Source organism: Amblyomma mixtum, chromosome 9 (genome assembly GCF_055824585.1).
Source record: "Amblyomma mixtum isolate Tamu chromosome 9, ASM5582458v1, whole genome shotgun sequence".
Taxonomy (NCBI): domain Eukaryota; kingdom Metazoa; phylum Arthropoda; class Arachnida; order Ixodida; family Ixodidae; genus Amblyomma; species Amblyomma mixtum.
In genome coordinates, this window is record NC_143020.1 from 84662821 (window position 1) to 84734909 (window position 72089).

A 72089-nucleotide genomic window follows, 5' to 3' on the forward strand; every position below is an offset into this window, starting at 1 on the left:
TTCCGCACGGAACTCTTGTCCATCAGCAATCAAAACTGTGACTGTGCCTAAATTACCGCATTCTAGAAGCTTCAAAAATAATTTTGAGGCTAAGATCTTCGAACGCAACTAGGCAGCAATATAATTTGATTATGTTTTTATTTTTTGCATTTCTTTTCATTTCAATCAATTTTTAGCAAAACAGAACAGCGCGCGAAATCCTTGGCATTTAGGGCTTCCTTTTGAAAGCATTTTTCTGTTGACACATAAATTTCTCTAAATGGCGTCATCCTCTTCGACACTTTCTTCTCCCGTTTATCAAGAATACAGATTTCTGAAGCAGTGGGCGGGCCTTTCCACTAAACAAAAAAATGTTTACTAAAGACGGTATTCTGAGCTGAAAACAGAAAATTGATCTTCCTAAAGACGTTGACGTCAATGAAGTGTTAAAAAATTCCGCTTTCGAATTCGATAGAGAATTTCGCGATAAACACATGATGAAAGGTCACGCAAATTAAACAGAACTGATCGCGTCCCAATGACGGCAGCATATCTTTAAAACTCCCTTTTGACGTAGCAAGCAAGGCTCAGCACGAAAAGGTTGCGTCAATCTTATCATATTTAAAAATGATCTTAAACTGCACAGAAAGAAGAAAGGTAAAATACATCGCAGCGGATGGCTGGGAAAGAAACTGCGATCACAACGCCACGTAATTCAAGCTCACGTTCCTAGCATTCGCACCATGCATGTAAAACTTTTGCGTGAAAATTTGCCACCTCCTGTTTTTCATGGTTAAAAATGACTGCATCCTCTGTTACTTGACTCACAACTATTTAAATAATGGCCGAGCTAGGAATACCCTCCGATACAAATTCGGGTTGAAAATTGCTTCATTTCTTGATGAGAACTACTGGTGACCGGATAAATTGAAATGTGCAACTTAATCCAACACAGCATAATACAAAAAGACCCTAATATAAATGACAAGTAGCCGTGCATACAATGATTATGAATAAAGAACATCAGTTATTGTGTTAATATTGTTTCGACACTCGCAGTTTTTTTATGCTTTACGATCTCTGCGGGGCTGCTGTCTAGTGGCGATGTTGAGAATAGACGCAAATGCATCAAGTGCATCGAGGGGGAACTGCGTTACTGCGGAAGTAGTAAGGCTATTGCAGAAATAGAAAATGTATGCTCTTCAATGAAGACAATAAATTTTAGATTTTGGTGCTTTCTCTTTACTAGTTTCGTCATTAGTTACTGATGGTGTCCTCAGCCAGGGTCTTACTGCTTTGTTAACGCATTCTTATATTTCCGCTTATGTTAAATGTTCACTTTCAACATAAGGAATGCTGTCATGCTTAAGTTATTCGTTGCGAAAAAGTCGCTCACTTCATTGGGCTGAGCACTGGAGGAGATTCTAAAATGCCATGTAAGCCTATTACCCCAGCCTAAGCAGAAGAAACGGCCACCTTATTGGGAACGGCTACAGACAGTTTTGCCATTTTTAATGGATGCCCTAATACACTCAAAATACCAAGACGACTTTTTCATAACTTTGTGGTTGTCCCCGTGTTACGTATTGCTGCTTTAAGAAAATTATAGCTTGATATATATCCACAACAATAGTAACATATGTTCAGGATGCAACAGAAGATGAAATTTTGTCATTTGTTCGAGGGTGACAGCCGCAAAATAATCAGGCGTTGCCGTTTCTTACATGACGCGAAAATGATTATATCAAGCCTTACGACTGCAACCCCTTAGCAATCACTTGTTTTCAATCGCCCAGGTTAGCTCTGGGTACGACACCTACTTTAGCAAATAAAAAGCATTATTTCTCAAAATGATTTATTCTGTAGGCTCAAGAAGTAAAGTGCATGAACGCATACCGAGGATCTGCAGCGCCCGCGAGTTGATTGGAAGTCACTCAGCGTGTTGGCAGGAAAAATGCAAAAGGCGCCCATATGCTGGGCACTGTAACTGTGTTTTAAAGATTCCTAGCCGGCCGAAATTCAACGGGGCCCTGCACCACAGCAGCACCAAATGAAATATCGTACCGCCGTTCAGCGAAAAGCATTGAAACTATCTCTCAGTTACCTTCTTCCTACTGCTGTAAGCGCCGTAGTAGTATGTATTCTATCCGAGCATAGAGTTCTTTTGTGCAAACACTTCATGAGCCGCATCGCTCTCAGCGCAGGGTTGTCGGACGCAAAGAGGCCTGCCTCCTGGAAGTTGCTTTCTTCAGGGAAAGCGCAGCTCATTCACGCACGCTGAGACCTTTAGGTGGGTGAATGGGTGACATAAAAATTCGGCTACACACTGCGGGATATAAGCACAGACTGAAAGACGGACAGCACAGGGGGGGGGGGGGGTACTCATTGACGTCCACCCGAGCGCAGCCATACTGCCACAAAGGAAAGCTATACAGCTTTCCACAGTAATTACTCCCTTATTACAAATCTACTCCACCTTGGGGATTCCCCTAAATATTTGGTCAACACTGTTCCCACTTCGAGTTATAGGTCATTTCGCTCTCGCCCTACCATAAGCTTGCCGTCCCGGTTAGCTCAATTGGTAGAGCGACTGCTCCGGTGAAGCGGTGGTCCCGGGTTCGAACCCCGGACCAGGATGAATATTTCTTTAACTACGAAGTTTCTGTGAAAGTTGTATAGCTTTCCTTTGTGGCCGTATGGCGGCGCTCGGGTGGACGTCAATGAGTAATTACTCCCTTATAACAAATCTACTCCACCTTGGGGGATTCCCCTAAATATTTGGTCATCACTCCTTTCTGTAGCTGCTGTTTTTTATTATCTGTACAAGCTAAGCAATGAAGAGTGTGAGATTCCGTTGAATGCAAGCCCGAGTTCCAGGTAATCAGCTTCTATGGGTCCGCTGCACTCTTAATTGGTTTAATTATGAAGGAAAAACAACTGATTAGTTTCAAGAACCAGCTGTTCAGTTTCATAACAAAAGTCTTCAGTAACGAGAAACACATTTAGCAACTTTTTTTGGAGACGCTGCAGCGGCTCTGTACTGACTGTAATAAGAGTGTAATCACACATTGACATCCACCCAAGCGCAGCCGTACGGCTGCAAAGGAACGCTTTCGTAATAAGCTTTCCTTTGTAGCCGTATGGCTGCGCCCGGGTGGATGCAAACAAGTAGTCACTCCCTTATTACAAATCTTCTCCACCTTCGAGGATTCCCTGTAAACATTTTACCTGCACTAACTGGAGATTCATTTTGGAATGGACCGCTTTTATCTATCACTTTATTACACGCATTTAATTCCCAGTCAAACCCTGAATGAAAGCATTGTTCATGTAACACCTCGACGACAAAGTGATGTTTCTCCCCTCTAACTAACTGCCCTTACAATGGATCTCCTTCTGTACAGCTTCACGCTTCAAAATTTATTAAAATCTGCGTCTCATACGACAACTGGCAACGAGTGCTGAAATTTGGATTTTCCTAGAGTAAGCATGCATAAGTGTTGAATAAAAAGGGATAGGGTTTCGCATAATTAAAGCGACTAGACGTGCGACAGCATGTAATTAGCCAGGTTGGCTCGTGGTTTTGCTTTGCTAGGTCATCGGCACATATGGCGACGATATTAGCTCGATAGTACTATTAGCTTATGAAGACGACGAAAATGTGTTGCAGTTTAGCGCGAGGCGTGATCGGCTGCGGTGATAGCACAGTGCTCTCGTGTAATAGCCAGCGAAACTGATCCATTCGCACCGCCGCGGGTTCCATAACCTGGCATCGGCAATAATTATTTCATAATTTATTTATTTGAGTTCAAGTTTCAGCGATGAAACAGCATTTACATCCTTAGTCGTGAAGCAGGGAATGCCTCGGCTTCTGTAAAAGTTTAGCGCCATATTTCAAGTTGGACCCTTGTAGGTCGTCCCCGCGGTTTGCTGTCTAATAATGTTGAAGCTTTCACATCGAGCGCATGTCGTTACTCGTTTGGATAAAACAGCATAACAATATTCCATATAAATCACTATGAGAAGTTCCCGTTTCCTGGCGCATGCAATAGGCCAGAATGAGAATTATTTTTATGGCCACGTGAAGAAGCTTAAAATTATCACTGCTAATTTGTTTCAACATCAAGCAAAAACTGGCAATAAGTTTGAATGTGGCTTTTCATTCAGCACTTCTCAGGCAAAGCAACCTCTCCAGTGTCCGTTACTCGTCGAAATAGCGAACGTTTGTTGGCCGTAGTGCCGACGCTAACAGCATTTTCGAAGTTCTAAAAACTGATACAGATATTACTTCCAGTGGGCTACATGCTTCGCAGCAATTAAGGAACCTAACAGTAATAGCAGAAAAGTTCATTGCTCACACCTATTTAACTAGCCTGCTAGTTAGCGCACCTTGTTCTATTCTGATGTACTGCACCGCTGTGAATTCTGATGTGCTACACCGCCAGTAAAGCCCACCTCTTTGCAAACATAACTTGTTTGGGACTAAGGATAGCTAAAAGCAATAGGGCGAAGTCGTTTCCAGGTGCCCATTCTTTTTAGAAATCAAGGTAATTCTACTTGTGCCAGGTAAGGGCGACTGCAACGTTAGATAATTATTCTGATTCACGAATACATGTTTATGCAGTCGGAGACCAACTCTGCATTGGTATGAGCAAGGAAATTTCAGATCACCATCACAAGTGAGGTCAAACTATTCAATTTCGAAGTTCGACACGTATGCTTTAAGACACTAGCGACATTTTCAAGTCGGCGATCGGCAGCATGATTTCTTGCTTGCAGAACGGAAAAGTGGGTTTCAGGGAGTGGTTCATATTCAGTATAAAAGATCTTGCCCTTCACGCTCTTGTGAGCCATGCTTTTCATCCGTGCGGATTCTTGCCAGAAGCAGCAACATTAAAGCCCGAGAACTGATTGAAGCGTTTTGTATCTGTAAAAAAGGCAGTGCGTGTGTGAGCGAAACTTCCATATCTCTCTATCAGGCGGAAAGAAAGATTTTTGAGCTGTCGTTATCGTATTGATGCGTAATTTTGTTCTTTGCGCAGGCGCTGGCGTTGTGTATATATGTATCTGTGATGTGAAAAATAAACTAGTTGTGATTGGCGCTCTGCCACGTTCTCTTGTCTTGTGTGTGTGTGTGTGGTTTTTTGGCGCCTTTACTTTTACAATGAATTACCAACTAGCCCAGCAAGAAGTTCATATTCAGATTTTCGGTTCCCACTGAAGGCCACGAAATCACCTCGTATTTCGTGTTCCTTCGCGGATTCAGTGCGACGTGCGGAATATCTGATTGGAATACACTGTAAAAGGCATCGCCATCATCATGGACCATGTCAAGCGAAAGAAAATGTAATTAGCAATACACTATGATAACCGTGCTGTGGAGAACTGCTGGTCACCTGTAGAAAAAATAGCCTGCAAAGCCTAATCTAACGCAAGTAAAACCGCAGAAATTTCGCAGAAGTTTCCATTCGCGTCAAAAACCACTTGTTTGTCTGTTTTAAGCAAACAAGGGAAGGGGAATGAGGGGCTCGTTATAAATATGAGAGAAGCCAACAGCCACAGAAACCAAGGAGCACAGGGGATTTTTTTTTAATTAATTTATTTTGCTATTTCTTTACACTGTTTCCAGGGACCATCCGTCTAGAAAGACAAGAATCTACGAAAGGCCGATGTTATGAAACATTCCAGGATTGTTTGGATATTGACGACATCCCGGACGTCAACGCTATTTTCAGCTGGTATATTGAAACTTGTTCAATAACAAATAACATACTGCGTCAGCACTACGCAACCCCCGACCTTTCAAGAAAGTATTCTTGAAACTGATAGATCGCTGGTTGAGTTCTTGGGCGTGTTTACACAGCGGATATTTCTAATGAAGACCGGTGCCATTGGAAGACAGGCAAGACTGACGAAGAATAGAAATACAAAACTAATGCCGCTCTGCAACCTGCATCGAAATCACACAGAATGATTGCAATGCCCCACGGCGCACAATCTCTTCGTGTTTGAACATGAGGTGCCAGTATCGCTCCTGGTTAAAAGAAAATACAGTGTGCGGTTTTTCCGACCTGTTGAGTAAAAATTAAAAACCTCGTATAGCAGCACAACGAAAATTTCGGATTAATCATGACTGCTTTATAATCATCGTGCAAAATGAAGTGGTTCAGGTAGGCTGATAAGCATAGAAATACAAAACTAATGCCGCTCTCCAACCTGCATCGAAATCACACAGATCACACTTGTTTGTCTGTTTTACCAGTCGCTATTTCTTGACACTGCTTCCTTGGACCATCCGTCTAGAAAGACAAGAATCTACGAAAGGCCGATGTTATGAAACATTCTAGGATTGTTTGGATATAGACGACATCCCGGACGTCAACGCAATTTTCAGCTGGTATATTGAAACTTGTTCAATAACAAATAACATACTGCGTCAGCACTACGCAGCCCCCGACCTTTCAAGAAAGTATTCTTGAAACAGATAGATCGCTGGTTGAGTTCTTGGGCGTGTTTACATAGCGCATAATTCTAATGAAGATCGGTGCCATTGGAATACAGGCAAGACTGACGAAGCACAGAAATACAAAACTAATGCCGCTCTGCAACCTCCATCGAAATCACACAGAATGATTGCTTAGGACGCTCAGAGAGGCAGCACGGAGCAAGTGGCTGACTGCAGCAAAAGAAAAATTAATGATGGCATAATAATCGCATCATTTGATAAACCGTTCTGATAGGTAACAGCGACAGCACCTATTTTTCCCGTTGTGGTTGTGTTCTTTAAAAAAAAAATCATAACGACCATGCAAGCTGTCCCTCAGCCTGCCTAGATCATACACATAACGACGAAAATTTGGGCCATGGTTTTCCTCGCTTCCAATTATGACAGTCTCAATGATTATTCTTTCTAAGTTTTGTACAAAGCCTGCAGCCATCACAAATTGCTGCGCGCTGTCGCAGTTAAATTGCACCAATATTTAAAAAAAAGACGATCTCTTCTGGGCGTACAAAAAATCCTGGGAGGAGCTGAGTTTCTGGTGCACTTTTAGGTACTGCGCCGTTTTCTTTCGTCAAAAAACCTTCGTATTTCACAAAAACACATGCTTTCGCATTTTTCGACGTAAGTAGACTTAGTGCCCCTCAGAACTTTTCAATTAAAGAATAATCAGCTAAATTTTCAATTAGTGACGTTTGCAAAAACATGTAAATTCAGAAGTTCTAGCACCTGCTGAAAAACAGCAATCTTAAATGATTACACCAAGGCACCATTTACGAAGATCTTTCCGCCGGCCTTAACTCCTCCTTAACACAAAACTACCACTGCGATACTTAACTAGTACGTCACACCCGTGCTACATTAGCGCTGCAATAGGTGCTCTCAGAGAAGAAATTCCGCTGAAGTCCGCAGCGCTGACTCCAGAAGCGCCTTTGCGCTTTTGGAGTCAGCGCAACCTCCGGAGAAGTTGTTTTATACGAAGCCTCCAGACATCACAAATACCTGCGCGCTGTCTCAGTTAAGTTTCACCAATATCTTAAAAAAAGAGGACCTCTTCTGGGCGCAACCTCCAGATACTGGTGAAATTTAAATGCGACAGCGCGCAGCTATTTGTGGTGGCTGCAGGCTTTGTATAAAACAGAAAGAACCAGATGACTGGTTTGGATTTAAGTTCGGTAAAAGGAAATCTCCGCAAATGTACCTGCAGCACTCACTTAAATTGGTCTTTCTTCCATATTTACACTTCTTTTTCTCAAGCCATTATTAAAAAAAAATAATCTCTCTTCTCTAATCACTATTTGTGCAGAACGACGAAGGTAGCCTGGATCAGGTCTCATTGCACAAAGCAGGAATCAGTTTTTACCTCTCGCCAACAACATTCAATGTTTCTAAAAAATTTGCTTGCACTTAACAGGAACTCATTTTATATGCGGTATCGCAGTCCTATTTCCGCAATGTAACAGGCTAAATGGGTTGCTTTATCATCAATTGTAAAACTCTAAACAAGAAACGATTTCGTAGAGCGAGGGGTATAAGAAACGGCGATCCCAAAATTTGTGAAAATTTGAAAGTCCTCTACTGACGGCGCAAAACGAGAACTATAATCTTGGTTTCATTTTTATTGCAAACTACCTTCCAGGTCAATGTTGCGTGCTACTTTGACACACAACGCTTACAAAATGACGCCATCGAGTGAAATTGTCCTGTGGCACTGCATGCATGCCGTCAGCCTTGCACACAGATGCGGTGAAAGCTAACGTGCTCATGAGACACTATAAATAGAAAAAAAATCTCAAAGAAAAAAAAAATGATAGGACACGATGAACTGCATAAACATAATGCATATTTAGGATGGTGGTTGACCATGCAATGCTTATCCCTGGTTGGCGCATCTCTTAGTCATAAAGTTGCAGAAATTAATTTCGCTTCACTTTGGCTGGCTTTTGCGGGGCAAATAATGCTGCGCTTTGCATTTGCTTTATTTACAGTTCCCCCTACTTTGGCGGATTTTATGTTTTAATTTGTTTTCATTAAACATATCGGGCCTTTCTTCGAGCACCGTTTGATGAGCCGATTATGCGTGAATGCTTTCGGCGCCACGCTCTCCCTCTTCACACTCACCGCTCGCTTGTGCGTGTCGCTACGCCCACCTCTCCACTTCCATCGGTCAGAGGTTCATTCTCCGTTCTCGTCTAAATCCGGTTGTCGGGCTCGAGGCACTACAGGCACCGGAGGGTTCACTTGGCAGCCACTCAGGGTCATGCGTCAGCGTTTTCACCTAGTCCTACTGAAAATAATTGCGTAGCAAAATTGTTGCTCTTCTACAAGAGAGCCATCTTTTCCTTACCACCGCAATTATACACCAACTTTATGACAATCTCTTCTCATGCTCAATTGTGCAGCCTTTGCTATTTATCCAAAAGCATTGCATTTTCTTCCGAAGGCGCGTAAGACCCGCTCTCTTGGCTAGAGCAAAACCCACGAGCGTCATCTCTCTTGGAACTCCCGAAGTCACCTGTGCCCAGAGACCCTTCGCTTCGAAAATGCAAGTGAATAGAGGTGCGATATGACGAAAAAGCAGTGTGTCTTCTGTTAACTACCTATAAAGTATACTTGGCGCCACACTGGTGAATTCCGAGTATACCTTGTGCCTCACTGCTTGACACGCTGAAGGCCTGGCTTATCGATGCGTTCGGCCACTTGAGCCGTCTTCTCACTTAGTGTGAGGCCACTTTAAACAACTGCTACTGATGCAGTCTCGTCTTCATGTCTCTTACCTCTTCCAATGCAGAAGCATGACCACTGATGGTGCAATAGCACAAGGGTAACGCAGCATTTTAATACGAACCAATGATGAAGTGGTTGTTTCACGCAACAACTGCAGAGCGGTCTCGAAGTGCAGCTATTTATTTCAAGCAAGGTGATTAGATTCCTCATTAAAATGTACAAATTACAACACAATATGGTAGTCATTACGGCCATGGCCCAGTGATCACAAGTGTCGATAAACAGAGGTGCTGCATTTGCGCGAGCATTGCTTCAAGTCTGATGGGACTCTACAGTGCAAGTTTTTTGCTGCCGTTTTTTTACTGCTGAACGACCCGAGCATTGCGATAGCAATAAACAGTCTCGGTGGCTAAAGAAAAAACAGAATCACCAACATTTTTTGTGCCGCAGAACGCAAATCTGTCAAAAAACCTTTGAAATAAGACGCCCAAAGTTAGCACAAAGTATCGAAACGTAAACGCATTAAGGCCACAAAGTGATAAAGCTGCGGGGCGGTGGCTTCAAGCATGTCGTCCTAATGGACACTTGGTGTTAGGACTCTACGTTCACTTTTGCATGGTGAGCGTTAAAGCATGAGGTAGAAGCTTCATTGAGAGGGGTTAAGGTTGCGAAACTTCATATTTTTATTTGCTCATTTTTTTCGCGACCTTAACCACTCTCAATGAAGCTTCTACCTCATGCTTTAACGCTCACAATGCAAAGTGAACGTAGAGTCCTAACACTAAGCGTCCATTAGCAGGTGTAATAAGACTTTAAGAGCTCAACAGTCTGACATCTGGGCGTGCGCGCCATCGCTGTGATTCTGTGACTCCATCGGGACGACTTTGTAGTCAAGTTATCCGATTCGGGAAAAGACCTCGTATAAGCCCAAGTAAAAGCGCGAAAGCTTCTCACTAAGTCTTCGATGACGAATTGGCGCCTACATCCCCTATTGGTTACCGAGAATGTGCTCCGGCGAGAGCAGCGTACGTTGAAATGTTGAGAGTCGGTCCACTGTTGTTCTGTAATGCTCAGGACACACATCGACTTCTTCCAGCAACGTTAACAATCATGGCGCCTAGCATGGTTGCCTAAAGAAAATGAGCCTAAAGAAAAAGTCAACTGGGTGGTGCTGTGTGCGAAGACGACTGATTGTGGGACCACGTCCAAATTCTTGTGCTGAATGCTCACATACCCACTTCTTAGCAGCTACTCGGATCTGTGGAAGAGAAGTACTTGAGGCTTCAAAGGCGGTCTAGGGTATCGTCGATCCGGGGTAAATGCCTTTCTTCGGAAGTCAGTTCAGTCAGCTGTATTCGACACAGAACCGATTACTTCCGTCTTTCTCTTTGAAGAGGATGACCGTTGCTGCCCAAGGCAGAAAAACAGTCGCTTTGAGGACGCACAAAAACAGTCGCTGCAACTTCGAAGGTTGCCAAGCTGGTTTTTGTCTGTGCTCTGAAAGCGCTGACCTAATTTCGAGGGTCAGCTTGTGGTCTTGGTTTGAAGAGTGTTCTCGCACTTGGCTGTCACTTTCTTGAGGTGCGCGGCGAAGGGTATATATCACGGAATTGGCAGCTCAATCGTCACCTAGGTCGGTCATTTCACGATCTCCGATGGGCACTTCAAGGTCGAAGGCTTCTTCTCTCCAGAACACGTCGGTGGCGGTGTCGGATCACGGCTTTATCAGGTGTTTCTACATGGATGCGTCATGGCGTTGAGTCGTTCGTTAGCAGTAGAGGGTCCTCGTAGTTTGGCTGAGAAACAACCTCGCCTCCATTTCTACGAGTTGGAATGAATTGATTGCAGGAGGATAGCGCAAGAGCAGTGGGGCATGGACAAGACAGCGCTTGTCTTGTCTATGTCTCGCCACTGTTGCCCTGATTCTCTCTGAAGGTTGCACTTAAGGTTGCCTAGGCTATCTTCAGTAAAATACCACGTGGAAGGAAAACATATGAACGGCACGTGCTTTGAGAAGAAAATCCACAGGCAATCATACGAGGCGAGCCGCAAATCTCCGTCGTCAGTATTATTTACACAGTCGTCCACATGCCCGTCTAGTGTGGTCGAAAGGGGCTCCGGGTTGAACACTTTAGTATTTTGCAAGTGGCCTAAGGTAGAAATCATGACCATATCTGAGTGCACGTTCTCTCAGGTATTGTTTACCTTTTCATTACTGCTTATGGAGCTTTATGGGACGCAGCAGTAATGAACAACACGGCGCACGTTTCAAATGTTCTAACAAGTTGGTAGACGACTGTGAATTTCAGTTTTATATTGATAGCCTTCGTATTGCGTCATTGAATTGGATTTTCGTTCTGTTGCTGCGTGTGCTTTGGTGGGTGAATGCCTTCTGGAAGAGAGAGGAAAAAGATGGGCGTAGCCCGTCTTGGATGAAAACAGGTGCAGTGTAGAGGTGGACAGTTGGGCGCTGGTGCAGACTCATAGGTGGCACATGCATTTTTACCATTTGCTCACCCACTAAGCACCCGCCTGAAGATGCCGCGAAAAAGCGGTCACCTGACCTCAGAGGGTGCTTGGAAGGTGCTATAATTTTATTTTTATTTAGTTGTTGAATATTTCGTGTTAAAACGTTTTACTTAAATACTGCATGCTGCCTACATAAATTGCGATGTTTTACACTTCTCTGGATTTTATGCACTAAATATCCTATTCAAAGGCAAAGCTGACGTAAGCAACAAAAAAATGAAGACTCCCGAATACCGAGCAAAGACGTCAATAAATTCTTCTAAAACGTTTTTTTTTAGTTTAGCTGATACTGTTTGTCCTGTGCTATGATAAACGCATTCTCCCATCACTTGACAGCTGCTCTTTCCAGCAGAAGATTGCCGATTTTCAAAATCATGTTACTATTTTTATTTTAACCTAAAGGGCACCGCCTTCTGCCTGCGCCTGAATCCCATTTATCACAATAGATTTTATGTATAAAAGGCTCTCCACTCATCGGAGGGATCACTGTCGAGACCAGCCTCCAAACAGACGGAATCATGATTTTTACTCTTGCACTCTGCCTTGGCGTCATTGCTGCGGCCACTGCGGCGCAGCCTGTGGGAAGCAGTCAAGATTCCCGGGACCTAGACATGATGAAAGTAAGTTAAACAAATTTTATTTGTTGCCAGCAATATTGACTCCTCTATGTGCGTCCATCCATTTATTCAATGGAATATTCCTTCAAATTCACTAGGATAAAAGTGAGTGAAATTGATTAGCTCCGAAAATATTTTTTCAAGCTACCCTGCCGAGCGTCCATTTTGTCGCGAAGTGCGAATTACATGCCCAAGGGCTACTCTCTGTCCTGCAAATTGCATATCACTTCAAAACAAATTTCTGTTCCAGAATAAATGCGGCTCATATTTTATAGCGGATATCTGCACGCCTATCCGTAAGTTAGATGTACTATTGTAGTTAACCTAGTGCATGGTCTGTAAATTATATTTATTCGAGGAGCGAGAACGACCCACATCCAATCAGTACAAATGGCGTGTTTCAAGCTGTGGAAAATCTAGAAAGTTATCTCTATATTTGGGATGTTTAGGTTTGTGCAGTGCCAGGCTGATTTCGAGCACCGGTTGGCATGGAAGCAGCTCTGGCCCAGGATAGCTAAATTATCGCTTTGCTGAGCTCGCACCCAGACAGCGAAGCTCGCCAGGATAATCAGCCGCAGCATAACCCTAGCCCGTTCCCAGCAGCAGCAGAAGAGGTGCATTGCTTGTTGCATGGAAGTAGACGTATACCACTCCTGTAAAAAGAGGCGGGCATCAGCTCCTAAAGCTGAACAACATATGAAGAAATGTTTTCAGAAAATAGACATAAAGAAAACGCAAAATGGTGGCGTCTTTCCGCAGTGGTGAACAAAAAGAACTGATCGCGATGAGGCGATTCTGCTACGTAAAAATTGGTGAATGCGACACCTCAGCACCCCCCCCCCTTCCCGCTTTTCCATGATCCTGGGGTTTGCCACCGGAATTTGCATGGTTTGTGACATTTCCTCGACTGATTCTCCCTCTCCATGAAATGTTATGTATTACTCGGATGTTTTGGTCATATGCGGGTAAGGTTAACTGCGCAAAACACGAGGTACAGACGTTCCTCTGCACCCAAGATGCCACTTGAACAAACGCGCATACGTCACCTGAGCCTTCAAAAGCATAGCGGTTTCGGGAGATGTATGTATGTCGCATTGAAGGGTGTTTCACAAAAACTATTTCGGCGAACGTCATTAAGTAGGAAGAATAACCTTAAGCATATGTTTTGAGCTAGTTAAAACAACTGTATACAAACTTTCACGCGTGTTGTTTTTTACGAACTGTTCCGCATCTACTGATATCTTTGAGATGAGCATCAAGAGGACGTAAGATTTGTGAGTGAGTTCCGAACATGCGCACATGTTAGCTAGGCCTTACATAAGTGAACCTCAGTTAGTAGGTTCGCAATTGAAATGTTAATTTGGTAAGAATATAAACAAACCAGAACGAAAAAGGAAGCATGAAGATATATTTTCCAGGAGATGGGTTACCAGAAGGCTCGAGTCACTTCTCTCCAACCCGGGGCCAAGGTTTCTTAAATTAGAGAGGGAATCACTTCGCACTCACAAGGCTATTCCCTCTCCGTCGGTAACCGTGGGTCGTTTCTCCAAGCTTCTTGCTCCGTTGACTGCGCGCGGACAGATCCCTGTCGCGCCGCACTGGATTTCCAAGTGTGCGCAGGTTTTTGTGAGAAATATAGTATAAAGCTTCTGTGTTGCACTTGTGCATAACAGAAGAAAGTTATTTGAACATAAGCAGCAGTGTATTTAGAAAAGCAACTGATGCTCTGCGTTATTTTGGAGACGACATTAGAGTACCGCTTGTTGCGTTTACTCTTTCCAATTTTAATCTCATTTTAGAGCTTGCAATATATGTGATAGGGATTCCGGTAGTCGCTACACAGCCTCTTAACAGTGCCTATTATATATGTATCACACTGGATAGCCTTTCTCGGCGTCGTGGCCAGCAAATTATGTTACGCCCGGTGCTAAAAGTTTAGAGCCGAATTCATATTCAGCGGTACTTTCTCTGTCTCAGCAATTCTTGTTCACCACAAGAGCAGCGTTGAATTTGCTTTTACCAGACCACGATGCGGATGTATGTTTTTCCTACCGTTGGTAATGAGCGTTCGGCTACAGAGCGAGATACTTAACCCGGTCCAGATGCAATATATTGTTATTTTGTACCTGTTTACATTCTCGGCATTATCCAAGGGCTAGTCGAAGAGGCGGTGACTTATGCGGCTCTGATTAGAGAGATAACGTATTTATTTCAAGTTAACAGCCTAGAAAATTGGTTTTAATGTTTTAGTTCAGAGCCACAGCACCAGCCAATACGGGGACAAGACGAGCAGAGGCGAAAAAGTGCCTATGCAATCCTTTGTAGTTATTCATCGCTTTAGTGTCCTGTTCGGTCATGATTTGACTTACTTCGGCAGGCTGCTACGTTCATAACAGTAAATATTAATACAGCGCAGCGAAGAGAACACACGCGAGAAGCGCGTAGAAGTTATGCACGAATACAGTGCTGTTGTTTGTCGGACGTATCCGTAGTCGCATATTCCTACTCTATTACTCGTCGCCAACGCCACGCTGTGCACAAACTCGTCCGCAGTGCAGTCATATTTCGATGCTTAGCTTGGCTGGTGTTCGCCTGTCGTGTTATGAATGAGATGGAAAAAATTATTCCTTCTTCGGAGAGACCCGAAATGTCATACGTAGTTTGTGCTCCTTAAGTGCGATGCTGATATACATGGTCTGCTCTGAAAGTAGGAGTCATTTTTTAAACAAAATTTATTCAAAAGAATAGTACAAACGATTACAATTTTTCAAGGTAGCATCCTTCCGCACCTACACGCTGCTGCCAATGAGTTTTACAGTTTTCGTACACCTCCAGGAACGCCTGGACCGGAATGCTGTTTAGCTCCCTCGTCACGGCCAGCTGAACCACCTGTACCAATCAGTGATGTTTCCCCTTGAGCGTCGATTTTATTCTCGGGAATAGAAAAAAGTCTGGCGGGGCCAAGTCGAGACTGCAGGGGCGCTGAGGCAGCGTTTCCGCCTTGTGCTGGGCAAAAAATCGGGGTCCTCATTCACATGATGAAGAAGATCCTGCCGGTTGGCCTTTTCCTGCTTTGAAAACACTCCCGGCACCAACTTCGCGCACGCTTCCCTCATGGATACGTTTTCTGTCACGATCTCAAAAACTTGGGTTTGAGGAATGCTCAAGTCATCAGCAATCATTCTGATATTCATTCTACGATCACTGTTAAGTAAATGTTTCACTCGCTACACATTTTCGTTGGTCTTGCTGGTCGAAGGGCGTGTGGAGCGGTCGTCTTCCTCCACTCTTTCCTTACCTTCTCGGAACAGCTAGTGCCACTTAAAAAACACCTGATCTACCCATGGAAGCCTCACCGTAGGCATCCTTAATCATGTTGTGAGTCTCTTTGCCCGTTTTACCAAGATGTACTCAAAATTTTATCGCGTATCGCTGATCCAGTAAACGCTCGATGATTCTGCGTGACGATACGTTTCGACAGGGGTTCACAGTACAAGCGACCTCCTCTCATCAACCGCCGAGGGCCGACTGCCGATTTTCCCCAGCATTCCCAATATCCCCCTTCAACGATCCTGCATGCGCAGACCACCTCTCGTCCGCCCGTTCGCTCAGCAAAAAACCAGTCCTACTACTTTCAGAACAGACCCTGTATGTATCCTTCTTCAAATTCAGTGGAGGGTGAGAGGCCAAAGAAATATCTCTTTGCAAAAGCCCAATATAAAAAAGAGTCCAACCTGAAAATTTTTTGCAATAACACGGATTTATTGAGGTACCCTAGTGAAGTAAGTTGGGTAGTAAATATCAGAAATATTCGTAAAAATCTTTAGAATATTTTAAAATTATGGAAAACATAAAATATGAAAATGCACGCGCATGAATGACAACGGAGTTTTCTGAAAAGTGCCAGCCGACCATTTTGTATAGCTGTGGTTACCTGCTGAACGTTGCACAGCATATATTAGATTCCTCCAGAAAAAGACTCCGCGTGCACATTACGGCCAAATTACTCTGCTGCTGGACTAAAACAGAAGTTCTATATATATTCGGCTTGCTTCCAGCTTCTTTTTGTTGCCGTTTTCTCAACGGGCTGCCCTGGACCAAGGCTCTGTATGCCAATATTTCGAATGCTGCCGCAGTGATGATGCTCTCTTTGTAGTCGGTATTCAGTTGTGGCTGCTCCGAAACCTTAGTTTTATTACAAGTTTGTTTACAAAATTGCTAGTTCCACTCTTAACTGTAGCAAGTAGTAAATCAGTGCAATTTTGTCTTTAAAGTAACCAAACAAGTGTTAAAGTACTTCAAAGACAAGAAATCAGTCAATATTCAGAACCGCCTACTCCACCGGTCAAAAGAGGTTCGCGGAAATCTAAAAAGGCAGAGCGGGATAGTAACGATCTGGCATGGGCCGACTCCTCTCAAATTTCGCTCACTCCTCGGTTGTCAATTACCTCTGCCTCGGGCATGTTTTCTTAAGCATTTACAAATACTTTCAGCTGTACCTCCCAATATATACTTCTAAGTGGCTCTTAACGCTAAAGGGGCTCACTTGGCTCTTAAATGCCATTCTGACCACTTGCGGTTTGTGCACACTATGTAGAGGCTTGAGTTGTCTTCTTTCAAGAACGATAAAGTCAGCCGTGCGCATGCTATTTGCGAAGTTCTTATCAAGTCGATGGCGCATGAACTATTGTAAATTATTCGGTTATAACCTGATCTGCGATCTCCAATAGCTGTTACTTCATACTTACAAATTTGTCATTTATAGCTTTGTTTATTCATTCAAATAATCTAAGGACCCTCTGGGGGCATTTTATAGGGCGAGACAAGAAGCAGAACACGAATCTTTCACACACCAAAAAAAAAGCAGTGCAAGTAGTTAATGCAGCACGCAAGTACAACTCGGCACATGATTACAAAGAAATATTCTTTAAATTCCAGAATAAATAAGCGAAAAAAAAAGAAAAAGAAAAGCGGCTGTGGATGCGCCATGTGTCAAAGTAATTATATCGCTGTAAGAAAAAGCATTCCTGGTAAGCTAGTAAAACTAAATGAAATAGCAAAGACCGTGATAACATGGTGACCCTAGAGGGCAATTTATTCCTTTATTTTATTTGTAACGCTAGAAGCGAATCTTAGCTGTTGGTCCTAAATGCTTTTTCTGGAACAAGAATTATTAATTATACAACGAATTAGCAAAAAGAGGCGAAAAACTAGTTTCATGCGGCACCCCATATTGCACAAAACCAAACTATTTGTGAGATCATAGCAGTGATCCACCTTTTGCTTTCAGTTGGTGAACGTGAATGAAACCCTTGTGGTCTACAAGCGCAAGCACACCCAGAACACGACCGTCCGCTGCCTATCTGCCAAAAGAAAGCAACAGTACAACACAACGCTATACGAATACACACTCAGGGGCAGAAATCCCGGTAAAAAGTAGTAAGTAGGAACATGTTCTTTGTCAATAGATTTTCACTCAAATGCATCTCATTTTCTTCCTTTTGGAGACCATCTGAATAGAAGTTGCCGATGAAGTTGACATTTAGAAGCTTTAGTTTTTTGAAGCACTTCATATTAAACTGAAGCAGCACAGAATTCAACGACTAGCCGTTCAGACGTCTGTAATCTATGAAGAAATACTCAGCACAAACTGAGTTTGCTTTGTGACAATAGCTGGCAGCATTCGGAAACGAAAACTTTGATTTTACTGAAAATGAAGCATTTCCAAGCAAGAAAAGGCCGAAAATAAATTCCAGTTGTCCTTTGCCAGCCCATAGAGTTAATATGCGCAGTCGACAGCTTTTTAAGCCATGCTCACAGAGGCATGAAAAAACCGCCAATGACATCGAAACTCTCATCACACAGTCCTTGGTGGCGTACACGCCGCGAGTTTGACTAATGACAGGAAAATGCTCTAACGCAGTTTTTTTTTTCTTACCTATAAGTATGTCTCTTGCTGCCCCACAAAACACCAACATTTACAGAAAGAGCAAAATCATCGATTACCACCAACTTAGAACGATGAAAACTGTGGTCCTTAACGCCTCTCCAAAAGGAATGGAGCGTTTAAAAAGAACGATATCGTGTTTATTCGTTCATCTTGCTTCAAAAAACATACTTCTTTCATGCCGTTTCTCCTACGACATCGCTGCTCGATTCTCGGAAAATTACCGCTCTAAAATTAGCTAGAAGAGCCATTATACAAGTACATAAAACAATTAAAGCTAAGTCCTAAAAAATTTTTTTACAATAGCAGCTGTTGGGAAGGCAATTTCTAAAGTGAATCATCGTGGACATTTAGTTTCTTGCAAACTTTTAGCAAATGTTAAACCACTGGCTTTCTTCACAAACCAATCAATTTAAGCTTTACTTTCAGTACTAAAGGTCTTTTTGTATCGGAATTTTTTGCAGTGGCGAAAATAGTGTAAACGTTACGCTTCAAGAAAGTGGAGGCATTGCATACAAGTCAACCTATATTAGCCAAAGTAAGTTACCATTTTAATCCTTAATTTTTGTCCTTGTTCCTGGAACTACGCAGTGAATGTTGAATGCATAAATTCCTTAAAAATAAATTTTAAAATCCCGAATAAGGGCCACGCAAACTGTCACGCAAACTGTTACTAGCTGCTGAATTGCATGCTTGAAACAAAATATCTTCATATGAATTCTTTAAAAAAAAGTGCCCTTTTGATTCTGTAGTGCCCATTTGATTTCTTCAAGAAGCGAAGTTCCTTGAATTCACCTACAGAGCTTCATGTCACGACTGGGAATGCTCAACTTTTAGCTTGCGCCAACCATGTCTACTTCATAAGTGTAGATAAGCTGTGTGTTGTGTTGCATTTTATGCTGCACAGGTTGCCGAGAGTGTCATGCATTGAGCGTTGATTAAAACATCGGATTATTTCCTTAAGAGGGCAGAACTTTTCCGATCCATATATCGTTTAAAGTAATATCTCCACATGCAAAACTAAAAACAAGAAATATTTAAAGGTCAATTTTTATGAAATTTCATTGAAAAGGGCTGCATTGGCTGTAAAAGCTGTGTGACATTTGTTTTTCTTGGTAGTTTCAGTTTCATGTCTGACAGTAAAAAATCAGTTTCAATGAGTTTGTGCACACTTCCTGAAGGTAGATTTTTGTCTCGTTTGAAGGTATCATTTTCGGTAGATAGCCTGTCTAATGCAGATGCGCAAAAGAAACAAATCGTAAGAACATCGGTCATGCCTGCCCGAAGTCAGTTGTTCCATAATGGGCTTTAAGAAATTCCATTTATTCATTGAATTCAGGCTCGCACTGCACCTGTCATTCTTTTTTCTACTATGCACAATGTATAAACGAGAATAAGCATCTATGGAGAGTGTTCACGTCCTTGGTTTCATCGCTACGCGTCTGTGCAGAGAAAGTCTCAACTGTCTCAACAAAACCTATCTCAATATTTTTCCGGAGCCTTGAGAACCTTATCAGAGATTATTATTTCGTGGCTTTTTTAATTTGTGAGAACCTTCCGGCTAAAGGTTGGAGTGCATTTCATTGAATATATCGCAGCAAGGAGGCTTAGTAATTATTTGAAATTATGCTGCCTTAGTTCCTCACATATAATGCTTGCTATCAGATACACATACAGGATAAAAACCTCGGTTTTCCTATGGGAGTCCCTTGGTGATACAGCCTGGCTTTTGAGGATGCCTATCAACCGACGGTGAGGAGGGGGAGGAGGAAGGGACCGCGCCGGGCGCCGGCGAGGCGGGATGATTCAAGCTGCAAGCCGCGACATGTCTGAGAGAGTCTGGGCTTGCTTTGCGCGAACGCGAGCGCGCGGTGCTGGTTTCCAGAGAGGCCAGCAGAATGTGGGCGCCAGCACAACAGCACGCAGCGCGTATGCCACGAAGGTTTTTTTTTGTTCTTTATTGCCCAAAGGCCGCGAAGAGTCATTATTTCAGGCGTGTTTAAGGGACACCCATTGAACGCGTGGTACGGTGTATGACTGAGAAACCTGTGTTCGGAATGTGTTCTGGTCTTACAGTAATAAGAAAAACAAACGAATATTAATATGCTAATTACGCGCCAGAAATTGGACGGAATGAAAAAAGGTGTTATGGTGCTTCACTGTACTGAAACAAATGGTGTGTATATGTAGAAGTGGCATGGTATGCAGTGCTCTGTAAACTAGATAGGGATTGATGATAGGTAATCGATAATAGGGGTTCTATTCGACGATCGTTATCGTTAATGTGATTGTGTATTGGAAATTGCTAAGAAATAAGAAAAAGAAAAAAGAGGAAAAGGAGCTACCGAGAATCTCACGCAGCGGAAGTTGTACCTCACATTACTTAAACAGAGATAATGGGCGCAAAAGAAGACAGGACGAAAAAGGAGGCACGGACAAGCCAGGCGACTCATAATGCCTGGCCCTGAGCATTAGCAATGCTCAGTATCGTGAATGCGCCTCACGCTTTTCGCATTTGAATCAATAATGTTTTGCAAATCTGTGTCGTAACATTGTTGGTGTGTAAACCCGTTGCTCGGACGATTCCAATGCTTGAGTGGTCATCGTCCTTTCTTCACGGCACATTCCGCAGCATCGATGCGATGCGTGATGTTTGTTCAGGGCCTTGAGCCGCTCCCCCTCAGGACGCTTATCGCTGATTACTCTCGCACGTATATATCGTATGCCTCTGTAAGCAAAAAATACAAACCGTAAAACTAACTTTAGTGACGCTACCGGGAAAGGCAAGCTATTTCAGTAAGTAACTGAAAGAAAATTTTGCGGTATTTCGTCCCTTTACGCTGTCTAATCTACAAATTGCTAGTTAAATATACACTGAATACACTGAACAGTTGTAACGTTTCTGTTGACGCCGAGCATATACCCGAGACGGAGGCAGTACTTAGAATTATCACCAGCGCTGCGACTAGAAACAAGAACAGAGAAGCAAGACAAGGACAAGCGGTTGTCCTTGTCTTCCTTCTCTGTTCTTGTTCCTAGTCGCAGTGCTGGTGAAAATTTTAAAGATGTACCAACTAGCTCAAACCACCATTTTGCTGCAGTACTTAGAGAACAGAGTGATTTGAAATGCGTACTTAGGTCCTAGCAGCACGACGTCACCGTCATAAAATCCGCCTTCACCGCCGTGGCCTTGACCGCTCAAATGTCAGTAAATGTTACTGTTCACCACTCAAGTCTTTCGGAGCGAACTCATAAGGACGATAGGGTTCTACCATACTTGCACCGTGCGTACGCATGGAAGGCGATGCCATCTTCGATCGTCGATTGATCAAGAGAACACGAGGAAAGCAGCAAAAAACTGTATAACACAAATTCAACGAGGACTAGCGAGCGCCAGCGTGTTTTCGCAGCTCCCTTCATCGCTTCACACTCAACCCAACCGCAGAAGAGAAGAAAAAACCTGTTCGAAAGCAACGAAGGAAAGGCCGTGGAGCACTTCTGCATGGCGTCACCGCTCAGTGGCCGGACACAGTGAACAAGTAGAATCGGAGCTTGCTCTCCACTTCATGGAAGCGTCGCGGGGAGTGTGGTCAGGAGGGCGGCTTAAAATGTTCAGTAGTGGGCTGTAGAGTATGTCATTTCGAGGAAGGGGGCTGGGAGGGACAGGACAGACAGAGATGAGCTCTCGGGGAAAGAGCAAAGGCTGACAGAAAAACCAGAGAGGAGCAGGTTTTTTGTTGCGACCAGACCCAGGAAAAGCAGGGAAGGCGGTGGTGAGAGGAAAGAAAAAAGCTTGAAAGAAAATTTGCGCAAAGAAGGGTTACTCGCCTGACGTTTGTACAGGTGTTTTTGTTGTTTTTATTTTCTTCTCTTTAGCGCTGTACCTTTTCGCTAGCCCGAAGCGTCGCCCTCTAGGGAACACCACAAGCTGCCGGCTCCGTTGAGTTAACGTTTTCTTGTTCGTCGATAGAAATGTTCTGGGCAATTGGTGATTAGTATCTCTTCCTGATAGGGTGAAGGGTAGGGCCGCTCACGATGGCGCTTGACAAGCGTTATCAATGGGCGATCACTTGACAATGAAGAAGCGCAAAGAATACCTGCACAAAAACCAAGAATTTCCTGTCTTCATCGATTCGTCGCTACAGGCTGCTACAACGGACATTAAGAAAGCTGCTGCAATGAACGCGACAGTAACAAACCTTTTGCAGCCTCTGGCGCAGTCGCCGGAGGCTCGCTATGTTCATCAACCAGTCGCGAAGTCCATGCGCCACATGTTGCATGGAGACGAAGGGAGGCCTAGAACATATTTTAATCTCATTTTAAAGTTAGTGAAAATGCTCACTCTTGAAGTCTGAGCCATCGCTAGTACATCAATGTGACGTAGGGACAGAGAAGAAAACACAAGCAAGTATTTCTTACGTCATTGCACAGTTTTCTGACGTACGGGACCAAGTTTTTCGGTTTCGCGGCCTAGCAACTTTGGGTACGAGTGCTCACGAGTGTTTTTTTTTGCACGCTCGCGAGTGCGACGGTGCTTTACGCCCGGCGTTGCCGCAGTCGGTGTCGTTGCCGAAAGATCCACTTTTGCACAGGCATATTGCCGGTGCACTAACCTAGGAAGCATGCTCTCGTATCATGGATGTTATGTATTTTCTTGTGCGGACGTGAAGTACGCCGCGCATGCCGGCCGGCCGGCCAGCCTGGATCCCGTCTGCCGGCGTCATAAAAACGAGCTGTAATGTGTTCTTGACGTAAATAATAAACCCTGGGATAAGAAATGGGAAAAATGTGTCATTTTGGAGGATCGCTGATCAGTACTGAGCTGCTGGCAAAGGTAACGGCTGTGATACGAGCAAACTTCTTGCCACAACCGCCTCGCAGCTGCCGCTGGCCCGACGTTGGGGTCCGGCTCGCCTGGCGCCTGCTCGCTTCGCTGCTGAAGGCGTCGGGGAGATTTACCATACTATTATTTTATTGTGAGATGATGCTGTTGACAGTAAACCGATGTGTAGAGTAGGCCTTTTATTGACCAAATGTTTAGGGGAATCCCCCAAGGTGGAGTAGATTTGTAATAAGGCAGTAATTACTCATTGACGTCCACCCGAGCGCAGCCATACGGCTACAAAGGAAAGCTACACAGCTTTTCTCAGAAACTTCGTAGTTTCTGAGCGGTGGTCCCGGGTTCGAACCCCGGACCAGGACGAATTTTTCTTTAACTACGAAGTTTCTGAGAAAAGCTGTGTAGCTTTCCTTTGTAGCCGTATGGCTGCGCTCGGGTGGACGTCAATGAGTAATTACTGCCTTATTACAAATCTACTCCACCTTGGGGGATTCCCCTAAACATTTGGTCAACACTGTTCCCACTTCGAGTTATTGATCAATTCGCTCTCGCGCTACCATAAGCTTGCCGTCCCGGTTAGCTCAATTGGTAGAGCGACTGCTCCGGTGAAGCGGTGGTCCCGGGTTTGAACCCCGGACCAGGACGAATTTTTCTTTAACTACGAAGTTTCTGAGAAAAGCTGTGTAGCTTTCCTTTGTAGCCGTATGGCTGCGCTCGGGTGGACGTCAATGAGTAATTACTGCCTTATTACAAATCTACTCCACCTTGGGGGATTCCCCTAAACATTTGGTCAACACTGTTCCCACTTCGAGTTATTGATCAATTCGCTCTCGCGCTACCATAAGCTTGCCGTCCCGGTTAGCTCAATTGGTAGAGCGACTGCTCCGGTGAAGCGGTGGTCCCGGGTTCGAACCCCGGACCAGGACGAATTTTTCTTTAACTACGAAGTTTCTGAGAAAAGCTGTGTAGCTTTCCTTTGTAGCCGTATGGCTGCGCTCGGGTGGACGTCAATGAGTAATTACTGCCTTATTACAAATCTACTCCACCTTGGGGGATTCCCCTAAACATTTGGTCAACACTGTTCCCACTTCGAGTTATTGATCAATTCGCTCTCGCGCTACCATAAGCTTGCCGTCCCGGTTAGCTCAATTGGTAGAGCGACTGCTCCGGTGAAGCGGTGGTCCCGCGTTCGAACCCCGGACCAGGACGAATTTTTCTTTAACTACGAAGTTTCTGAGAAAAGCTGTGTAGCTTTCCTTTGTAGCCGTATGGCTGCGTTCGGGTGGACGTCAATGAGTAATTACTGCCTTATTACAAATCTACTCCACCTTGGGGGATTCCCCTAAACATTTGGTCAACACTGTTCCCACTTCGAGTTATTGATCAATTCGCTCTCGCGCTACCATAAGCTTGCCGTCCCGGTTAGCTCAATTGGTAGAGCGACTGCTCCGGTGAAGCGGTGGTCCCGGGTTCGAACCCCGGACCAGGACGAATTTTTCTTTAACTACGAAGTTTCTGAGAAAAGCTGTGTAGCTTTCCTTTGTAGCCGTATGGCTGCGCTCGGGTGGACGTCAATGAGTAATTACTGCCTTATTACAAATCTACTCCACCTTGGGGGATTCCCCTAAACATTTGGTCAACACTGTTCCCACTTCGAGTTATTGATCAATTCGCTCTCGCGCTACCATAAGCTTGCCGTCCCGGTTAGCTCAATTGGTAGAGCGACTGCTCCGGTGAAGCGGTGGTCCCGGGTTCGAACCCCGGACCAGGACGAATTTTTCTTTAACTACGAAGTTTCTGAGAAAAGCTGTGTAGCTTTCCTTTGTAGCCGTATGGCTGCGCTCGGGTGGACGTCAATGAGTAATTACTGCCTTATTAGGCCTTTTATTATAGCGCAGGCGACTTCCGAAGCGCCGGCCGCTGCGGCTTCATTGTGAAAGAGGCTGTAGGCCTAGCGACGACCACGACAACCAGGCAGCAGAAGAGCTCGTAGCCCGCAGCGCCCGCGAGCGATGCCGTTGCCGAAAGCTCGAAACATAAGCAGGCATGCTTTGCCGCTGCTCGAGCAGTCTTTCTGATAACAAGGCGATCTTGTCTATTCTTATGAGATTTGCACACCATCCCAAGCAGCGCGCAGAAACTGCTGCACGGCGGCGAAGTGCGACACCTGTTGTGTGCGGAGCTTGGAGTGGGGCGGCAGTTCGCAAGCGACGATCGGTGCGGCGCGTCGGCCAAGTGGCCATATAGCTTGATGAATGTTGCTGCGCGTGCATTATTTGTCTAAATAATGATTGCGCTTCGCGCTCTGAGCTCGCTACTTGATTTTGGACGGCGAATGTTTTCGCTCGGACACCGATCTGCCCAACACACGTCGGCCGACGGGTCTCGTCGGCATCTTTGGTCGACGGCGTTGTCACACTAAGACGACGCTTGGTCGTTGGGGGCGTCGTCGTCGTCGTCGGTGCAGTGTGACTGGCTAGTCGGGGAACGACCAGGTTGGCCGACGCGACCGTCGGCGTCGCTGTGGCTTCGGCATCGGGGTCTCGTCGGCCTAGTGTGAACGTGCCTGAACTGCGCGCTGGTCCCAGGCTGCCCCAGTCGTCGCTAGGCCTAGGTGGTTTCGCTTCGAAGCCGCAGTTGACAGCGCTTTGGAAGCCGACTGCGATATAATAAAAGGCCTACTCTTCACATCGTTTTATTGTGAACTCGTCCCATATAGAAGATAAGTTCTATTTCCACGACACCTTCAGCAACGGAGCTAACAGACGAGCAGCGCGCACGAAGCAGCAGCGTCGAGCTGTCGGGATAGGACAACGTCGGCGTGAGGTCGGCGCTGTTGTCGGCAGAGTGTGACAATCGGGTCGGCCGACGGCTGCTATCTCGGCGACGCGACGGCGATGCGCTCGTCGGGCGACGATCGGCGCTCGGTCGGTGTCTGCGCAGTGTGACAAACGCGCCGACGGCACGAAAATCGCTGCCGCCGACCATCGCCAGACTGAAATCGGCCGATCGTCGGCCTAGTGTGAACGCGCCTTTACCAGTTGACGTTGCCTACACGCTCGGCGTTCGCTGGCACAACCTGAGCTGCGTCGGGCCTGACGCCTGCCTCCTCTTCGGAATCGCTGGCCAGCGGATCAAAAATGAAGTGGTTGTCGGGGTTCCAACCGCGGCGTCTTCTTCCTCGTCTGCGTCATCCTGCGATTCCTCATAATCGGTGTCTTCGCCGAAATAAAACTCTTCTTCAGCGTCCGACTCGGAGCTGTTCGGCATTGCGACTTGCCCTCCGCCCGGCTCTCCGTGTTTACGCGCACCACGTGCGTGTCAAGCAGACGACATGCCTACAATGATGTCACGGCTTTTCGGACCCACGTGACAACGCATTGTCTGGTTTTTCTCGTCATGTAAAAGCCTGGCAAAACCTGGCAACTACGGACCAAAACCGAAACTGCTGGGTACCAATAATACGATTATTAATTATATAATGCGAGTTCATGCTTCTAAGACGGTGTTCCATGCTCACTGAATCGCTACGCATTATTTACAACCCAGAGGTACAACACAAAAATTTGGTGTCTCTACCCCTTTAAGGCATTATTTTTCCCCATGTTCTTAGCACTACGCAGTGAATTTTTAACTCAATAACTTTCTTGAATATAATGCTAAAAACCATTTCGTAAGCTACGCATATACTGTCGCGAAGGGCTGAATATCATCATTGAAACAAAACATCTTAATAATAAGTCTAAAAGAACTACCCTTGGAATGTTCTAAATGATTTTTCAAGTAGCGCACTTGCTTGAGTTGAAACACAGAGGCCCACGTTGCGACTGAAAATGTGCAAATTTTACTTCAGGTGACGGCGTCTCCTTCATGAAGGCAGATATTTTTTGTGTTGTGTTGCGTACATGCTGCATAGGTTACGAAGACTGCCATGCATCTAGCACTGATTGAAACACGGCTTTATTGCTTAAGACGGCTAAACTTTTCGAACCCGTTGTTCATTTGTACAGCAAACAGCCCATAAAAAATCTAGAGCTGGATTTTTTTTGGAATATGGTATATATAATGATTGCACAGCAGCCAAAGTCCTCCATAAAGGCAGCAATAAAATTCCATTAAGGAAAGGTGTCAAGCAGGGAGACACGATCTCGCCAATGCTATTCACCGCCTGTTTACATGAAGTATTCCGGGGCCTGAAATTAGAACAGTTGGGGTTAAGAGTTACTGGAGAATACCTAAGTAATAAGCGATTCGCTGAAAACATTGTCTTGTTAAGTCATTGAGGACATGAACTGCAAATCATGGTCAATGAGTTAGACAGGCAGAGCAGAACGGTGGGGATAAAAACTAACATGCAGAAAACCAAAGTAATATTAAACAGTCTAGCAAGGGAACAGCAGTTCTCAATTGGTGGTGAGGTGCTGGAAGTAGTAAGAGAAGTAGTAAGAGAAAAAACGCGTTTTAATGACATCCTAGTAGAAATCAAGAGGAAGAAATGGGCGTGGGCAGGGCATGTAATGCGAAGGCAAGTTAACCGGTTGTCCTTAAGGGTAACGGAGTGGATTCCAAGAGGCGGCAAACGTAGCAGTGGGCGGCAGAAAGTTAGGTGGGCGGATGAGATTAAGAATTTTGCGGGGATACAGTGGCCGCAACTGGCAAAGGACAGGGTAAATTGGAGAGACATGGGAGAGGCCTTTGCTCTGCAGTGGGTGTAGTCAGGTTGATAATGATGATGACGAGCAACCTGGGATGAAGAGGGTGTAGCGGCTGCAAAAATAGCTTGACATCTAGTTTCCTTGGTAGTTTCAGTTTTATGTTTGAGAATAAATCAACGCTTACAGTGCATCCATGTACACGTTTGTGGAGGTTTTTCTGCTTTTGCTTTTAGGGTATCACTTTGGACGAATGTCTGCGTCCAATGCGAACGTGGCATACAAACAAATGAAAGGTACTTTGGTGAGGTCTGCACGATGTTCATTCTTCCATAATAGGATTTATGAGTCTCATTATTTGTTTCTTTCAGGTTCGTAATCCACCTGCAAATCTTGCTTCTATTTTCCATGTATTAACTACAATAATCATCCATAGGGCGCGTTCACTTCCTTTGTTTCATCGCTGCGCGTCCGTGCATGGCACGTGTTAACTCCCTCACAGCCACATATTTCGAGGCTCTGCAGGGCCTGGTCAGAGAATATTATGTGCCCCCTTCTTTATTTTTAAAGATCCCTCCACCTAACGGTCACATGCGTCACTTAGATCTGCGAGCAGGCTTGAAGAATTAGTTCGGGCTGCTTTAGTTCCTCTCATTTAAGAATTACTTTGCTTAGACGGGCAGGATAACATTCGGCCGCAGTTGTCTAGCATTTCAGCTCTGGTACATATTTTATTCAGTTGCCTTGTCCAGACCTCTGCGGAAGTAGTCATTAGCCATTATGGAGCCATGGTTAAATTTTTTGTTCCCATATTTTGCTCCCCTGAAGATCTATTTAAGCAGTTATTGGGTGATTATTGGTTTTATTGATTGTTAATGTTTGAAGGCGATAGAGGGCATTGTACTGAATTATATGGGATACGGCATCTAGCTATCCTTGCTCTCGGAATTTCTCCTCAAAACAAAACATAGTTAGGTGATTAATAGGGGATTATCGTTGAACATTGTTCTGGATGGCCAATTCGTGATGATTGTGTAATAAGTATTCGTTCTGTGATATATGCAATTTTTAACTTCTGCTTTTACGGCTTTTATGCAGTACGCGACACGCAGCACCAAGCATCCACTTCGTAAATAAAAAAAAGAATAGCTCTCTGTTATTAAAATTGCTGCCAGCTAGTAGCATCGGCTGACTAAAAAATGCATTTGCGTGCACAGAAATGTGCACTGTGCAATTTGGCGTGTCGTTTTTGTCACGTACAACGCTGATGAAACGGGGGTTTATCACCTGAAACATTTCCGCGTCGCGGGGACTGTCGCCCAGTTGTGCAAGGAGGATCTATAAGCACCACCGTCAACCAGCTGGTTTCCTGGGATGCATAAATGGCGTCTTCGGGCTTAGTACACGTTTTTGACATTTGCATGGCTTTGTAACAGAGCCTGGCTTTTGAGGATCTCCAAATATGAACTTCAAGGGGCATTTAAACAAAAAACAGGCCGATTTTAAAATGGTCTACTGCACGAGATGATTTTTATTACCTGAAAGCGGAATGACTTGCCGATCTGCCAGAAAAACATTCTGGCAAAGCTTCCTTTTAAGAAGCATTTTACCACAGACAAAGCCCAGCACGACGGCAGGAGGAAGAAAGCATCTGTCCCTTTCAAACCGGCGTGAACACGGGGGCGCTGCAACTAGTAAACCAGTGCTCTGGCACATTCTCCCTACTCCTTGTGAGACGTATTCAGATGCACCACCCGAATATTTTCAGAGCGCCCAAGCACTCTGAATATTATATGACCGCTCACGTAAACGCGACATTAGTTGTGTTTGCTTGGCGGGAGCAGGGGAAAAAACATCAGGACATATATACTCTAAACAAATTCACCTGAGATGCAGAATTCATTTCAATTTCGTGCCACGTACCCTCAGAGACCAAAATTCAGCAGCTGCCGCTGAATAGTCTTCGTAGAGTTGTTTTCGTTCACCGGCTTGCTCCGACGTCTCAAACGACCGTAGTTTTTGGAACCTTTAAGTTATGATCATTTCCTTCACCACCTTCGTGATGACGTGCCTAACAGTGGATTTTAATCTGTGGTGTATCTGCAGTGGTTATCAGTATTATTACGCACGAAACATTTTTATGCTCCAATTCTCGTTCAGCTCAGTCGTACTTCATCCGCATATTGTGGCAAGCCTAAAGCTGAGTATTTGCGAAACTTCCGGACACTCTCTTCATTTTGCATTACGTTTACTAAATTGGTGACTGCGTAACATTAATCCGTTCTTAATGCGCTTAAGAACATCTCGAAGCGATAAATGCCACCCCCTGGGCGCGAAATAAGCAGGAAGACTCAAGAGCTAGAAACTAACGTTCGTATAGCCAACGACAGTTTTATACAGCAGCACACGAAGGTGAGAACAACGCGGGAAAGCCGCATGGCGCATACAGAACCAACCGGTAGGAAGTGAAGCCAAGAGCTGTTTGATCAAAAACCTGCTGACGGCAACAGCTCCTGAAGCCGCGATAATATCCAGACAGGGTATGTGCTCTGATAATATTGAAAAAAAAAACGGGGCAAATGCAAGGACACCTCAGCAGCCTGACTTCTAAGCCAATGTTCTAGTGCAGCGATCACCCGCTGTTAGCCGTCTAGAATGCTCTATACCTTCTTGGCAACCATTTCTTGCTCACAGCTACGGGAAGTGCGTTTCTTCTATTTCTGGTACGGTGGCACCTAGTCAGTATCCGAACTAATGGCAGCTAAAGGTATTAGCTCCCTTCACAGTATAACAGGGCATTAACAGTACGTAGGACAGCTCTCCAGCCAGCGCCGTTCCTTTACCCTTAGGACAGCTGGATACAACCTGTCCCACTCGCTTCAAGTGCCCGCAACTGGACCGCGCTACACCCGGGTACGATATTTTAACGAGGTGAGGCTCCAGCACAGCTGAAAAGCTGGCACCATCCCGACGGCGTAGTTTCAAGAAACTGATGTAACGCATGACGTCACACATAAATGTCTGGAATGATAAGTGAAAAGAGGGCTTGTTACAAAAATCCAAAGGTTTGTGCATGCTTCATAGTATGTAACTATTTAAACCAAGTGATATCTTCTTTTAAAAATTTAATAATTTGAACAATGGAGTAATACAATTTTATAATGGAATGAATAACGCAGGCTTGTTTTTTACTCCCCACTAGGTATAACATACACTCTCACGCTGAAGGCAAATAACGCAAATGGATCTTGCTTCGTTATTTTCACTGATAAAAGCGACGGCAACAAAGGCAAGTGTGCTCCTAATAACACTCTGTGGTGAGCTCCGTAAAGTGAGTAGTGTGGAAGAGACACAACGCGCAGTTTTACACCATGGTAAGGTAGCTACTTAAATGTAGAGCGTCACAACGATCGTCATATAATTTCTTCTACCAAGATAATGACAGCTATGGGCGAACAAGTTCACTTTGCGCCCATTCGAAGAGGTAAAAGGAACAAGAAATGATAAAACTTCCCAAGTACAGTTCCTTTAAAACGGAGCCATAAGAGTGAAGCTTAGATCACTCTTGACATTGCGATTGTCAGTGCGACTGAAGCTGTGTAGTAGTTGCTTTACTGTAATGTCGATCTCTGTTTCCAGTCACAAGAAAATGCAGAGGATGCATTGGCTGCAATATATAGAGCTAAGATCAGAAGGCGAATAAATTTCCCTTGTTACTAAATAAACTCCGGTTCTTTCTTAGAAACCTCTAAAAAGCAGTCTTTCGCTCGCTAAGGGTACGCGTTTTGACGCGGTGCACCGGGAATTCCTGGCACTAAACTTATATATATCTCATGCTCATTAATATAAAAAAAACGTTGTTGGTGTAGTAATTTCGATGTCGTGGTCGCAGACTGTGCTCAGCTCTGTATTATATAGTGCAATCTAAACGGACAAGGGCCTGCTTTAAAACATGACTTGCTGATATAGCAATCTTTAATGTAATTGTGCAACGGAAATTTTCTTTGTGCACCTTATATAAGCTTTGCGTGTATTGTTAAAAAATTGTTCCTATGGAACCGTGCCGCCGTTTGTGCTCTGGGTGGAGCCGTACGTCTGTAGAGCCCGAGGTGAGGACGACGCCTGGGTGGAGCCGGCCGGCCTTCATAATGAACCGGTTATCCGTCATGTAGAAAATAATTTTTTGAATATCGCAGGCCCGAGAATACCATGCGCACCAGTCTTATGTTATAGCCAGCTTATAATATCGACAGCGTCGCATATGAGCTATATTATTTTTGATGGTCGCGCGAACCAATCGACTTATTACCTGATTATAAATGACCCCATAAAATGTATGCGCTGATGTTCATTAAAACAGCATTCCTCTAGCCTCAAAATTAATAGAACATATTGACTGATTGGAGCAAAAATAAACTTACTTTATTTGTGACTTTGCAGTTGCTTTTAACTTTTTTCTCTTCCACAGGCTGCGAACTTCTTGTCCTTAAATCAAAAGTAGACGAAGGCGTTCCTCGGTATTGTCGAAGATACTACAAAAATAACTGCAATGGAACTAGCATAAAACTTCACAAAAATGACTGCGATTACAACTAATTCTCCTGAAATATTTCCAATTAAACTTGCAGCAAACATCGCATCAGGAGGTAAAAATAAATGCATATAAAAAGCAGCATTGTAGCCAGTTCTTTTTTTTCTTGGACTTGACCTGAACTTCTCACACAAAACAACTTCAGTGAATCGCGCGGGCGTGATGATGCACACCAGAGTTTGGTCCGAAGCGGCTGAAGTCGTCTCGCGGAATGCATAGATATAGGAATAAGAAACAAAAATTTGAGGAAAGATTGATCTTTAACTTTAGGGTGTGACGCCGTAGCGTTAATGGTTTAATGCCAATATATGTGGACTTGGTCATCCTCAACATTAATAGTTTGCTGGGAATCCTCATACCACTTATGGCGCAGTGGTGCCGCCGGTATGAGTGACTGCCGTGCGATGGCAGGTGCTGCCGCCGGTGGGCATTAACTGGCACAGGTTGCTCTTATGGAGCATCCTCTCGGGAGCCATAATTAAGTTAACTGCCGCCTTCCACGTCGTGGGTTTCTTCTGTAGGGATGTTTTGTGGATTTTTCGCTCGCTAGACAACAGACACGCAACACTGGCGCAGATTACAAACACACCCTACTGAAAAATCCGGTATGAATTTTAAACCGGAACCGCATACCGGGTTATTGTACAGGATTTGCGATACCGGATTACCGGAATATCCTGTATAAAACAGTACAGTCCTGTTTTATACAGAATATTCCGGTAATCCGGTATCGCAAATCCTGTACAATAACCCGGTATGCGGTTCCGGTTTAAAATTCATACCGGCATACAGGACAGTCCTGTATTCTACAGGCTAGGCCCGTATTATACAGGAGGGCCCTGTATCACAGGACAAAGGCAGGACTAAAATGCTTCAAATATATCCCACTTGGACTAAATCTGCCCAAAAACTGGGGCCATAAGTGTGCATGCCAAATGCTGCAATATACAGAGCCTCAGAAACTAGTAATCTGCGATTATCAGCGACTCGTATTGCAGTCGATGTGCAATTGTGTTATTTGCTCCCAGCTTTTACCAAGTATTGGTAGCTTGGTGAGTATTATAATGCATCAAAAACTCCAAAAGATGTTTATTTTTTTCGCATGTCTTGAACCAGCTCACTGAGGTAATAATTTAACTCTTTGCGACGATCTACCGGCGCTGGGGTCTCTACAGGGTGCTGGCCAATGAAGTAGTCAAAAGCACCTGCAGAAAAGAAATTATGATTGGTAGTACATAATGCCCCCGCTTATCATTTAATTGGGCACTTACACGTAACATAATGCATTTAGCACTGTGACATTCAACTTACGGCCAATGGCTTGTAGCTTTTCAGGGGTCATTGGCTTTCTGCCCACTGTGGAGGCTTCTGACTTCAGGTTCCGATGGCAAGCTTGCCCTGCAACGCTCCTTTCCAGGAGTTGTGGAGTCGTCCAAAGGCTGCGTCTTTGCAGAAACGCGAATCTTTGGGTGCCACCATAACTGCTGCCCACGTTGCCGAAGGAATAAAAATTTCATTCCCGAGGTGGACCTGTATGCAATAATTACAAATGCACACCCCAGTAGCACAAACGCGGCTCTGAATGGCGGGCCCTCGTGGGCCCAGACAAGCCACAGACAAGCCAGGCGTCTCAAGACGCCAGGCCCTGAGCATTGGCAATGATCAGCATCGTGAATGCACCTCACGCCTTCCATATTTGAATCAATAATGTATTTCAAATCTGCGTCGTAACATTGTTGGTGTGTAAACAGGTTGCTCGGACGATTCCGATACTTGCGTGGTCATCCTCCATTATTTACGGCACATACCGCAGCATCGATGCGATGCGTGATGTTTGTTCAAAGTCTTGAGCCGCTCCCCCTCAGGACGCTTATCGACGATTGCTCTCGCACGTATACACCATATGCCTCTGTAAAGAAAGAATACAAACTATAAAACTTAGTTTAGTCGTGTTATCATGAAGGACAAGCAATTTCGGTATGTAACTGAAAGAAAATTTTGCGCTATTTCGTCCCTCTGCGCTGTGCAATCTACAAAGTTTTAGTTAAAAAAGACACTGGTCAGTTAGAACGTTTCTAATGACGCCGAGCATATAACCGAGACGGAGGCAGTACTTAAAGAACAGAGTGATTTAAAATGCGTACTTACGTCCTAGCAGCACGACGTCGCTGTCATAAAATCCGCCTTCACCGCCGTGGCCTCCACTGGTCAAATGTTCAGCACTCACGTCTTTCGGAGCGAAGTCATTCATCACTGAGACAAGGATGATAGGGTTCCACCATATTTGCACTGGACGTACGCATAAAAGGCGATGTCATCTTTGATCATGGATTGATCAAGGCAACACTAAGAAAGGCTCAAAAAATTGTATAACACAAATTCAACGTCAACGAGTGAGTGCCAGCGTGTTTTCGCAGCTACCTTCATCGCTTGACACAGCCCAGCCGCAGGAGAGAAGTAAAAACCTTTTCCAAACAAACGCAGGAAAGGTGGGGGAGCACTTCTGCATACCGCGCAGCGACCTGGCACAGTGAACAAGCAGAATCGGAACCTCCTCGCCACTTCATGGAAGCCTCTCGGGGAGCGTGGTCGGGAGGGCGGCTTAAAAAAAATGTTCGGTCGTGGGTTGTAGAGTGAGCGCCTCCGCGCCGTTTCGGGGAACGGCACTGGGAGGGGTAGGACAGACACATAGGAGCCAAAGGGGAAGGAACAAAGGCCGAAGAAAAACCAGGGATGAGCAGGCTTTTGGTTGCGACCGACTCGGACCCAGGAAAAGCAGAGAAGGCGGTGATGAGAGAAAAGAAAAAAGCTTTAAAAAGAAATTGCGCGAAGACGGGTTACTCGTGTAAGGTTTCTACAGGTGGTTTTTGTTTTTATTTTGTTCTCTCGACCGCTGTATCTTTTAGCTAGCACGAAACGTTGCCCTTAAGGGAACACCCCAAGCTGCCGGCTCCGTTGAATTAACCTTTTCTTCGTCGATAGAAATGTTCTAGGCGATTTGTGACTAGTATGTCTTCCTGATAGAGAGAAGGCTGGGGCAGCTCGCGATGGCGCTTGGACAAGTTGCGTTATCAATGGGCAATCACTTGACGAAGAAGAAGTGCAAAGAATTCCTGCACGAAAACCAAGAATTTTCTTTCTTCATCGATGCGTCGCTACAGACTGCCGCTAGCGAACATTAAGAAAGCTGCTGCAATGAACGCGACAGTAACAAACCTTTTGGAGCCTCTGGCGCAGTCACTGGAGGCTCGCCATGTTTATCAGCCAGTCGTGAAGTTCTGCACTGTGAAATCCAGAGTAATCTGCGCAGGACTTACGAAGGCTGCTGGCGGATGTATACTAGCTGTTCGCCCGCACACAGCCGCCCTGGCTTTGCCAGGGTGCTGCACGGAAAGCCAATATGGCGGTTGCCCGCAAAATCCCCTTCATGCAGCCCCCGCCTTTTAAGCACAAACTGCATGTTTTGCCACTGCGAAGCTCACGCTTGGCCCTTTTCTTTTCCTAGCCCTTTCAACAAAACCGTGTATGTGTTGATTATCGCACTTATGCGCACGCTGACCCCCCCCCCCTCCCCCCCCCCTTTCCCTAAAAAAGATATCTGCTAGCGTACAGCAGTCAATCTGCAGACCAAGCACCAAAACCGCAGCAGATATCACTCTGAATACAGGCTGGTATGTCCGGTTTGAGCTCCGTACCGGACTAGTCTGTCCGGTTTGAGCTCCGTACCGGACTAGTCTGTCCGGTTTGAGCTCCGTACAGGACTGGTCTGTCCGGTTTGAGCTTCGAAACGGGAATGAACTGTACGGTATGAGCTCCGTACCGGAGCGGTCTGTCCGGTTTGGGATCGATACCGGACCGGTATGAACCGGTATAGCCATCATACCGGACGGGTCTCGCCGGTATGAGAGTGATACCGGACCGGTATGAAACCGATATGTTCCGGTAAAATCCGGTTTGCCGCGATACCGGATTTTTCAATAGGGCATACTCTCCCCTCGCCCCTTACCCTAACCCACTATCATCCCTCCTTCCCCACTCCTGCTTGCGCCCTATGCCCAGAACCCTTCGCTTCTTCCCTCCACATCCTTTCCCTCTGCCCGGCGGACCCTCCCCCGCGGGGCCTAGAGAATCTCAAGACCTGGGAGGACTGGGAGACCCTGCTGCGCTCGGAGGACCCGGCCGTGCAGACCATCGCCACCGGCCGTGCTGCCAGTGTTATGAACCTTAGGAACATAAACACTTGAGTACAGTGGGGTCGTGCGGGGACCCTGGGGCGTGCCCCGAATTCCTGTTAAATTAAAGTTTTTCTCTCTCTCTCTCTCGCTCGCGGTAAACGACGACAGTGCTGACACGGATACCGACGCCGAACCTTATGAAAGCATTCTGTTAATTTTTTCAGCGAAGCTTCAGAGATATTGACCCACATCTTGACTGTGACTCTACTGTCACCCGAAATCACATTCCTTCTCATTTCCAGCAAAGCTGTTGTTACCATCCTGGTGGTTAAGTCTCGGTCCCTTTCCGGATTATTCTCTCCCCGTACAGTGGCTGTGCCGTACTGGTTCCACCTCTCTGAAAGTATCTGTGTGTTAGTTCCTCGATAATTTCCTTTTTGCTGCCCTTGAAGCCATGAGCGGTGCTATTTTAGTACCCCTGTGCTTTCATTTGCTTTTGGGGACAAGAAGGCACCTTAGGAGACTGCATGTTTTTGTCAAATTTACTTATCCTCTCATTGAGTTTCATTGTGGATATAAATAGCCTTTGGTTAGAGCTCGACAGCGTTTTTCTGCTTGAGAGTCCGGCTACTGGTTTCTCTGGCTTCTTGTTAAGCCGCAGCTTCTTCTATCTCTTCGTAAGGGCTCCTTCGGGCCTCTAATAGGTGTAGAAACTGCGGGCCGATTGCTGTTGTTAGGTCAGTTGTTTTACGCATTTCGTACGTCGCATTATTTCGACTAGGAGTCGTTCGGCCCACACTTCGTAGTCTGTGATTCTTCCGCCTCTCTCTGCTTCCTGTTCTCACTGACTTTTTTCCACTAACTTATTCTTATTTCCTGTCTTGCTCTTTTTTTCTTTAATACTGTTTTAATTACCACAATGTAATGATCACTGTCTAGATTTTCTGCACTGTTCTCCCATTCCGCCCTCCTAGCATATTTCGCCAGTGACAAGTATGGGCATGTGTCCCTACTGATGTCACTTCATAGCCTTGTTGGCTTCCTTGAGTCAATAAGTACGGTGATCGCCTCTCTTCTCTTCTGGGTTCTCCTCTCCTCTTTTTGGTTTCGTAGTTCAGCCCCGCATCTAGCTTGCCGCGTTGAAATCTTGCTACTGTTAGTGGAGCCTTCACCCGGATCTTTTCCGCTCATCTTTTAGTGCTTTCTTGAAGATGTCGAATTTGGCATCCTTTTTGCTCAGTGTACAACATATATTTATAATAAAGGAGCCCCTGCTGTATCATCCTTAAATGACGTGTTTGGGCAGAATAAGGGGCTAGCGCAATGTAAGCGCAATGTACTGGCAATGTAAGGAATAATTTGAGTTATAGTACACCCACGGATGCAGCAGAGTAACTGTGTCACCCACACTTCGCGCACTTTTACGTGGGAAACTCCCAGACACCCTTAGAGCGTGTGGGGGTAGCGGTGTCGGACTCGAAGGAGATGCCCTCGACTCAGCGTGGCAAGCTCAGCGGAGACCAGCTACCAAGTGACAAGAGGTTTTTGGGCGTTCGGTGCCCAGCTTTCGCTGGTCGCAAGCCAGAGAATGAGTCGGAGCCAAAGGTTTACAAAACAAAACAAGGTTTATACAGCGATGAGACGATACAGAGGATTTCACAATCACTAGTACAGACACATACAAAGTGATTAACAGAACAATGCAACTCGTGCAAAGTTAAACTCGAGAGAGAATGCAATACAAAGGCAATATTGCACCTAAAGTGTTCTAACACAAGAGAGAGAGGTAAACAAACAAAACACAATTTGTTCACCGGGAACTGCGGCAGTCCGACGACCAGGGTTCCACGACGATGCCGTCCCGAAGACTGGCGACCGTTGCCTCGTTGGTCCGATGCTGGCCGAGTGGTGTTTTCCCGGGAGTCGAACGGGCGGGCTTCGATGAAGCTTAAACGGCGGTCCGGACTGACTTGACAGCGGTCAACGTCCTTCTCCGGTCTGTTTGTTGTACGCGCCAAAGTAGGCGCGCACATACACGCAGTATCTCCCGTATAGTTTCCCTTCCTTTCTCTCGCCGGCCGCGCGTCCTCATTGGTCAGAGTACGGCGGTCGCATCTCGAAGTTTCGAGCGTGTTCTGGCGTGGCGCCTTCGCTGACGTCCGAGTGCAGAGGAGGGGGACGTGTCTTAGCGCACGCAAGGCTTCCCCCCTCTTCCCCCGGTTAACAGTAGAAACGACTCGCACGTTCTAGAGAAATCGGCGTGGATGACTCATTCCCTCGGCGCACGCCGTGTCGGTGAGCGGTGGTGGAGGGGAGAGAGAGCCACGCGCTCAGCGTGGGTCTTCCGTCTCCCTCGTTAGGCTCGCACCGTCGAGACGCCGTGCGCGCGGCGGTGTTTTTTCTTTGTTTGTTTCAAAAATGCGCCGAATTTTGTGACAAACTGTCTTGCTCTAAACGCTCCATATATGCGGTAGGGCCGATAAAAATAGAAAAAAAAACGTGAGGCTGATCAAGGAGACCACAACCGCTGTTCGGACGCGGGCATTAGCTATGTTTCCGGGAGGTAAGGTCGGTGTGGATGGAAGCAACGAGGAAGATACCGCTGGTTGCACTAAAGTTGTTAGACAGTTTAACCGCACGACAACCCAGCCTGACACTAAACTGGCTGCTTGGTTTTTATTAGACCCTCTCTTTCAGGCATGTTTAGCTGCTTGGCTTTGTCACGCTTGTTTCGAGCAGGTTAAAGCACTTTGACATGTCTCTCTCTTGAGTTCAGCTCGGGTATCCACACGCGTCACATTTCCCGTTGGAGTGGATAATATCTACTCGTGCTGGCATGGAGAGTCTTTTACCAACCCGCAGCGCAAACTTTCGCAAGCATCAGGAGTGGGCTTTACATCTTGTCAACGCAACACTGAACTAAGCAGATTCATTTTTGCGGCTATCGCAAGCCTCATGCGCCTGCTTAGGCTTCTGTTATGTTATGCGCTGAGTAGCCGTGTCTAGCGATCCACCTCTCGACGTTGTTCTTACACTGCGATAGCCTCTCCCTATCGCTTCTCTCCGCGAAGAGAAAGCCGCCAGAACGTCGACAAGCCGCGGCACCTCTTTTTCTCATTCATATTTCACTCTCGCTTTCCGGTGCGAGAGAAAACTTAATCATTCGGTCAATGCAGTTGCTCGCGTTCGGCGCGAAGATGGACGATGCAGAGCAGCTGATCTCGGTCATCTAATCACAGCTTGACGCCGGTGATGGGGCAGCTACACGGATGCAGTGGTCGTGTTGCCGGCATGTAGCCTAACTGAAGATCGGCGATTGGCCGGGAGACCAGGCAAAGATGCATTTAACGCTATCTTGTTCACTCGCGTCCAGGAAGAAATTGAGCGCAGATGCCCTGTCCAAAAGAAAAAATAAGCCGCTGCTTACCCCACCACCGCCACCCGCCCCCTCTATCGGTTAGCCGGAGGGTTTCCCGAGAAATTACTGGAGCACGAGCACTTGTGAACCTACCGCATACACGTAGTGTTTAGAGCACGACGGTGCCTCGGCTGCATTCTTGGGCGTATTACAACTTGATTTATTTTCTACATTACAAGTGACCTCTGCATGTTAGCTGTGGAGGCTACGAATGAGCAAGCCCCGTATTCTGAGCGATCAGGTAATTTCTGGACGATCCAACAGGGTCACCTTTATTCTAAGTATATGTTGCAGATTGAACAAAAAGGATGTGATATTCGACAACACTTTCAGGAAAGCACTAAAAGGCAAGTGGAAGAGATCCGGGATAAAGGCTCCACTAACTGTAGCAGATTTCAACGCGGCAAGCCAGATGTGGAGTTGTACTACGAAGCCCTAAAGAGAAGAGGACTAGCTAACCTGTTAACTAAGGAGGACATCGCCTTACACACAGGCCCAAGCAAGCCAGTGAGGCCATGAAATAGCTTCAGCAGGGACACATGCCCAGATCTCTCATTGGTGAAGAACGCTAGAAGGGCGGAATGACAGAAGAGTGGAGAAAATCTAGGCAGCGATCATTGCAATATCGTAATTTAAACATTATTCAGCGAATGGAAAAGAGCAAGAAGGGAAGCAAGAATAACGGATAGGTACAAAATCAGTGAAAACGGGAGGCAGAGAAAGGCGGGAGATTCAGTCTGCGAAGCGTGGGCAAAACAACTCCTAGGCGAAATCATGCGACAGACAAAAAGAGGTGTGGGACTGGTGTGGATACGAATTCGTGGTTTTGAATGCAACGGCGGATACTTTGTTGTACGAAAAAGATTTTGTGCATGTTAGTGTTTTTGTGGTTCCATGGAACCACAAAAACACTAACATGCACAAAATCTTTTTGCTACTACCGACACACCGACACATTTGCTACTACCATCTCGTCTGTGCACAGACGAGATGGTAGTAGCAAATGTGTGAAGCAAATAATGCATGATATAGTTGAAGTTTAATTTGCATTGAAAAGATTGTCCGATAACGTGAGACAGCGCCAACTTCCTTGTAAATTTTCTTGCATATGTCTGCAACATGCAAGTCCCAGTTTACATTAATGCTGAATGTGACTCCTAGTATTTTATGTGAGTCAACTATTTCTATGTTGAGACCTTCATAGGTGATTGGATGGCTTAATTGGTATACTTTATTTTTCGCTCTGAAATTTATCACCTTCGTCTTTGTTGGACTCATTTGCAGTCCGTTCAACTTTGACCATGAGGATAATTTTATAAAGGAAGTTTTGGAACTGGTCCTTGAGCACATTTGCATCCGAACCCGGTATAAGTATAGAACAGTCTTCAGCGTATATGATAAATTCACTTCATTTGTCTATGTGTAAAATATCATTGATAAAGACATTAAACAACAGCGGTCTAAGTAGGGCTTGCTGGCGGAACACCGTTAGTCATTGGTGGAAAGTTGATCGACAATTACCTAAGCTTACCATTAATGTTCTGTCACTTGCTTTAATTAATTCCAGGGGTGTGCCACGGACTCCGTACCGAGATAGTTTTGCTATAAGGATGCTTTGGCTTAAGGATTGGAAACCTTTCGTGAAATCTACGAGAGGGCTAAACGTAACAGAGTTTCTATGAATATTACCCAATACAGTTTCCGTGTTAGGAGAGCACTTTCAGTTGATTTCTCTGCTCTTAAACCATGTAAGCCAGCGCTGAAGACATTTTTTAGCGCAAAATATTTCATGAGACGTTTGAACATAAGCTTTTTCAGCCCTTTCGAAAAGACGGGAATGATTCTTATTGGTCAGTAATCGCTCGCGATGCGCTTATCACCACTTTTAAAAATGGCCAAAACTCTAGAATGTTGGATTTCAGCGGAAAAGACGACAGATTCAAAAATAAGTTAAATATTTGCAGCAATACTGGAAGAAGGAAGTTCAACACATTGATTACCGGCTTTGTTTGTAGATTACGACCAACTAAAGCAACGCTATTATTCAGGATTTTGAACGTTCTGGACACTTCAGTAACATCAATGGGTTACATAAAAAAAAACTACTTACGGGGCTGAAAATTATATTTTCATCCGTGTGTCACGAGGTGTGCTGTTGCGCCTGTGCTGACAATATGTTTATTGAAGTAATCTGGAACAGACTTATTGGTGAGTTCTTTTTATCGTCAGCGAGGATCGTATCTGGGGTTGAGTTGAAGCTGTTGCGGCCCAATACTTTGTTTACTACTTTCCAAGTTAGGTTAGGCTGATCTCTAGATATATCTGCGAAAAGTGATGATAATAGGCGTGCTTTTCTCGCTGTATATAGGTATTCAGATTACTTCGGACTTTTTGAATTCCTGAAAGCCTTTGGCTCACACGTGCACAGGAATAAACGATACAAGTGGTTTTTATGCGTTATGCTTTTTATGTGACACCTGGCGATCCAGGGCTTTTTTTGTTTTCTTTGAGCGTGTGCCTGTTTTGAAAGCGAAATGTCCGTATAAGCGCAAAAATGTTTCACTAAAACAGAATATGCCTCGACCACGCATGTCTTTAGAAGTGAGAGACCAGTCACACGTCCTTATATCATTTTTAAATGATTCCATTGCATCAGCTATAACACACCGAAAAAAGAAAGAATCTAGAACTTTCATTTTACTGCTGTTTGTGTTCTTGAAATAAAAACATGAATACACAGCAGCGGTCGCTTATATCACGTGGAATTATGCCGGCACTGTGGATGGTTGTTTCAAAGTTGATAATTATAATTAGTGCCGATGTACTTCATAACGCGACGTGAGTGGCTGATCGTGCCGACGCACTATATAGTGTGACGCGAGTGGCTGTAGAAATTATGTTGATAAGACCAGTTGAGGACAACCTAATAATGAAACCGATAGCTGGATTTTTGTCTTCTCAAACATGAACTTGAAGTCTAAAAACATGTTAGTTACATTTAGGTTTCAGTGACGCGGATAATGTAGTGAAGAAATTGATAGCTGTGTTGCTCTCTTCTATAATATCAATGTCGAAATCTCCAGACCATGTTAGTTGCATTTTGGTTTCAGAGGCATAATCCAAAAGCCCTTCCAAAACTAGCGAAAGCACGACAAGTTACCATTGGGAGGACGGTAAATAACTCATAGAATTTCATCCTTGCTTCGTAACATCCACATTTCAGAGCCAGCAGTCACTTAGCTATATTCAGGCAAAATATAATTTTTAGACGCATCAGTATAGATTGAGCTCCACTTCGATATGTACGGCTAAGAAAGCAACCGCTGCACCAATACAGTTTAGGAGTATTGCAGCCCTCGTAGTACCATGTTTCAGTCTTTACTGCATTAAATTTAAAGCTATATTGTTTTAAACGGCTATTGATGGCGTCATCCTTGTTTATTGCCGAACGGGTGTTCAAATGTAGGACAGCTGGGCTCGACAAATAGGGAGGGAAAACGGATTCAGTTAGAGCAAATGCTTGATCGTCCATACTGAACGCCCAATTAGCTTTTTGCAAGTTAGTTTATTTTCGGAAGGTTTTCTGGCAATCTGTATTACCACTGAGGTTTCTGTCTGCTTCGCAAAAGTATTGCTACTGAACGAACGCAATGATTTCCATCCATGCGCTGCTTTTCTCTTGCTGGCCAGGCTGAGCAGCCATTTAAGTCCGGGACAAAGATGCTCATTGACTTCTACAGGTGCTGAGTCATTGTCAGAGCCATTGTCATTGAAACCTATTTCTGCGTTGTAGAGCCTAGCTTTCTTTCCGTTCATGATTGCCGTATCATGTTTTGCGCGTGATTTAATTTGCACTATAATGTTTGACTTGTCTTGGTTGCGAGTTGGCACTCGGTGGCAGACTTCAATATCAGCCGGCGTGATTGGGAATTCGATGGCAGTGACTATTCTGGATACGAGGTCTAGAACATTTTAGTCTTGTCTTGCGATACATTGGATTTCGATGTTTAAGTTCCTCTAGTATTGTTCTAGATCTCAAAATTATCTTCTCTTATTCATCTGTCTTATTTCCATGATGATCGAACTTTTCACGAAGTGTTTGGGTTTCGTTTTACAGTGCACTCTGTTTTGCAACTTCAGCCTGTAACTTCATTTTCAGTTCTTCAATTGCAGAATCTGCAAATTCCATACCTCGAACTATGTTTCTTTGTTCATTTCGCCCCTCACGCAGCTTAGGGCAAAAGCCTCGCTCAGATGCCTCACGTACCAACTTGAGCTCTTGGCGGAGCTTGTCTTGAAACTTCAGAATACCCGTTCTTATTTCTTCTTTAAATTTTCCAGGTTCTTACTCCCTGAGGTAACACACGACAAGCACACACACCCCAGTGAAACTTGGCAGCAGCGACGACAGCACTATAGCTAAGGAAAAAGTGCACACAAGACACTGACCTGCGGGAAAAGCAGAGCGGTGTTCATGGGTTGTTCCTCTCGTTGTCGCAACAACCAAGTGATTTCGGCGCGCCAATTGCGGCTGCTTATAGGTCGAAAGCGTAGATGACCGTGCCGCCTGGTGCTGAAAGATCGATATGGGTTGCTTGTGCTGGTGTGTACGGCAAGTCGTAACGTCACCGGTGCCGGAACGTAGGATTGGTTGGCATTGCAGGCTTCAGTGTCACTGCATCGGAGGTAATCTGTGGGAAAAGCAGAACGGAGTTCACGGGTTGTACCGGAAGCCGTCGCAACAACCAAGCACTAGAGAGCCCGCTAGACGTCTCGGAAGCAAAGCCCCTAGGCTGTATGGTTTGGACAAAAGCTTTACATGGACTTTCTGTTCAGTATAATCTTCGTGATCAGCTCGGTTCTTCCAATTGGACCGTTTACTTGGCTGCTAACATTTTTTCTCCGAAACTATTCCTGAAAAACGGAAGACTGACGCAACCTGTGATGAAAACAGTGACTAAAAGTACAATCATAGGGCGATGGCAATCCCTTACATGAAACTTGTTAGAGTACATGCTTGGCCGAGTTGGCATGCCAGCGCTCGTCGTTGTGCGTGTTTCCATTCATTCTGGTTGAGTGAACGCTGTTCATCCCAAAACCCGCTGCATTGACGAGATATCGCACAAATCGGGAAACATTGCTTTGCGACAACATTTGATAGGCATTTTCGCAGCTAAAAGAGGCTGTGGAAATGCAGTGCAGCTGCTGGCCGGTGGGTTGATTGCACCCTACGTGAAGCGAATACCGGGTGCTTGGCTCCTTTGCGGCAAACTTTCGCGCCGTGCAAAGGGCAATTGGTTGCGAAGTTCCACTGTGTTTTAATAAAAATTGGGTTTGGTTTAGCTCTGGTTAAACCTGGAGGATTGCGAAAGCAACATCTGCGCGTAGCCATATATTGTTGCGTGAGCTAGGCTGTCCACAACCTCGCCGTTTTGTGTGCTCCTGCACGACCATACTGCGCATGTGCGAGGAGCAAGTGACGTCACTATGCACAGCTGGCATGTCGGTGGCCCCGGCACGCTAGCTGTGCGCCGCTACTGCGCATCGGAGAGGAGAGAGAGAAAGACGCGATGGAGAGCGCGCGGCAGCGGCACCTTAGACTCACACTCACAGCGACGGCGGCGGCGAGCCAGCTGTGAGCCGTGTGACGTCACTGCTTCTCGCGCATGCGCAGTATGACCTTTCCTCGGCTCCGCGAAACGGCTCGACGACTAGCGCATTAGAGAGTTTTAGCAGAGCGGGTTTAGTCCGCTCCGCTCTCAGTTCCCAGCGGAGCCACAGCGGAGCGTCGCGCAAGAGTAGAGTTTTAGCGCTGCGTCTCCTCACGGTCTTCCCTGTCCGCTCAAGCGAGGCGCCTCGTTGCGCCTCCTAGTGGTGGAAACTGGACTTGCCACAAAATGGTTATAAGTAAGCCTTTCTGATTTGTGCGTGAATAAATAAATAATAGCTGTTTTCGTTTGCTGTATGCTTTTTGGTAACAGCGGTTCTTTGTATTTAGCAGTGAAGTTTTCATATTAAGAAAAGTTGAAAAGTCTGACACTGCGAGAGCCAACTCAAGACCACGCAAGCCATTCCTCGCAGCGTGAGCGTGTACGCATTTCTAGCGTTGTCTGGAGGATGTATTCGTCCTCTATGCGTGCGAGCGTCGATCGTGATCGAGTTGCGTTCGCAAGTTATCCGGCACCGCCTGCAGCCTGTTTGCCATGCCTGCAAGACCCGCTCACAGAAGTAGCGCTGGCGGCTGCCATGTTGAATGTTTACGTTTGGTTCGGCTAGCGCAAGCCCAGAAGGCTTTGCGCGAGGCCCGTTCGGCACGCCGCTCCGGGCTCGGCTTGGCTCGCGCGGGAGCGGGACCGAGGAGCCGTTCTGCTCGTGCGCTCCCGCCTGAGCGCTTCGCGCATGCGCAGTACCGTTTACGCTAGCTGTCTGAGCGGAGCGAGCGCACAAATCCGCTCAGCTAAAGCTCTCTATTGTTGCTTTCGCAACAAACATCTATATCGGCCATTCTGGGCACTTCAACATGGTCGCCTTCCAGACCGCCAAAATTTGCAGTAAGGACTGACAAGCTCGAATATTGCGTTACGCAGCTGGTAATCTGATATTCACTTAAATTTCACTTATCAATAGTTTTTAGATGTGGTCGATATATCAGGCCATATTTTAAACGCTTTTAAAACAAGACGAAACAAGGCACGCGCGCTGCGCAGCCCCAGTTGCCATAGAGGAGAATGAAATAAGGCTGTCGAACACATTCTGAGAAATGAGCTTGCAGTAGTTATGGGATCCAGGCCGATCTTTGTTCTTTAGGCGGAACATCTAAGCGCACAAGTTTAAAACGTTTAGAGTTTTTACACCTATATTCGCAGTTTCCAGGTTCCCCACTATACTGTCCGCCCTCAAGAGGCGTTACCGCCGAGCAGCAAGCGCTCACGACATATTGTGGCTGTCGGACAGGCGTTGCACTCGCCAGTGGTCACATGCCAGTAGCCTGTGCCTTGCGCCCCTTGCAAAGTTTGGCACATGGGGCGGTGCACGCGAGCGCACAAAGTTTCCAGACTTTTCGAGACACCCGACTGTAATGCAGCCGGGATTTTATCTAGTCCTTCACCTTAGGCTTCGCTCGTACTGCGGCAATCGCCCTCAATGGTGACTTAATCCTCAATGTCATGTAGGACCACTGGTTTTCAACATAGCCAAAAAAAAAAAAAACGTCGCAATTAGCATGCGTTCCAGGCACTTTCCTAGCCTCCCAAAGTCGCAGTGATCAAACTCATTTTAAATCATGCATAACATAAATAACGCGATCGATGCACCATTACCTGTTACATCAAAATTGCCTTGGTGATTTCAAATCTAACTTAGTGTGCACTATCAATTGTCCTTGCAACCTGTGCCACTAAAGCTGTCCCTTTCAGACTGGTAATTATGCACTTTATTTCATTGTACTTGATTTCTCCCCAAACTATCATCCGGATTATCGTGAACCCAATGTTGCCTTGCCTTTCATTTCTCTTGTGTTGTTGTCCCTGCTCGAACGCTGAAGAGATTTTTGTGCACAGATAGCCCACAGGCCGAAACTGGATGTCCATAAACTATGGTATTTCAAATTTGACATCATCGCAAAATACCGGAATAACGCCAGTGTTGTTCGCTATGGGTTGGACGTTGTCGTGACAAATTTTCACACTGCTGCAATGCACTGTCTGCTGTTCTTTATCAAGTCATCACCTCTGTCGGTCTACAACACCTTCGCATTTATGCGCTGCCAGTCTATACCATCGCAGAAAGATCTATTGAAGAAGTACGCTCTTCCCCTGAGACCAAGGACACTTGTGCCATCTGCTGTTCACGTCTAGAGCTTTCACGTTTAGTATTCTAGCTTCCTTCAAGACGGCGCACCGACCGCGGCATCTGTGTTGTTATTGCTTAGACAATGTATATATGCCTGTTGGGCGGAGAAGAATCTTTTATATTTTTAGTTGCTAGATGTCAGCGGAGTGTACGGCAACGTAAACAGGCAGCTATTATAGAATACGCGAAGACTAGAAAATTGTTAATGAGAAAATAATTCCTCTGTGAATGTATGGTCAACGTAATGTCACCGGGGTGGAGTAAGCACGAGGGACGCATATAACTTTCAAAAAGTGATCAAGCCATAGCACATCGTTGCCGCCGTTACTGTTAGTAATTTTCATTACAGAACGACACAAACACAAAGCAACACAGGTGATATTTCGTGCAGCAGTTATGTCGGAACGTTTGCACAGAACAGCTACATTCATTTCGAACCGTGAAGGTATGTATTACTAGTTAGTTTGAGAACCACACAGTCTTTTGTGCAAATTTCTTGGGTTGAAGTTTATAGTGTATGTTTGAGAGAAAATAAAGAAGGTTATATCAGTTTCGCCGGTGCCACATATGCCTGGTTCGGAATGCGGTATCCGTAGATATTTTGTTTATGAGAGCCTAATATTTCAAAAACCGCCAAACTAGTGTAGGATGTGACTGATAAAGATTGGGAAAGGATGTTGCAGAGGTTATCTAGGACAGAGTAAAATTACATCTTCCTATTTGTAATGGGCACTAGTATGTGGTCAGAAATACAAATTTAAATATTACAAAATTCAAGTGTGGCAAATCACCCGTACGCAGGAACTAATATGTGTTAGCGCAATCCAGTAACCTCTCGGATATTCGAACTCTAAGGGCTGAGGATATGACTAAATAAAATCCGGGCGAAGGCACAGCCGGTTTCGTTTTTAGCGAAAGCACGCGTTTTTAGTGAAAGCTGCCAAATATGTGCCTAACTCGCAGACACTAATTTTTATTTTCATGCCCTGCGCCAAAACAGCTGTTGTATTAACATCTGTTTACTACTCGAGAATTTCCCTCCATCCAAGTGCTTAACGATTTAATGTCAGCCAAAGGAGCGAACCTGCCTCCTCCGTCGATATTAACGTTAGTTTTCTGGTCTTTTTTTGTCTATAAATGTGCACTAGATTCAATAAAGAATACCTCAGCGACTGAAAACTGTGTTTACTTTTCGTACTTGGCACATGTAGTTATGGCTCATTACTGCAGCTGTATATCTTTTGTAATGTGGGCTCATTGTTCTGGTCATTGCAAATCAGCTTTTAGTTCTGTTATAAGCAGGTTCTTTCACAAATAGCAACTCTAACTATTCTAAAGCTTCATAGGGTTTAAAAGTAGCACTGAAATCAGTTTTTCAAATGTCTAAATTAATCCAGTCGCTCATTTCGAAATAGAAAAAAAAGAAAAACGTCTAACAAAATTCTTGAAGATTTCTTCGTAAGAGGTTTTGGAGCCATTACAAGCGTAGCACTAGCAAAGCTAATACAGGCTTCGATCTAAAAAACTCCTGAGGTGAAAATTATTATATATGTAAAGGTTTTATTTTCGAAGACATTTTTTAGATGTCTATTAGCTCTTTCTTTGTTTTGTGGCATGAGTCAGATCTCCCAGTTAGGGGAATGTTTATATTGATTTATTGAATCATATAATCTCTCTATGAGGGAAAGGTTTATATTGATGTTATGAATTATGCTTTCCTTGCTTTCCGTAGTTTCCTTAAGTCAGATTTCACTCCCGGGAGTGGCTACCGCCGCTCAGAGCATCGTCCCCTCCTCCCACCCAGAAATCTTCCCCTGTGCACAGCAGATCGGCAGAGCACAGATGTCCAGATATGTTGCGATCTGTGCCGACTAAGACGAAGGTACAGGTAGTAGCGGTCTGAGAGGGAACATGGGAGCGCCAAGCCTTTGCACTTGAGAAAAACTGCCGCTGAGAGCTTGAAAGAATTTGCACTATAGGCATATGCTCAGTAAACGTTATCGGCTGCTCTTTCCGCGCATGCTCCAGAGACCACACTTTCTCGCCGGCTCTCGGCGGCAGTGCTTAACGAAGGGTTACGGCCACACGCTCCCATGTTTTCTCTCAGATTGCTTTTAGCTCTACAGCTAGCGTTAAGGCACGCTGACGTGGAAATTAAGGTTCCGTACCGCTACAAAGAAGCAGTGGATATAACGACGCAACTGTAATGAAGCCTCGCCGAATTCCTTACCACGCGTTTAAAATCTGTCGCACAATAAACAGCAGTGCTTTCTTCCTTTCTTTAGCGAACTTTTCGCAGGAAATATGTCTGGGCTCTAAGCTCTTGTGTAAAGAGTAGCAAGGGCTGTCGCATTTATAAAGCGTGCTTTGCACACTCAAGCTGCTGAGAAGGTAAAGATGCAATGCAGCGCTCATATGGACTGATATATGGGGCATGCTTTGTACTGCAATCGCTGGCCGAGTTTTCGTTTCGTGGTTCTGAAGTACCGTTCCCTTCAGCTGTAAAGGGAAAAACAAGTTTAGAATAAAGGACTACTTTTTTTGTTATTCGTGTTCTATAAACTTCAAACTCTCTTCTGGATATAAAAGACCGAGAGCAAAGGTAGTAACAACAGCATAACAGTGTGCTTTGTATATTATAATGAAATGGTAGCGACACTCCGGCAGTCAAGAAGATTGCAAAGAGGTTTTTAAAGGAACTCGTTATTGGGTTGAATCGCGCCTACGAAGATTTGAATAACTCTCCTGTGGCGACTGCCAGAAGTGTACTCGACGGCGATGTACGAACAGGTTCCCCCCTCCCGTTCCCCATAAAAACCTCCCAGCAAAATCGAGATAAGGCGCTAAAGCAACTACAACAATCTTGAACAAAATGGAAGCTTTTGCGCGCGACTGCGACCATCCGAGACAAGTCTGGTCGCACCTCACGTCACGACTTGAAAACTAAATCAACTTCCGGCGGCACTGAGCACGAACAAAGAAACAGATAAAAACTCGTGCAACTGTGTATCTACCCGCAATATTTGCGTGCTGCAAGTGTGGCAACGCTATTCTTTTGTCCATGCTATTCTGGTTGGCATTTTGTTATGTCGTATGCATATGCGCTCTGGACTCACAATAAACATAACATAGCTGCCGTAGCGCTTTCATGCCGTCTCGTGTTTTTTGCGTCTCGGTATTGTGCTATGGCCAGTTTTCTTGTTGCCAAAATATGTATGTTTGGAGCCTGCCTCTGTTGACCAACAGCGCTACAGCTACCTCAGAATCACGCGCTATTCTGCACTGCCTGTAGTGTGGGATTCACTGAAAATTCATTGAATCTGTTATTTTGAGATAGGAACAACGTGGCAGGCCAACTTGTCAACACGTTTTCCACAGTGAAGAAAAAGGGAACGTGTGCTGCGCAGCCTCAACTGCCAAGGAGGAGGGGGAAGTACACGGCTTTCGAACTCTTTCTGATGAATGCGCTCGCAATAGCTATGGAAATCATGGAGAGTTTTCACAGGTACAACTGAAATAGCCAAACTGCCCCCCCCCCCCCCTCCCCGTATTCAGTCCTCCCTTCAGTGGCGTGAGCACCGAGCGGCAAACGCTCACGCTAGTTTGGCGCTTGCCGGAGGGCCGCTGCAATCATCCGTGGTCACGTGGCCACAGCCATTGCCTCGCCCCTCATGCAGCGTTTGGCGTCGTTGGATGGTGCTCGTGGGCGCAAAACATCTGCAGAGTTTTAAGGCGAAAGCCTTTAATGTCTCATCGTTGTAAGCAGCAGTTGTCGACAGAAATGTCACGCTTTTCAGTTGGTCGAAACGGTCGTGACGTCACAGTGCGCAAATTTCAAACGGGGCCAATTGTACTTTGGCTAGTAACCATGCACCAATTGAAGGGATCATATAGTGATGATCCAAGTAAGTGGGACTGAGCTTAGTTAATTGCTTAATTACCAAACTAGCCTAATTAACTTTTCTAGTCAGACAAATATAAATAAATAAAACCAAGTAGGAAATTGGTCGAGCTGGGGAATCGAACCCCGGTCTTCGGAGTGCGAGACGAGCACGCTATCCACTCCGCCATGCCAGCTCGATGGTTTGGAATGAACAAAGGCGCGTCTAGTGAGTACGGTGTCTTCGCTCACTGCCATCCTCCTCCCTTCCCTTCTGGCGAGGTTTAGGTGTCCACCGAGATATGAGAGACAGATACATTTACTTTCCTCAAAAACCAATTTACCGACGAGGGAGGCGTAGAACCGAATGGGCGATGGCGGTCTATGGACTCCCTGGCAGCGTTGCAAGACGCTGTCGCGTTCCACTCTTAGAGGCGAAGCTCAACATCTTAACCACACATCAGTGACCGCACTTTAGGTCAAAAAAGTTCACCCCCCCCCCCCCCTGAATTTTGACGGGTGTCCACCGAGATATGTGAGAAAGTTACTGCGTAATTTCCTTTCCTCAAATACAATTTTTATTTTCTTCATTACGGGCCATCTTTGTCTTCCTTCTTTCACTCCCACTTCCTCCCTTCTCTACGGTGCGGTTCAGGTGTCCACCCAGACGGCAGAGAATTACTGCGCCATTTCCTTTCCTCAAAAAACGTTGCGTTCAAACGGCAAGGCATCGCGCCGAACGGGTGGTGGCGTTCCGTGGACTCCCTGGCAGCGCTACAACACGCTGTCGCGTTCCACTCCTAAAGGCGAAGCTTAAGCGTCATTAATTAGCATTTAATTAGTATTCAGGCATTAATCAGTAATTAACCAATAATTAGTGATTTGTCATCACTTGGTAATTAGTACTCAATTACATGTGACACCATCAGTGCCACAGAAGCAGTCAAAGTGGTGCGGAAAAGGCTTTCGCCTCTACGCACTTTAGAGAGTCAAAGTGGCCCTGAATTTTTCAAACGACTTTTCGGAATACATCAGGGATATAGTCCAGTTCTTCATCGCAGGCTTGCATGGTAGTACGGCAGTCGTCCTTAATGATGACTTCATCCTCTACGTCATGTAGCACCATTCGTTTTCAACGTAATATCAAAACTTGACCGGCAGCATCAGCTCGAGACACTGGCCGCGAACGTCTTGCTTTATTAAATCCCCTAGTATCAAAGTGTCGCAGAAAGCTCACACATTTTAAGTCAGGGATAACGTGAACAACGCGATCGGTGCACCATTATCCGTGACGTCAACGTTACATTTGTTGTTTGTCCACACAAATTTCGCTGTACCTCATTTCTCTGCGATATGCGCTATTATTAAGGTCCACTTCTTTCTGGTGATTGCTCAGCTTATTGCGATATATTTGCTTTTTCATAAATATATTATTCCTGTTATTGCCAGCGTATTGTTGTCTCCCTTTTTTTCCCCCTGTGTCTTTGTCGCTCCTCGAACGATAGAGTTTTGTGCACAAAACACATACCCGCTGCAAACGGTTGTCTATACGGTATACGAATTCCGATGTGGCTTCGTCCTAAAGTACCGGATAACGGCACTCCTCCACCATGTCATATGACCGTCTTTGTAGGCTCGAAACTCCGGTATGCGCTCGACATCGTTCTGTCAAATATTCGCACTTATGGAATTTGCTGTCTGCCAGAATTTTTTGATTCACCATTTCTGAAGCTCGGGCCCCCTCCTATTTTCATGCTGCAGTCAAGGCCCTACCTTGAAATAAAGATATAGAAGAGAACCGAGCTATTCACCCGAGAACACAGACGCTTCTGCCATCTGCTGCTCATGGCTAGAGCTTTGACAGTTAGTATTCTCACTTTCTGAAAGACGGCGCACCGACCGCATCATGCTTTGTTTTTCTTGTTGAGATAATGTATGTCTCTTGGGCGGAGAAGAATATTTTATATTTTTCTTTCGTAGATGTCGGCGGCGTGTACGACAACGTAAATATGCAACTCTTATAAGATGCAGAAAGACTAGAAAATCGGTTATAAGAAACAGGGCAGGAGTAAGCGTGAGTGGCACGCATAATTTGCACAAACAGATCCATGCAGAGCACACAGCTATCGCCGAACTGTTGGTCATTTCCATTACAACGACAGAAAAGTGAAACAAAGTAACTTCCATGATATTTTCTTCAACGAATATTGCAGAAAGGTTGGAGGCAACAGCGGCATCATTTCATGATAAAGTATGTACTACTAGTTGTTAGTTTCGGAAACTGGCAGTCTTGTGAAAATTTCTCATGTTACACCTCACAGTCTAGTTTTAAATGGAAACAAAGTTACAACAGCTTCAGATGTGCCACATATCTTGGGTTTCAATAGGGGCGTCTATGGATTTCTCGCTTAGGAGTGTATAATGTTTAACAAGGGACAGACTGGTGCGATAAGCAATTCGGAAAGCAGGAAGACATCATTAACTAGGAAGGAATCAGAAATGCATTAGTGATCAAGTGCACGGCATAACGTATATAGGATGCCGGAGAGCTATCTAGGATGCAATAATAGTACAATATCTTCCTAATCAGACCGGGCTCAACTATGTTAGCTCAAAAGTACACTTTTAAAAAATAGAACTTTGGACAACAGTGACTGCTCAAACAATCATACACTCTAAGTATTAGTTGATAGTGCAAACCAAAGTAACCTAGTATTTTAATGCAATTAAAGAATGATTATATGCGTTAAGACATTCAGTGAGAAGTCAGAGCGGGCAGACGACATCTGTCTTCAAGAAATAGGAGCGCAATCCTCCGCGCTAAGTGGCTACTACAAAATTGTCATTCCAGATTCACCACGCGTCGCTGTGTATGTATCAAAATCCATAGCCTCAGTTGCTCACTCAACTTCAGTTACAGGTATTAACCATATATTGCTGGAAGTCCTCTCATAAAAGCAGCGAAACATGGCGCCTTTATATTAAACCAATATGGCCCACTTCGTGAGCAACAACAACTGTGTAGAAACGTACTCCAGGAATGTGCTCGGACAGGAGGCAAAAACCTGTTTCTAGTGTTAGGCGACTTGAACGCACCCCCCCATGCGGCCTGGGAGTGTACGGATGACACCAGAAAAGGCTCCTCCCTGGTGGAAGCAGCGGAAAGGTAAGACCTCAGGCTGGCCGCGGAGTTACAACACCTACCAGAATCGGCAACAGCATGAGCGGAGACACCACACCTGATCTATCATTTAAAAAAAACGCTGCTAACTTCACATTGACCAACCTCGGTGAGGGCCTAGGGAGTGATCATCACATCATGAGCACAGGAAACAGCACTCCCAAGCTCAGACGCATCAATAGGGATAAGATCACAAATTGGGGAGCGTTTCGTAAACGACCCCTACCTGAGGGAAGCATTCCGAGCATAGTAGGATGCACACACCACGTACGAGATGCTCATGCTTCGGCTACTCAGACAATAAAACGCGTTGCCGCCACTCCGGAAGTCTGTCGACATCTTCAACAGTTGTGGGAGATGGGAAAAAGCTCATAAGACGTTGGAAACAGCAGAGACTCAATAAACAACTCTGCCTTCTCATTGCCTCCATCACAGAGGCAGCTCAGCAATATTCCACTCTACTTGCCAAACAGAATTGGGTACAGTCCTGTGCCGCCTTGAAAGGAACCCTCAGTACTCCTCAAACCTTGCCCATCCCCCGCAGTCTCATTGAACCCGACAAAGCCAAATCGGCCAAAAATCGTACACTCCAAACAATAGCTCAACAATTCAATGCGTCCGACAAGGAACTCACGGACTATTTGTGGGCAGGTTACATTGGCACACTCCAATACCACCTTGTCTAACCACCTACAACGGTCTTCCAAACCCCACACGTGATACCCCAATAATAATAGCCGAGGTGCAGCCGCAGCCCGTGCATAGCAGCGCAATACCGCTCCTGGAGCGGATAAAATCACAAACACTATTATTCTTAACCTCAGTTATGCGCATACCAAAGCCACTCTGGGAGAAGGGAATTGTACTTCAGGATGGGCGATATGCTGAAATTATCACCATTTCTAAGCTCTGCAAGTGGCCGTCACTTGATTCCCTCCGGTCCATCTCCTTAACATCATGTCTAGGAAAACTGTATGAAGTGATCGTCCACACGCACCTCCAAAATCATATTAAAGACAATGCTCTCTTCCACACCACAATGGTTGGGTTCACGCCAGGGCTTTCCACCCTAGACGCCTTTCTGCTCTTGCAAGAAGTGCTTACCAACATCTTCAGGGGTCAAGAACATCTCACCTTGGCCTTAGATTTAAAGGGCGCCTTCGACAACATATTCTACGAGGCGATCATTCAATCCATAAATAACCTTAACATCGGCGAAAGGTCTTTGCTTACGTGCATGCATTCCCCACGGGCCGCACGGCCACGATAGGCATCGGTGAAACCCGCTCCGACGTCAAATCACAGGCACTACAGTCACTTCCAAATGAAGGCTTTATCATGTAAGTGTATGATATCACTATATCGGCCGGAAAGGGTTTCCAGGACCACAAAGAATCCACCCTACAATCAGAAGCCCGGATCGTCGAGGACTTTGCCTCTAGAAGAGGCCACCACTGCGCCCCCAAAGCAGGTAAAGCCGTGACTACGGGCAACTTGAGACCCATCTCATTAACCTCGTGTGAGGAAAAGCTCATGGAGACGATGGTTCGGGATCGCCTCTCTCCGTACATGGAGGGTAAGGGCCTCTTTGCAGACACTATGTTCGGGTTCCGCCCGCACATGTCTGCACAGGATGTCCTACTCCAACTACATAGGGACATAATACGACCCACAGCCATGCAACAAAACGACAAGGCCATTCTCGCCCTCGATCTTAAGGGGGCGTTTGACAATGTTAAACATGGCACCATACTCTCTAACTTGAACACCACTAACTGCGGGGCGAAGGCCTTCGCCTATGTCAGAGACTTCCTCTCTGCGCGTCAGGCACTCCTCCGGATCAAGGACGAGGAATACGGCCCGTACTCTATGGGTACACGAGGTACACCACAGGGGGCGGTGTTATCACCGCTCCTTTTCAACATCGCCGTGATGCACCTGCCCGGCCGACTGGCTCAGGTGGAGGGCATAAAACACGCACTCTACGCAGACGATATTACAATCTGGACCACCGAGGGGAGCCTTGGGGAGATGGAGTACCGCCTTCAGCAGGCCGCCTCCATAGTCGATGCATAAGCTGCCGACTGTGGTCTCCAATGTGCCCTCGCCAAATCAGAGCTTCTACACGTCAGGCTAAACCACAAGCACAACACGTCTCTACACATATCTCTGTCGGGCGGTCCTATCAGAGAAGTGGCAGAGCTCCGGATCCTGGGTCTGTTCATCAATAACAAACTTAGGCCGGACTCTATTATAGCGAAACTCAAGAGCATAGGTGAACAGGTAGGGCGCATGATCCACCGTGTTTCCAACAAGCGGGGTGGTCTGCGGGGCAGGGAGGCTCTACGGCTCGCCTATGCCTTCGTGAGCAGCCGGATCCTCTACGCCGTTCCGTACCTACGCACCACCAAACAACAAAACGAGCGCATTGACGCCACCATCAGGAAGGCAACAAAGCGAGCACTGGAGCTCCCGGTGGCTACCTCCAATGCCAAACTGAAGGTGTTGGAGTGGTAAACTCCTATCAGGAGTTGCGGGAGGCCCACCTCGTGAGCCAATATACGCGGCTATCGCAGACGGTTCCTGGGGGCCCCCTGCTAAACCGCTTACACATCCAACACACATGCATACCAGAGGGGACGGAGAACATCCCGGTGCTGTGGCGCCACATGCTCTGGGTCGCTCCGCTCCCGCATAACATGGACATGGCTTCACATGAAGGCAGACGACAAGCGCGGGTTCGCACGCTTGAGAGGCAATATGGGTATAAAGAGGGCGTCTACTACATGGACATCACAGGGCCGTCGCCCGCGGGATTCTTCACGGCTGCCGTAGTCCACCGGGGAATGAATGTCGGTGGGCTATCTTTTCGGGCCCTAAATTCAACACGAGCGGAGGAAGTCGCAAGAGCTCTCGCTGCCGCCGATCCAAAATCGAAAACGGTTATCACAGACTCTCGCCGGGCCTGTGAACATTATCTTGCAGGCGAAATATCACCTCTTGCCTCGCAAATTCTGAGACGCGCTCTCGCCGATCCAACTCGCACAAAAGTGATCTGGGCTCCTGGCCACCAGGGTCTACGAGGCAATGAGGCCGCTGATGCAGCCGCCCGAGCGCTCACAAACAGGGCTGCTCATCCTAGCTCTCCTGGCTCAGAAGCTCATAAACCGCTTCTGCGGTTCCGCAAAGTCCTAATTCATTATTGCGACAGCCACCGTCTCTACCCGGCACCTGCCAAGGGGCTGAGTAAGGCGGAGGAGCGAACTCTGCGGCGCCTGCAGACAGGAACCCTTCTCTGTCCTGGCATAGCAAAACACTTCGATCCGAACACAGATGGGCGCTGCCTGCACTGTGGAGAGTTTTGCGATATCTTTCACATGGTGTGGGCATGTAGTCAGAATCCTCACCTTCCCCCTTCCCCCACCCCCACCCGAGAGGCATGGGAGACTGCCCTCCTCAACTGCTCCACGCTGGAGTCCCAAAGGGCTTGATCAAGCGGGCGCGAGACGGGGCCTCGTCGTGCGGTGTCCCGGACTAAGGATACCGACCATGCAGCAGGGTTTTTTAACCGTCAAGCTCTGTTTGAATATTAAAGTTTTTCACCACCACCACCACTGCGCCTCGGAGAAATCGGATTTCATACGAGTACATGGTCCGTGATTTCTCTCCATGTTCCATGAACTTCACTCTCGAGGGTGAAGCCCTCAGCGAAGTTAACCTGATCCGCATTCTTGGTTTTGGATAGATAGCAACATGCGTGTCGCCCGCACCATCCACACTCTCAAAACCACCGCAAACAAGATAGCTCGTATGATCAGCCGCATTACCAAGTATCGCCAAGGAACCGGAGAAGACACTCTACGGCTGGCGCAAGCACTGGTACTTATTCAAATCACATAAGGACTATCCTTTCACACGCTAAGAAAGGGAGAGGTGCACTAAGTTAACACTATCATGAGGGGTGTATACAAGACGGCCCTTCACCTTCCTAAAAACATCTCGACGGAGCGTCTGACCGCCCTGGGTATCTTCAACAACTTTACGCAACTAGCAGAAGCCATTTCTGCATCACAAACACTAAGACTTCAGGCTGCTCAAGTTGGACGAGCTCTCCTACGCCGAGGAGGCATATTTTCAGACAACCATGCACTGGATGCTAAATTCTTCATAGAAAAACAGCACATGAATTATATCAGCGTGGCTCTGATACCGAAACATATGCTTAAAGAAATTGACACAGGCATACGACGAGCACGAGTATGCTACCTACGCCGACACTTATCCAATTCCATGAACATGGTTTGTGTGGACGAAGCAGCATACCCGAACCACGGCAAGTACGCAGTAGCGGGAGTGAACCATCGCTTCTCCACTCTATTCACTGCTCCTGTAAGAGCCGAAACACCAGCGGCTGCGGAGACCACTACAGTGGCAATTTCCATTAGGCCTTATGAGTCCCACGGCCAAAGCACTAATGTAAGAACAGACTTACAACAGGCATGTCGAAACATCCACAGGGCAGCTCAAGCCAGTGGAGCCCTGGAATAAGGACCCCATCCATGAGCTAGCACAACTCCCCTTCGCTTCAATGAAGCATTTCTTCCTCCTCCTCTTCTTTCATCCGCACTTTTTTGGTAAAAACTTCAAATACGTGCCTAACTAGCAGACAATAAGTAGCTGAAAGGTTTGTGAGTTTATCCTTGCAGAAAAACTATTTTGATGTTTTTCTCACTGCAATAAAAAAAAGCTGGCAATTCTTAATTAGAATTTCGGATAATTGTGCTGCAGGAATGAAATAATGTGCTACGTTCCGAGGACATACCTGCGCCAAGCGTTGCGTTCGGGTCTCGCCTGTCATAAGTGAGATGTTTTTTAACGGAACTTGCTTTAATTGCAGCAATAATTCAGTGCTTGCATTGAATATCGGAGTTTAATGTCACGAAGAGGTACATGGGTTTTGTAGCACACCCCGCAGGAGTTCTCTGCTAGTTTTTACCACATTGGACTTTTTAACATCCATTCACAATGCTTAGTCCACCGGCGCCTTTTGCGTTTCTCCTCCAACCAAACCCCACCACTGCAGCCAGGATTGAACATTTATCATCCTGCTGAGCCGCCGAGCGCTTTATTACAGGCTCACCACGGGGAGTTTGAATGCAGTGCTTACGCTGATGCTTCAGTTTAACTTTGTCTCGACTTAGCAAATCTAATACAGCTATTGCTAACGCATTATTCTCACCTTGCACTGGCAATATGGTACTGTTGTTGAATCTAAAAAATTTGAAGCACCTTTCGACCACTACTGCATAATGAGACTGCAATGAGCACTAAGCCCACATGCTCCGAGTCCAGCCTCACTGCCTGGAAAAAGTTTGTTTTCATTCAATGAATATACCGTAGTAATAAGCATTCTTCTTGCAAGTCACCTTAGAATTTCATCAATTTTATATCTTGTATTATCGAAGTATAATTTTCCTAAAGCAGGATATAGCAAACCTGCAATGAACCCTGCTAACCACATTGCTCAGAGAATGTTGGCTTCTAAAGGTGCCAAACACGTCCTAGTTCATTGTGGCAGATTGAAGTCATTGTATATGACTTGCTACGTGTAGCACCGCGTAAGAAAGGAGCAAAACTTATATCGCTTCAAGCGAATCAAACAGTGAGCGTTTGTCTAGACATTTCACAAGTGTAGACTGACGCTGACTTTCGTTTCCGGGAAAACTGGGTACACAGTCCGACAAACGATGCTACGCCACCTCGTTAGGATGGTCCTCTACGCCATGCTGCACCCCTGCATAGTGTGGAAGTTAATTGGTGTCCTTTAGCTGGCTAGACTCCTCCCAGCACAGGGCCTACCATGAGCGCCCTCTGCCTTTCTGGTTCGATGTGCTGCTTAGTTTGAGTTCTGGCAGCAGGATCTCTGAGGTAAAATCTGAAGGCATTTCGCTTGGTTTCCAGTGTCTTTACCCCTTTACGAAATGCATTACTTTTCCTCCTCCCTGTAACGGCACCAGCAACTAGAAAACAGAGCTGAATATTTCTTTTTTATTCTTCTCTGCTTGTGTTAACGACATCTCTCAATGATCCATGTTCCAGGCGGCGAAGAGCACCCATGCCTTGACAAAAGGCCTCCACGCATTGACAAAGGTGACATATCCTGGTTTGGTGTCCATATATTCAACTGTGAGGTCGTTATTTGTTCAGGAACGGGTTGAAAGGTCGCTCTTGCATTCTTCTGAATGGTCGGAGGTCTCAATTGGAATATGTATTTTTGGAACTTTTTATGCTCTACTGATGAAAATTTCACGTTGTGGGGCTGTCGGGGGGAGGGAGGGGGGGTGGAGGGGTGCGATCGGCCATCACAGCGTCCCCCCTGCCCCAAAATCGTGCGTGTTACACAAGACAACGGTTCCCGCACAACAGATTGGCGGAGCACTAAACCCCAAGTATGTAGTGGTCAGAATAGACGGAGGCAAGCACAGGTGGACGCAATAAAAGAGCGAACACTGGAGCCCCTGGCCTTCGCGCTTCGATTAACGCTACCGCTGAGAGCCGCTAAGAATTTGCGTTAAAAACACATGACTAGTAATCTTGGTTGGCGTCTTTTTCAGCGCATGCACCCGGGACCACACATTCTCGTCATCTGCCGGCGGCAGTTGCTCACGAAGTGTGGAGGCAACGGGCTCCAGTGTTCCTCCTCACATAGCTTCTAGGTGTGCAGCTAGCTCGAAGGAATGCCGCCGATGCAATTAAGGACAGGTACAACAAAGCACTGGATATAACAAACTGATTTGGGGCCTCTTCCACTTCGTTACAACGCGTTTCATTTATATGGCAAAATGAGCACGGCTATGTTGTTCCTTTCTTTGTCGAACTTTTCCTCCTAAAAAAGTCTGTGTTGTGGTGGAAAGAGGGCAACCTCTGTCCCACGCATGACAGCGAGTTGATAAAGCGTGCTGACTAGACTCAAACTGCAATGTAGCACTAATAGGAACTGATAGGTGAGGAATACGTTTTATTGCAGTGCCTGGCCGAATCCACGTTTTGAGATTCTGAGGTACAGTTCTATCCAATAGTAAACGAATATAATAGATAGTTTTCAATGGCTACTCTTTGTGTTAATCCTGCAGTAAGCTTGAAAAGGCCTTCTGGATAAGAAAGCCAGGAGTAAATGTAATATAGCAGCAAAAAAAGTTGTGCAGGGCATGTAAAGCGAAGGCAAGATAACCGATAGTCCTTAAAAGTAACGTAAAGGCGAGCGTGGAAGGGGCGGCAGAATGTTACCTGAGCGGTTGAGATTAAGAAGTTTACAGGGAAACGAAGGGCAAAGGGCATGGTTAGTTAGAGAGACATGGGAGAAGCTTTTGCGCTGCAATGGGCGTAATCAGTCTCATGATGATGATGAAATGGTGACTGCACTATGGCAGTCAGTAACACAGCAAAAATGTTTTTAAACGAACTCTTTATTGGGATTGCTGGCACCACCAAATAACAGAATAACTCGTCGGTAGCAGTTTAAACAAGCAAGATTTGCTATCGCCGAACAAAATACCTGCCGTTCTGAATTTAAAGCTGGCAAGGGACCAATATGCTTGCAATGGCTACAATTATCTGGAACGAAGTGAAATCAATTGCACGCGGCTGTGATTATCTGAGACAAGTCTGGTCGCATCTCGCGTCCCAAGCGACTGATTAATCCGAGGGCCGGCTGCTTGGAGCTTGAACAGAGAAGCAGCACAAACATTCTTGGCACTGTTAGTGGACGCGCTATATTTTCCTGCTATAAAGGCGTCAGCGCAACTCTTGTTTTGTTCATGCCATTCGGATTCGCATTTGCTTGTGTCGTGTAGATGTTCGCTCCTCACGCACAGCAACATAACGTAGCTGGCCAACGCTTTGCTGCCGCCTCGCGTTTCTTTCGCATCGCCATTGTGTTAAAGACTCTTTTCTCGTTGCCGAAATACCCATTCTTGGAGCCTCCCTGAGTGGCCCAGCAGCGCTTCAGCAACCCATGATGTTTCTGATCGCCACCGCCGATGGACGAATTTTACTGAACGGCTCAGTTGTGTGAGAGTTGAACTTGCCTCCGAGGAATCTGTTCTTCCGAAAAAATAACATTTGAATCTGGACTGCCGCGATGGTTGGTTGTTCTTTCTTCGTGGTTGACATGAAACAGCATATCATCCACGGGGGTAAGAGTGCCTTGCGCCGCGCGCGTCAAGTCTTGAGCTGCTAACCACTGCTCTGCATTAAAGGTGCAGTGAAGAGGAATCTGAACTCGTATTTTTGCCGCGGGAACTCGATCCACACGTTCCGAGCATTCTTAGAAACTTCGATTTATTGCCCTGTGGCCGATTTCTCTTATTAAATCAGATTAACGTCCGGGTCCCGGCTTTTTTTTTAATTCTCCCCGTACGATGGGCGGAGTCGACCAACGCGCGGAGTGCCTTTCACCCAGTTCCGTGGCGGCTTGCCGCAAAGAGCTAGACCGCGCGTATTTTTATTTCTGTGGGCTTATTTTGCGGCTATATTATCTGCGCATGAAACTATTTATTCACGGAATCCTAAAAAACAAGATAAAGCGAAAGCAAAGCCTCCACGGAGCTGGCTGAAAGGCACTCCCCGCTTTGGACCACTCCGCCCACCGTACGGGGAGAATTCTAGAAATAAAGGCGGGAGCCGGACGTTCATTCGATTTAATTAGGGAAATCGGCCACACAGGGCAATAAGTCGAAGTTTCTAACAAAGCTCGGAACGTGTAGATCGAGTTCCCGCGGGAAAAAGACGAGTTCAGATTCCTCTTCAGTGCACCTTTAAGGTCCGTCTTCAGGCCTAAGCGGGCTCATTAAAATCCGCAGCTTTAGTGAGTTTGCACTGCCGAATTCCTTGTTAGAATCGTACTAACCTCTTAAAGGACTGGACGGCGTCGCCCTCCAGAATGACTTCCGTGCTTCCTTGCTTTTTTCCATGCAATATGCTTGCAGACGCCGAAGTGCTAAATCTTGAACACTGAATGAATGCCTAATGATTGTCTTTATTAAATAAATTTGAACTGCTTTTTTATAACAGGCTGTGCTGAATTTTTTTCACTTCACTGTGTCAATAGCTACCAGAAGGGCCGACCAACAAAATAAGTCAAAATGTGAGGCCCCAGTGTAAGTCTCGGGGGCTATTCAATATGCGGTGAGTAGCAACAAAGGCTGCGAGCCATAATGTAGTATGAGGTAACTCTTATCATACATACAAAGAAGCGGCGTAAGGTTTCTGTTTTCTGAGGCCCATTGACGTGTTGAGAATATCAAGAATGTGAGCATAGTTGATGCGTCGTTGTAAGCACTTTTTAGAATGCCATCAGCTGAGAAGTTTTCCTAGCTTTTTTTTTCAATCAATCAATTAATCAATCATTTTATTTCCTGTTCGCAAGCTTTAATAAACTTTTAAACGTACCAAGAGGGACTCAATGATTTCGTATTGGGTCGCGTTTGCTACATCACTAACGGATTTCGAAACTTTACTACAGTCTTGTGGTGACATCAGTTTTGAATACTCACGGAAGCGTGGCCAAATAACAAATGTTGGACAGGACTCTAAAGGCCTGATCTTCGCACATTTGAATTGAGTGTAGCGCCCTGAAGGCTGGAAATTTATGAAACAGAAGATTTTTGAGATTTCACTGACGTCAACGCGGTTCTGAAAGTCAATATGCTGCTTTCGACTCTTAATGCATATTTCAGTAAAGAGCAATATTCTGTTATTATCAAGACTCAAGAGAAGGCTCGGAAGCGAAGCGGGAACAACAAATGTTGTAGAGTATAACGCCCTTTGAAGCTCCGACCCCTCACTTGGAAAAGGCATCCATGTGTGCGGCAGCAAAACAAAATAGTTCATTTATCTATATGTCAAGTATCTATTAAAGAAAAGAAAACCTTCAGCGCTCAGGCACTCGCAAACTCTACTGCTTTGCTAAAATGAAATATGAATAAGAACAGGTTAAAAAAAAAGGAATGAACTTTAGTGCTTTATGTTTGGATTCCAAGACCTGATCTTCAAAATTCTTCGGGACACTTTGGAATGCGGTATTTTAAATGTCAACATTTTAGCGGCAGAGTTCGACTCCTATTGAGGCCTTGAAAAAACATGTATTCCTGTTGATGGATGAACACGGAGTTCTCTGTAGCATGCTTAGTACAAGTGTGGAGTTTTGGTACAGACAACTGTGCGAATCGAAAAAAATGCTCGATAGTGACCGGCTCTTTACAATAAGTTAGTATGATATCTTTTAAAGTCATAAAAAGCTTCTAGAGCGCATATACAATCAGGTATTTGTGACCGCTCGTAGATGAACGCATTTGCTTCTCCGAGATTACGTCTACGGAAGGTGCAGTAGCACCGCTACAACGTCCACATTTCTAGCAGTCAGCCACACCTAAAATGAATCTGCCGAAGTCGTCGAACCTGGGGGAGGTGGACTGGAAATGTACCGCAAACGATGCCTGCAATTCAAACTCGGCATCGACCCAGCGACCGGAATCAACTTGCTCTTCAAAAGCAGAGTGACTGGATGTGCTGTGAATGTCGGTAGCGTCGGCTCTACCTCAAAAAAAAAGGACGCTACATGAGAGGCCTCACTACGGGCTCCTTAGATAACCTTATTTAAAAACTTACCGTGAGACGGGAAGCTTTCTTAACTCACCCTCACTGAGGCAAAGAGTGTGTTTTGGAATTTTACCCATTGACCCCGAACGACTCCCGAGTTTACGTGTAAATAAACCTGTGACGGCTACACCTTGACCAATGTCAGGGTGTAGTCGTAAGCTTAGGGAGGCCAGGGTAACAGCTTAGGGATTAAGCTTAGGGAGGCCAGGGTAACAGGCCCACCGGCGGCAGTGGTTGTTTTTTCCTCTGCTTTTCTAATCAATTAGATTTAAGCGATAACATATTCACTAATACTCTAAATTGATCAACACCACAAAATAAATAAAGAAATTAAAAATCCCCTGTGCCCCTTCGTTTCTGTGGCTGTTGGCTTCTTTCCTACATATATATATATATATATATATATATATATATATATATATATATATATATATATATATATATATATATATATATATATATATATATATATTGTAGCGTGCAACGCCAAAAAGAACACCCGCGCAGAGACGAAAAACCTGCGGCGGTCCCCTAGTGGTTCGAGCGCGCGCGAGAGAGCCAACTTCTTCCTCTTCTAGCGCATGCGCTACTTCTGTCTCTTCTTCGAATGCATGTATCACTGCCCCCCTCTTCTGCAGCATCGACGCGATGCGGCTGGGAGTGAAAAGTCAGCGAAAGGGTAGAACACAGCTGCAGTGGACCGCAGTTCAGTCAGGTAGCCGGTCGTGGTAAGGCTTCATGCGAACAACGTGTACGACTTCAGTTCGGTGCGACCGGCGCGATGAACAAGCTGTCGGGGCGGGAGCAACTGCATAAGTCACATCACTGATGCGGCGCACTACTTCGTAAGGGCCGAAGTATCGGCGCAGCAGCTTTTCAGAGAGCCCGCGGCGACGAACAGGTATCCAAATCCACACAAGGTCGCCGGGAGCATAACGGACGAAACGGCGTCCACAGTTGTACTTAGTGGCGTCAGCCTCCTGTTGACGGTGGATGCGCAGGCGGGCCAGTTGACGCGCTTCCTCAGCACGCTGAACGAAGGTATCTACGTCGATATCAGCGTCAGAGTCGCAGTAAGGGTCGACGGGCAACATAGCATCCAACGGAGTGGTCACCTGGCGACCGAAGACAAGCTGAAAGGGGGTCAGTCGGGTTGTTTCCTGCAGGGCGGTGTTGTACGCAAACGTTACGTACGGCAGAATGGCGTCCCAAGTTCGATGCTCGACGTCAACGTACATTGATAGCATGTCGGCTAGTGTGCGGTTGAGTCGCTCTACCAACCCGTTTGTCTGCGGGTGATACGCCGTAGCACGTCGGTGGCTCGTGTGCGTCAGAGTCATCACGGACTGGGTTAAGCGGGCCGTGAAAGCAGTTCCCCGGTCAGTAATAACAACGGCGGGTGCTCCATGACGCAAGACAATGTTGTGGACGAAGAACTGCGCCACTTCAGCAGCAGTGCCCTTGGCAAGAGACGTGGTCTCAGCGTACCGTGTGAGGTAGTCAGTCGCAACGACTATCCAACGCTTTCCAGACGAAGACTTCGGAAATGGGCCAAGGAGGTCCATGCCCACTTGATGGAAAGGGGTCTTCGGTGGATCGACGGGGTGAAGAAATCCGGCCGGTTTCAATGGAGTAGTCTTCCGACGTTGGCATTCACGGCATGTTTTGACGTAGGCCCGCACCGATGGGAGTAACCTGGGCCAATAATACTTTTGTCTAATCCGCGCGAGTGTACGGCTGACTCCAAGGTGGCCGGCGGATGGTGCATCATGACAGGCACTCAAGATCTCAGACCGCAGCTGTGATGGTACGACGAGTAGGAACACTTCTTCGCTGTTGGCAAAGTTGCGTTTGTAGAGAACACCAGACCGTAAAGTGAAGGTGTGAAGCCCTCGAAGAAAAACACGCGGAATGGGAGCTTCACTGCCCTCGAGGTAATCGATGAGCGGCGTCAACTCCGTGTCCGCCCTCTGAAGCTGCGCCATTTGGGTGGTACTAACAGAGCCCAGGAAAGGAAAATCATCGGTGGTTTCTTCGGTATTGATTGGGATAGGCGCGCGCGACAGACAATCCGCATCCTGATGCTTGCGGCCAGACTTGTAAACTACTGTTAAGTCGTATTCTTGCAAGCGTAAGCTCCATCTAGCCAAGCGTCCTGAGGGGTCTTTGAGGCTCGCCAGCCAGCATAAGGAGTGGTGGTCGCTTACCACACGGAAGGGTCGTCCGTAGAGGTACGGGCGGAACTTGCAGATGGCCCATATCACTGCAAGACATTCTTTCTCCGGCGTTGAATAATTGGTCTCGGAGCGCGTAAGTGTCCGACTAGCATAACTGATGACCCGTTCTGCACCGTCTTGCCACTGGATCAGTACTGCACCAAGGTCAACATTGCTGGCGTCAGTGTGGATGTCCGTGGCAGCATGCTCGTCGAAATGGCCGAGTATCGGAGTGCTTTGCAGACGGCTGCGAAGCTCGACAAATGCAGCCTCTTCGTCGGTCCCCCAGAGGAAGGGCGTGTCGTCACGGGTCAGTGCGTTCAGCGGTTCCGCGATTTTCGAGAAATCTTGAATAAAGCGCCTATAATAGGAGCACAGGCCTAAAAACCGGCGAACGGCCTTCTTGTCAGTTGGGCGTGGAAAACCTGAGACGGCAGCAGTCTTGTCAGGGTCCGGGCGAACACCTTGTGCGCTGACAACGTGACCAAGAAAGCGAAGTTCCTCAAAGCCAAAATGGCATTTCTCGGCTTTGATGGTGAGTTGCGCGGATTTGAGCGCTTGTAGCACAATGCGCAACCGCTCCAAGTGTTGGTCAAAGGTGGGCGAAAATATAACGACATCGTCCAGGTACACCAGGCAGGACTGCCATTTCAAGCCGGAGAGGACAGTGTCCATCATGCGTTGGAAAGTACCCGGTGCTGAGCACAGACCAAATGGGAGCACTTTAAACTCATAGAGGCCGTCAGGCGTCACGAAAGCCGTCTTCTCCCGGTCTCTCTCGTCCACTTCGATTTGCCAGTACCCGCTTTTAAGATCCAAAGACGAGAAGTATCTGGCGTTCCGCAATCGGTCGAGCGCGTCATCTATCCTGGGCAGCGGGTAAACGTCCTTTTTGGTCACGCTGTTAAGTTTCCTGTAGTCCACGCAGAAACGCAGAGTATTGTCCTTCTTTTTGACAAGAACCACAGGCGATGCCCACGGACTGGTGGACGGCTGAATGACATCGTCTGCAAGCATCTCGGCAACCTGATTCTGAATGGCTTCTCTCTCCACCGGGGAAACACGATATGGGCGCTGGCAGACGGGTCGCGTAGTCTCGTCAGTGATGATACGATGCTTGGCGAGTGGAGTTCGGCCGACCTTCGAGCAGGTAGCGAAACAGTCCGCAAATTCTGCCAAGAGGGCCGACAGAAGATCCCTCTGAACCGACGGCAAGGCAGGATTTATTCTGACTGACTGAAGAACGTGATGTGGGCCAGCATACTCCGGAGAGGGTCCTCCCACGGTGCACAAACCTGGAACCTCAGCAACGTCGTGGAGGAAGGCAATAGCCATGCCTTTGGCCAGGTGCTGATATTCGTTGGCAAAGTTAGTCAGGAGGACGTGGGTGCGGCCGTCACGTAGTTGGACGAGACCTCTTGCAACGGCAAGTCCCCGCTTAAGCAGCAGTGGACTATGGCTGTCCGCTAGGCCCTCGTAGTCATGAAAGAGGTCGTTCCGCACGAGCACCAGAACACTGCACCGCGGCGGCACCGTGACGTCGTTCTCGACAATGCGCAGAGCGTTGCTGCAGGGATCGCGGGAGTCAAAGCGCGCCACGGCCTGTTTGGTCGAGAACGTGACACGTGCCTCCTGAAAGTCAATCACAGCGCCGTTCGACTGCAGGAAGTCGATCCCCAGAATCAAGTCTCTGGAACACTCGGGGAGTACGACAAATTCACCAACGTACGTAAAACCACTAATCCCAGCTCTAGCCGTGCACTTGCCCACAGGGGAAATTAGGTGGCCACCAGCGGTGCGAATGGGGGTCCCCGTCCACGGTGTCAGAACCTTCTTAAGTTCTCCAGCGAAGGCACGGCTCATAACAGAGTAATCAGCACCGGTATCGAGCAGCGCGGTAATGTCAGTGCCATCAATTGTCACACGCAAATCGGATGCAGCGTATCTGATACTGTCGCTGCCTCTCTCTGTCCGGGTATCGTCGGCTCGAGGGTTCCGCGATGGAGGATCTTGACACGTCCCGACGTCAGCGGCCTTGCCTCCAGAGGTCGCTGGTGTTAGTTTTCCCGACGCGGACTCGGCGAGCGACGGCCAGCAGAGCTACTCTGGCGGCCAGGGCTGGAAGAGCGATAACGGAGAGGGGAAGGGGAACGGGACTCGCGCCTTCCAGAGTAGGCAGGGTTCTGGCGTGCCCAGAGATGCTGTGCAATCTCATGCGGTCGTTCGCCGTTCTGAGGGCAGGGTGCGTCGGGATGGAAACCGCGAAGGCCCACTTGGCGGTACGGACAGGCGCGGTAGAGGTGACCAGGCTCCCCACAGTGGTAGCAGAGAGGCCTGCGGTCCGGTGTACGCCACAAATCCGACTTGCGAGGGAGTGGCCCAGCTGTAGCAGATGCGGTTGCAGAATACGTGGCGATGTTACTCACGGAGGTCGACGGGGTCACACCGTAGCCAGGCACGCTTGCGTGACATGTGCCGATGTTGCTCACGCCAGGCGTTGGGGTAATGGGACCGTAGCCTGTCGTGCGACGTACAACAGATGCGTACGTGGGTCGGTCATCGAACCGGGATGGCGCTTCGGGGACAGGAGGTGCCTGCGCAGCCTGTGGCACCTCGTCTCTGACAACTTCGGACAGCGCTGCCAGCGGCGCAGGTGCAACCTGAGGCAGATGGATCCGTTGCAGTTCCTCCCGGACAACGGAGCGAATTAGTTCACGCAAGGTGTCTGCACTGCCGCCGAGACACGACGAAAAGCCTTCGGGCACCATGCAGTTGATGTCGCGGTTGTACTGGCGGGCCCGTTGTTGCAGCGTCGTCTCCATCGTGGTCGCCTCGGTTAGAAATTCCGCCACCGTGCGGGGTGGGCTGCGCACGAGGCCCGCGAACAGCTCCTGCTTAACCCCACGCATGAGATGGCGCAGCTTCTTCTCCTCTGTCATGTTGGGGTCGGCGCGCTTGAAAAGACGGGTCATGTCTTCGGTGTACATGCGCACGCTTTCGTTCGTGCGCTGATTTCGGGAGTGCAGCGCAGCTTCGGCCTTCTCCCGGCGGTCAGCGTTGGGGAACATAGCCAGGAGACTCCGGCAAAACGTCTCCCAGGTGGGAAGTGTAGCCTCGTGGTTTCAAACCACGTCCGAGCAGACTCTTCCAGGGCAAAGTAGACATTATTCAGCTTGCGCTCGTCGCACCAGCCGTTGTAGCGTGCGACCCGCTCGAACGTCTCCAGCCAGTCCTCAGCGTCTTCGAACACGTCACCGTGAAAAGATGACGGTGTTCGCGGTGGGTGGCAAAGGATCGGCGCCAGGGGCCTGGTGTCAGCGGCCATGGCAGTTGGACTCGACGGTAGAGGCTGGATCGGCGGCTGGGTCCTGGTGTCAGTGGCCATGTCAGTTGGACTCGGCGGTCGAGGCTGCGTCGTCCTTGTTGGCGGGGGAAGGGGCCCAAATTCAGGCGACTCTCCGCGGAGACGGCGGCTGGGTCGCTGGTGAACCGGTGTGAGGTCCGTAGTGACGCTGTACGGAGTTTGCAGGTCGAGAAGCGTACCCAGCACTGCTCCACCAAACTGTAGCGTGCAACGCCAAAAAGAACACCCGCGCAGAGACGAAAAACCTGCGGCGGTCCCCTAGTGGTTTTGAGCGCGCGCGAGAGAGCCAACTAACTTCTTCCTCTTCTAGCGCATGCGCTACTTCTGTCTCTTCTTCGAATGCATGTATCAATATATATATATATATATATATATATATATATATAGCGAAGTATACGCTTCGTTAAAGGAAACATATTTATTCGACTCGACGTTTCGATCGGAAGACCGACCTTCTTCGGCCTTCCGATCGAAACGTCGAGTCGAATAAATATGTTTCCTTTAACGAAGCGCATACTTCGCTATATATTCTTGTATGCAATCAAGCACTTCATGCTTTCGCATCCTATATATATATATATATGACAGAAGCCAACAGCCACAGAGACCAAGGGGCACAGGGGATTTTTTTTTATTTATTTTGTGGTGTTCATCAATTTAGAATATTACTGAATATGTCATCGCTTAAAGCTAATTGATTAGAAAAGCAGAAGAAAAAACAACCACATGCCGCTGGTGGGATCCGATATATATATATATATATATATATATATATATATATATATATATATATATATATATGTATATATATATAGGCCAATAATGGCATGTCATTTGCCATCAGAAACTTATATGCTTTTATAAATGAAAGTATTAAACCTGTGCTTGCAACGTAGGTGAGTAAAAAATTAGAAGCGTACTTCCAGACTTCCTGTAAATGCTGGCGCTCTTTTTTGGGGGCATT

The 72089-nt window shown here is 46.4% G+C and overlaps 1 protein-coding gene across 1 annotated transcript; it reads left to right on the forward strand.

Moving 5' to 3' along the window:
* The first annotated feature begins 12252 nt into the window (after positions 1 to 12252).
* Positions 12253 to 31111, forward strand: LOC149329953 (uncharacterized). The gene is made up of 3 exons (XM_089559329.1): positions 12253 to 12354; positions 17642 to 17780; positions 30993 to 31111. Exons 1-3 carry the CDS (start codon positions 12253 to 12255, stop codon positions 31109 to 31111), a joined length of 360 nt encoding a protein of 119 aa, XP_089415455.1.
* Positions 31112 to 72089: the final 40978 nt, after the last annotated feature.

What these genes read in the sequence shown, in the direction of transcription:
- LOC149329953 (XM_089559329.1), top strand. Translation starts at nt 12,253, where the DNA reads ATGATTTTTACTCTTGCACTCTGCCTTGGCGTCATTGCTGCGGCCACT. An exon ending in GGGACCTAGACATGATGAAA is followed by an intron (nt 12,355 to 17,641) that starts GTAAGTTAAACA and finishes TTTTGCTTTCAG; the next exon opens with TTGGTGAACGTGAATGAAAC. An exon ending in ACTCAGGGGCAGAAATCCCG is followed by an intron (nt 17,781 to 30,992) that starts GTAAAAAGTAGT and finishes ACTCCCCACTAG; the next exon opens with GTATAACATACACTCTCACG.